This window comes from Lycium ferocissimum, chromosome 3 (assembly GCF_029784015.1).
Source record: "Lycium ferocissimum isolate CSIRO_LF1 chromosome 3, AGI_CSIRO_Lferr_CH_V1, whole genome shotgun sequence".
In the NCBI taxonomy this organism is placed as follows: domain Eukaryota; kingdom Viridiplantae; phylum Streptophyta; class Magnoliopsida; order Solanales; family Solanaceae; genus Lycium; species Lycium ferocissimum.
Window position 1 is genome coordinate 65,099,709 of NC_081344.1, and position 54,552 is coordinate 65,154,260.

Here is a 54,552-nt window from a genome sequence, read left to right on the forward strand (position 1 = left end):
AGATGCCTTTACTGGGAAAAACCCTTTTTTCCATATCCTGAAAACCATTCAAATGTCCCCTAATAGTCTTGCATATATGATGAAAACTTAAGAATTTATTTCTTGGTCTTTCCAACATCCATCTATATTGGTTACCTTATTAGGGGCATCAAAACTTTTGATATATTTTCACTTATCAAGTTTATGGTACTATAATTGATCGTTATCTCGGATATAAGCTTGTCTCATATCTTTGCGATGTAAAATTGCTGCATGTATATATTTTCTATTTTAACTATCAAAAATAATATTAGGCATAAAGATTAGAAGTTTCTAGAGATGAAATAGTTAACAAATGGATCGCAAATATATAAAGGTTATTTCTTCAAACCTAATTTTTTTTATTGATCCAAAGAAAGCATACAAATTCACGTTAATTAAGAAAAGAAAATGGAAGAATAGTTGTTGGATATTGAACATTAAATTCAATAAAAGTTTTTCAACTAACAGGTCAACTTGGCAGAACAGATGCATGAAAGCAGCCTGTGAAAAAAAATATTTTCCTTCTGTTCTTTCTCTTTTTTTTCCTTTAAAAAAATACTTCTAGATGGAAAATGGTCCTTTGATCTTATTATTGTCACTACCTTGTGGTTGGAGAAAGTCTTGCTCTATTGACTTATAATTATAATATGTTATGTTGGTATTAATTAAATTCCATTTCTTCTTTTTACAAAAGTCAAAGTGATAATAAAAAAACAGGAAATTTTGACAAAAATTAGCTCGAATAAGTATTGGTAAAATTTGCAAAAACAGAGATTGGTGGGTTTAATAATAATCACTATCCTTGTGGAACTTATGCCCCCACAATATTATCGTCGGCTCTACGACAAAATTTCTTTAGGATTTACAAAGATCAAACATTTCCCCTTAGTATGTTATTTCAAGCAACATAAAAAATGTTTAAAATCACTCTTCACTTCTCAATCACTAATAACTACCACTAACAATAAGTTCCGGCATTTTAACTTTTCAAAGAATTGTTCTATTGTTGATTTTTAAAACATTGTAAGTAAGTCCTAATATAAGAATGAAAATGATTCCCCTCTTATTTAGGGGTGTACAAAGCAAACCGACAAACCGCACCAAATCGAATAACCAAGAAAAAAACCCGATCAGTGATTTGGTTTGGTGTTGAAAAAAAAAAAGCACAATCGTAATTGGTTTGGTTTAGTTTTAATTAAAAAAAACCGACCACATTACGCAGTATTCAATTTTTAAAATATTTTATACATAAAAATATTTATTTGTAATGTAATTGTAAAACTCCATTATGATGATAACAACCGCTATATTTAATTCCGAAGAAAGGACTATGATCCATATTAGTTTGTACTATACATAGGCATAAATGGACAGGCAAGGGTAGCAAGTTGAGTAAATCATGTAAACCTATCCAGCAACTTGCCAGAAACAATTTAATTGGCAAATATCAAATTGAAAAAATGGTCCTCTTTTGGACTTTTTTGGATTTAGACTTCACATGTCCAAGTTGTAATCAATCCTTGCAATTCATATATTTTATTTTTCAATTCTTAAATGTGATAAACAATTGTGTTTTGGTACGAAATTCAGGCCTTAAGAGCCAATGATATATCATGCATATGATGTCATTACAGTAGACACCTAAGAGGTTTACCTGTGTAAAAGGCAAGGATGGAAAACTTTAATAATACATGTTTAACTTGCTTAATCTTGTATTACCAGTTCTTAGTGAAAAATGACAAAAACTTTACGTGCACTTGATATTTATTTATACCAAATCAATGATAACACGATGTGTGTTAATTTTCTACGTATACTTTCATTATTTAATTATGACTAATTAATTAATGTATTTTCAACCAGTTTAGTAATGTGATCTGAAGTAAATATCGGGTTTGAGTAAGTTCTTTTTTCGAAAAGGATTATTTGTTCTGATTGGATCAATGCAAAAGTCTCACCGGAATTTATGGAGATTGTCCGGTCCATAGATAGGTATAAGTAATCAAAAATAATTAAAATATCTTGCTAACGCTATTATTTGATTAGACTTTAATTTGATCTCTACAAACCGTTGGTGTTTCTTATATCTCTATATCTTTTTCTCCTTTTTAGTTATCTGAATCTTAATTATTCATATTTTAGTTATTAAGTGTGATTATTTGTTAGGTATAAATCCCAATTTTTCATATCTCAATCATAAGTGTGTTGTGTTCTTATTCTACAATTGATTCATGGTTTTGAATAAATCAGAATGACTAATACTTATAACAGAGTTTTAATATCATTAAAATGCTATTCATTCAATGATATCTGCAAGATGACATCTCACCATGACTCCATCCACTTCCATAGAACTAAAGTTCTGGATCTGCCTCCGGCTGATCGAATAATGAGTAAAGATTAAAGACGGTTCACCCGAAAAGGGGTGGCCAGATGTCGAACACGAAACCTTCGAGATTTTGGATCGTGACAAAATAACCCACTCTAGTCCAGTGGTGGAGCTGGAAACTTCATCAAGGATGTTCAAATTTTAAAGGAGTGAATAATTTTTTTTTAGCTGAGTGGATGCACAAAAAAAAAAAGTATCGATGAGTGGGTGCACCCAGAAATTAAATCAAATTAAATACTTTATCATTTAACTAAATCATATGAAAACTTATAATTATGAAACTATCCGTTTTTTAAATTAAAACTAGCATAGAAAAGTCAACGAAAATAATACCAGCGGCAGCCTGCTGGGCATCCAAATGGAGTAGAACACGAGTCATAGTATCTCCCATCATCGCTCTAAAGTTGTCCCGGGTGTGCCCGTGCGCGGAGCCACATCATCCTAGCGCTCCGGTCTCGAACTCCGCCGAACCTCGTGCTCTGCAGACAGAGATCTCTCATGCCGCTGCCCTACAACAGGAGCCCTGCCCCTAGCTGGGGCAACCCCGCGTCCTGTAGCTATCACTCGTCCCCTGGTGCCAACCGTAGCTGCAGGCTCCGACACCTAATCTCGGGCTAGTGTGGCTCGAGTCCTCACCATCTGTGAGAGAAGAGATAAGAATCAGATACCAACTCGATTATTCCATATACTAATTAGAAAGTCGCGACCCAATTCCACAAAGTTACACGGGCACCTACCTATCCCACCTCGGTAGGCGAACCCTTAACCCAATATTCACAAACACAGTATAAAAAGCGGGAGAAGGTAAAGTAACGTAAGTCTAACATATGAATATATAATAAATGCAGAAGTAAATCGAAAACCACTCCAGTATCTAGTCTGGTCGTATAAGAGCATCTAACTAAAATCTACAAGTCTGGAAGTAATAATAATACATCAATAGTCTCAATAATGTCTCAGAATAGCAAGGTAAGACATAATAGAAGAAGGGTCTTTAGGTAGCGAACCGTCCACATGCTCACCCTAACGGACTCGAATCACACCTAGAACTCTCGCCCACGGGTAGACGTCGATCCCACTCGATACTCGCATTCATAAAAGAATGCGCAAGCTTGGTCAAGACAAAAAAACACGTACTGGTAGGTACCATAGGCCGACTAAGATTAGCTAACATATACCAAGACAATAAAGTAAGATAAACATGTAAATCAACAAGGTATAAGTCAACACGAGCCAGTAACCAAGTACAAGTCATCACCTATGTTATAGCATCTAAACCCAACTATGACAAGTCTCAGTACATCCAATCCAAATCCGTATATCACAACAATATCACAAGAAACCAAAGGTACAATGCAATGCAATAATGTATGAAATATGGATGCAATGCATATGCACCGATACACATGTACTCTGATGATAGAACATCGCATCTAGGTAGCACAACCTATGGGGGACCCGCGAAGTCCTTGTACCAATCTTCACTATTCCGGCAAAGACCTCGGCAATCGCTACCAGCACTCATACCTCGATTTCGGGATAAACATCGGACATCGGTCCTCACATCACTCTCATCCAACTAAGCCTAGCTCATAACAGTGTTTCCTTGTATATCATCAATGTATCAACAGTATATCATGAAGGATGAGAATGCGTGCAATGTATGAGTTCATTGTCAATAATAAAATCAATCTCAACAAGCCACACATGGGCACACTAACAATATCAATAAAAAGGCTACACAATAAGCCACAATAGTATCACAATCCTTGTCTCAAAGTAACAACAAATAAGGTGTTACAATATCATCATCAAGATATATCACTAGTCACCGATATCTACTATCTCCATGTGGCAACGAGCCAACAACAAATAGAACAAGATAAGTCACAACACAACGGGGTGGCTAGCCCCAAATCATATGACAAGGCCCAACCTAAGGCAAAATCTAACCCAACTTCATACCCGAAGGTTTACATGCATTCTCCGACAATATCGTCTACATATATGTTTTGCTAATCGAAGTCACACCATACGGTAAACCGTAACCTACCTATAAGGAAAAACAACAAAGTCTCCAACAATCACACCTTAGTCTTTCCTTTCGTTTGCTCCTCGTGATAATGGAAGTCTAATCACATCCGAAATATGCAATTAGAATCAAGAAGAACATCAATCAAACCCTACTTCTATTCAAGACCCAAATCCCCAACCTATGGAATGGGGTTTATGAACTAGAAAGATGGAATTTGGATCCTATAGATCTCAACATGAAATTAAGTTCTAGGTGATCAATTCCCATCAATTACAAGCTAGAAGAGCCAACAAATTACTTAAATTCGATTTCTAGGCAAAACCCCCAAATTTGGGTATAAACCCTAACTTCTAATTCCATAATTTAGCCATTAATTAGGAAGGAATCATGCAATAATAGATTTTAGTCATCAATTTCATGCTTAAAGAAGCTAACTCAATCAATAAATCAAGATTACAAAGCCTAGAAAGAAGAACTTATTGAACCCTCTTTTAATTCTTAAACTCTTAGTGAACTAGCATGATAATGGAATCCTAAGGTGATTAAGAAAAATGGAATAGCAAAGAAGATAGCAGGACTTACCACAAATATTTTCCCCCAAGAATCACCTTGAAATGCTCCCAATAACTCTAAAGTCGAAATAATAAAGAATGAGGGACTTAGGGCTTTTAATACTCATTTAATGAATGTATCTGCTCGATGCCCACTCCTGCGTCAACGAGACAGCTGCGGCGGTCCTGCTTCGATGCTCACTCAGACCGCTGCGGTGATCATCTATTATATGCACTAGCCGCTTCTCCGGCATAGCCACCGCTATAGTGGTGTCGTCATTCGTCGTACTAGTGTCGCTATAGCGGGGCACTAGAACCAGATAACTTCTCAAAAATCACAATCTCAACCCAAAATCCCGACTATCATCCGAGGTCATTTGCTCACATATCACATATGCAGACACACATAAAAACACGCTAGGAACGCACTCATGGCTTCGAAATTCCCAATGGAGGTCTTGGTGACCAAGTCAACCCTCGATACCTCAACATCAACTTCCCAACCCAAGTCCCGAAATGCACCCGAGTGTATTGGAAACCAAACCAAATATACGCACAAGTTCTAAAAGACCATTCGGACCTCTCAAGATTGATGGATTCCCCAAAAAGGTCTGGTTACCCAAAAGTCAACTTTGAGTCAACTCTTTTTCGTTTTAAGCGCAAATTTCCCAAAAAGTCCCCCGAATCATATCTAAACACCTCGGGAAGCATGTCAACAGGGCCTTTCTCGAGTCAAAAGTGAGCTAAACAAGCTCGGGGAAGGGTCAAAAGTACCGAAAAGACTATAACGACCAAATGAGTCGTTACTTCAGATACCAACTAAACCATCGCTCGTCCTCGAGTAACGAAGGGAAAAGAACGGAAAGGTACCTGAATCAGCAAACAACTGAGGATATCGGCTTCGCACGTTGAACTCAGTCTCTTAAGTGGCCTCCTCAATAGGACGATGCTTCCATTGCACCTTCACAGAAGCTATCTCCTTAGACCTCAACTTTCGAACCTGCTTATCCAAAATCGCAATAGGCTCCTCCTCATAAGTCAAATTCTCATCAAGCAATACCGAGTCCCAATGAACAATATAAGTACTATCGGCATGGTACTTCTTCAGCATGTCTACATGGAAAACTGGATGGACGCCTGCCAAGCCTAGTGGCAAGGCCAACTCATAAGCAACATCGCCCACGCGATCAAGGATCTCAAATGGCCCAATATACCTCGAACTCAACTTACCTCTCTTCCCAAACCTCATAACATAACACCCTTTATGGGTGAAATCTTTAATAGAACCTGATCACCAACTGCAAACTCTAAATCTCGGACCTTCCAGTTGTAGCGGTTCTATTTTTTCCGATTCGTATTTGCACTTGCCTCATTTAAAAAAGAAAGTGTTTCGGGAACGTACGTTTGTCAATCGTACCGGAAAAAAGAAAAAAATATACGTCTACGGGGATAGAGCTCTAAATGGACTTATTTTAGAGTCCCCACCTAATTTTTAGGAAATTAGGAAAAACCAGTTCGAAAAGGGTTCATTCAAAATCGTTAAATTTTAAAAGAATCCTAATCTAACCAAAGTATGGGTAGTAGTTCTGTGATCCCCCAAGGTGTTAGCACCCATATTAATGATCCGTAAAATATGGTTGACGTACAGGTTCTAATAGTATGTTTTTGTAGATATGAATTGTTTATGGTAAAAATTGCTTCGGTTTATATTTCCACAACAAAAAATTTAGTCATTCATGCAAAATATACCACATTTCAAGAATCAAAAGTGGTAAAATTTTGCCCAAAATTGGGCGTTTTAGGGTGTCGGACTAGAACACTTGGGCTAATATCCGAAGACTCTTAGCCTAAGTAGGACTCTACGTAAGTCCACCCAAAATAGTTTTGAATATATATATATATATATATTAGTACAGAAAATAGCTTTTAAGAACATAATTTTAGGCATACTATTATAATTCATATATTAATAGTATACTACATATATAGTCCATTTTTATTCTATATTTTGGTCAAGTTTTAGCCAAATTTTATTTTTTAATCTAAGTCTAAATAGTCACAATTAATCCCACAAGTTTAGTCCAAATCAGTCCACACATTCAAGTCCATAAGTTTCGTAAATGTTCAAATCAGTCCCAAATTTCATAAAGTTGGCAGTTTTGGTCCTTTAATCAAATCAATCCCGATTTGCATTAATGCCTTACAACTACGTCTTAATTTTGTTGCAAATTCATTTTGGCGACTTTAAAATATGAAAATCTCGTAAGGGTTCCAATTGGCACAATAATTAGGCAAATAACAATTTAAAGTACATAATTTAAATAGAGATAGAGAGATTGGGCAGGCCAAGCCCAAGAAGAGGGTATTTATGCAATCGGGTTCATCTCAAATCCAACGTATGCTCTATTTTGCTCCAAGGGAGAGGTTAACTCGATCTAGATACGTTAGTGGGCCCCATTGGGACCCACCAACGGATTTGAATGGACAAAGATATCAACGGGTATGCATGATATTAGTATATATTCATGAATTAAACTAAGTATAAAAATGAAAATTATATTAATTATTACACAAGCAAAAAAAAAAATTACAATTTATTTGGACTGGCCATCTTAACAATGCAAAATGACGGTCAATGATCAAAAATGGACCAAATGAAAAATAAGCCCAAAGCAATAGTAATGACAGACCGAGTATAGTAACACAAGTGTCAGGCCCAAATAACAGGCCCAAGTCCTTATCTTCTTGAAAAATTTCTAGGTGTCAAAGAGTAGTATACATGGTATACCACTAGATATATTATTCCATTTTTAAAAAATTTCTAACTGTTAGGGCTATGAGATACATGATATACCCCTAATATACCTCATTATGGAGAGCAAAACCCTTTAAAGGGCATACACTCCATATACGCTAATATACACTAGGTATTCAAACCTTACCAACTAAAGGACATCACATAGTCGTATGGCAAATTCAATTTAAGTCTAACTAGGATCAAAATATCTCATAAATTCTTATCCTAAGTCAAGAGTCTTGTCCACAGTATAAACAATTAGGAGATGAGTTCAAATATGCTAGGATAGGCAATGAATCTAGTCAAGGTATCAAATCTATAAACAAACAAGGCAAGGCTACTGTCAATAAATCCCACAAGCAGCAGTTTCACAAGAACAAAACAAGAGTCTAAGTGACAAAAGGGGGGGAAACAATAGCATTGAGAGGAGATGAGACAAGGGAGTGTCAATTAAGCTAATTAAACAAGCAAGGAAAGTGTATAAATAACACTCTATTTTCCAGTTTTACTAGTTAAGGTCAAAACAGGTTTAGGTTCAGAAATTCTTAGACAAAGGTTCAGACTGCAAATTGCAATTCCTATCTAACAACATCAAGTCTTATAGAGACATTAGAAAATCCTCAAATGGTAATCCAACTCATTTTATTCTCATACTCACACAGATGGGTCAAGGTGCAAAATAGAGATCAAATAGGTATATGTAGTGATCAAAATCAGTTACAGCCAAAAAGAGGTTTCAGAAAGAAGCACTAGCAGTTCAGATGTTCCAAAGTGCAACTAAAAGGGGTATGATACTATTCCTAGGTGCAATACAATATGCATACTTCAATTTTGAATTAAGCAGACAGAGGGAATATACATAAGGGGGAATCCCAAATTTCTTATATAGACAACAAAAGATGAGAAAAGTTTCCAGTTAATCTAAATGCATAATCAAGATAGGGCATAGGCCATATACTGGTCTTCCAGTTTTAGAAATCAGGATCCAATGAGCCAAGAGAGTGAATTAGACTAGTCCAAAAATGTGTTTTCAAAGTAATCTAATGTTCAGTTCATTTCAGTTTCAAATTTTCAAACAAAAGTTCATAGAAATAAGATTAAGTACAAGAGACCAGTTCAACCCAAAACCTGACCAGACTATTAAGTGATGCAAGTTACAAGTTCAAGATAGTCCAAGATTCTCAGTTTTACTCTCAAGGTGACACAGAGGAGTTAAGGGCATAAGTGTAGGTCAAGAATGACCAATGCAGGTTTCAAACACAGAAAGTTCAAGTTAAGGTCAATCTAGGCAGATCCTAACAGTCCAAGAGGATGCAAATGATACATGATAGGGTAAAATTCAAACAAGCGGGGGGGGGGGGGGAGAATACAAAGGCTTAAGTCACAGGATTAACCAAACCAATTGGCTAAAAGAATGATTCACACAAATACAGACCCTGCGCTTGGTCTTTTTTTTTAACACTTTTGTGTTAGCTTCAAACTCTCCTATGCACTTGAACTCTAGGTAATGGAAATTCTCAAAACTATTATCCCCAAAACTCAAATTCAGAGGACACAGGTCTCAAAACAGTACGATTATAAAGCCTTTTAACATAGACAAATGAAAGGAAAACTAGTTCCACAAATAACACTCAACAATTCCAAAAGTAATAATTCAGACCATCATACTTAGTTTTAAAACAAGAGATTAAGCTTCCAAAAACTCCTTTCACTTCTAACTCTTTTAATCAGCTTGATAGAAGAGGCATTGACAACACATACAAGGTCTAACATGATACTCAAACTTCACACAAATCAACAAGTCAAACAACATGTGACATAAACCTTCAAAAACCATCTTTTACACTGAAGTTATCATTTCTAAAGACCATATATTCCATCAGCAGTCACCATAATCTCAAACAGATTCCAAAAATTCACAAGTTAAATCTAAAACAACTCAACCTTTTAAAAAGACACTCTAAAGGACCAAAGGAAAATAGAACAACATTCACAAAGGGGAGACAGTCTCATAAGTCATCAGTCTTTACCTTTTAAAATCTTTTACAACTATACAGCTTTAAAAAGAGACCAGAAGCACAGGCTGAGGCTCATAAAACACCAAACAAGAAACTAGATTTCATTTAAACTCACTTTTAAGACCCCATAGACACACCTTACAAGCCATCTTAGGAAGATTGTTTCGCTAAAACCTGCTTTAATCAAGGTGCTTTAAAGGATTAAAGTCCATGTGATACCAATATCAGCCAACAGTTTCAAGTTTCTAAACCTATCAATCCAAATTGGACACACAACACAACAAGATTTATTCTTCCTTCAAGTTTTAGATTTAGACAGTTTTGAAACCAACAGAAATCACACAGGAAAACCAATTTCATCACAGTAAAGCCATAAAAGAGCACTGTTTCTAGTCCTAAAGCACATGTTGGATTCTGAATTATAGAACTCACCAAAACAACTATATTTCAAATTTAAACCTACTAACATGATTCTAAACTGCCTAATGATCCCTAAATAACTTAAGTAAGACCAGACATTGCCAAACCTCCATAAAACAGCAACAAGTTTAAACAACATCAATATCATATACAAGTTCTAAAAATACTACTAATGCAACAAAGATTCTACAAACTAAAATGAGCATCAAACCCCTTTCCATCTAGTCTTAGAATCAAGCAACATCATCATGAGTTAAGTATCCATCTAGGCCTCAATATAACAAATTCACAAAGTCCAGAGCCTATTTTAACAATTTCAAATTGATTTTTCCAAAATCAAACAATCTCTAGAAGTCTACTTAAAACTAAACCAGACAAGCAGTTTAGAGAGATATGTATCAATAGACTCTTTTAAGAATAAAAATCAAGATTCAGATTCATTTTAGGACTTGTTTTTATCATGTGATCATTTCAAAGCCATTTTAAAGCATCATCTAAGCAAGGTGATTTCCTGATAATTAGTCAAAGAGAAAAGGTCTATTTATACCCCTTGGAACAATTTTAGCGAAAAAGAAGCCTAAACCATAAGCAATCACATATTCATTTTTGTTCAAAAATCCAGTGCATTTAAGAGATTAAAGACTTCAAATGATCCTAACACAATTAGTATGAGGCTAAAATGGACACAGAATCCTCAAGGATTCAACAAAACACATAAAAAGAAAGAAGATAAAGCTTCATAAAACTCTAAAATGTTAAAGGAAACAAACCATGGTCTAAAACTAACCTTTCTTCCTCATTTAAACCTATTTGAACCTTATATTGCTAGTATTATAGAACCAATAACATGATAAGCATCAATGAAACAGTAGACCAGAGAAAAAACATTTATATCCACACAAACACACTTAAGCCAACATTCATACTAAGTTCTAACAGAAACAAGCTTGGAACATCAATCAAGGAACTATGACCAAGTTAAATGCATAAAAGAAAACTAACATGAGTATAAAGTGAACTGAAAACAAAATTTTACCTTTTTGTAGGGCAACCTAAAGATCAAAGAGGAGGAACACTTCAATATCAACACCCAAGATTCCCTTTTAAAAAAAAAACAGCCTTTGCTTTTTTGAATTTTTGTAATATCTTGTAGTATATTTTCGAATAATATATGTATAATGTAGGTATATTGTAATATTTCAGTAGTATATCTATAGTATTCTTGGTTTTTCAATAGGATTCTAATAATGAGAATTTAAGACCTCTTATTCCTTTCCAGAAATTTTCCATAAAAAAAAAGTCCTCCAAAAATGGCAACAAACTCTTCTATTTATAGCACAGATTGGGGGGTAAGGATCAAAAATAGAAGGTTCTAGGTTTTTTCCAAATTCCCTCCCAATAGCAAAACCCTTCCAATTCAAATTCAGTCAAAACCAAATGAATTTCCCATAATTTTATACTAATTCGTACTGCATCCAATCAAAAATAAACACTAAATCACATAATACAACAAACTGTACCCTAAAATTCAAATAAAATCTAATAAATCAGCCAAAAATGGAATAGTACACCTAGTCATCAAATAAAATAAAAATGCAACGTTTTTAACGGTACAATCGTACCCAAACGGATAAGAATCCCCAAACCTAGTACTCAATTTTTTGAAAGGGACCTATGGGAAATTACCCTAGGTCCTTCACATATTGTGAGTAGTGCACAAGTTGGCTAGTGTAACGGTCCATTTGTTCGTTATAGTGTTTTGACTCATTTAATCTTGTTGACCCTTTTCCCAAGTCTTGTTAGTATGGTCTATGACTTAATGAAGTCATTGTGTTGGTTTCCACAAGGTTCGAATGTAAATTGAGTCATTGATGGAGAAGCTAGTTAAGTTAGCGAGTTAGAGTTGACCACGGTCAACGTCGAGTTAGGATCACCCCATGTCAGTGTTTTGAAAGTTCCAACATGTTATTATGATGATTTTGAACTTTTCCACAAGTTTTGGTGAGGTTTCAAAGAGTTTCAAATGGGTTTGGGTTTTGTCATACTCGTATTCGGTATTTTTGCCGGAGGTCTGTGGATACAAACAGCTCCATATTGATCATCCAACCTTTTTTTGGGTGAGGTTTGAATCATTAGAGCCGTATCGAAATTACAAAGCTATAGGAAAAAGAATCGTCGTGTTCCGCCTCCGTATGAGGGAGATACGACCATTTTAGTACGGGACCGTTCCCGGTGACATTGCCGAGCCGACTGGGCCGCTATATGCGTACCGCTGCAGCGAACAACTGACCGCTGCAGCGGCTGACGGGGGCAGAATGCCCTATTTTTATACCCCAACTTCGAACCCTTAACCCCAAGACCCCAAAGTCAGTTTTCAAGAGAGAAAGAGGCAAAATTCATCCCATTCTTTGGTGAAAGTATCTTGGAGGGTAAGTCCCCATCTTTATTTGTTCCTTTTCCTTTCTTCTTTAAGTTCCATGATTATTTTAAGGTCCATCAATGGTAGCTGAAATCCTAGAATCCTAGAATTAGTAAACCCTTAAATAATTGGTGGGTTGTTGATTTTTTTGTTGATTAATCACCTCGGAGTATAGATTATCACTTTCTAAGAAGAGAATTTGATTTCTTATGGTTGGAATTGCATGTTGAGACTTAGGGTTCTAATAAAAATGAAAATTTTGTCCTAAAATCTGTTTTGAAGGGTAAAATTGATTAGAAACCCATGAATTGAAGGTTAATGATTGTAGAGATAGAAGTTATGATAAATTCACCATTAAAGGATGGTTTCATCCATTGAAAAGGGTAGAAGTAAGTGGGTCTTCTTCCCCAAATTGTTGTCCTTGTTCAAAAACTTGGTTTGTTGCTTACTAAGCATCATATTGTTAGACTTTGACCGTTATGAGGCGCTTCAGAAATAGAGAACTCGTGTGGAGTAGTTTGTGGCTCCTGTTTTGCATTCCAGGTAGGTTATGGCTTACTTTAGTTAGACTTTGATTAGTGAAACGTATGTATTATGTAGAATTGATGGGAGAAAGCATGATTAGGTCTTCGGACATAGTGTTTGGTTGGATATTAGCTAGGTTGGTATGACTTCTGATCTTGCGGGCTCGTCGCCCTTACTTTATGTACTTAAATATGAGGTGTAGTTATATTCATACTGTGGCGTTTCGGGATGGATATCTATTGGGTGGATTGTTGTCCTGTTATTGTGATTAGACTTATTACCTAAATTGTCGTGTTGTACTCAGTTCTCTCTTACTGTGACATATATTATCGGAGAAAGGAAGGATAATGAATTTAGGCTTGAATTGTGATATAAACTTATGACAGTACGTAGATAAAAACTTGATGTATGATTTGTTGTTGATGATAATATATAGAAAAGTGGAGCTTCTAGTGATACAAGACTTAGTTGTGAGGTGTACTTGCTACATGTGGAAGTAAAGAGAGACATAGACTATTATGTTGGCTGAGACAGTTTGTATGATTCATTTCATGGTTGAGTTGATCCAAGTCTTGATATGACTTGTGGCTTGTGACTTGTACCTTCACTGTTGCTTTATTGGGTTGCATTGATTTACCACGTTTACACTTTACACTCATTTATGCATTCATACACTCATAAATGATCGAAATGGTCCGGAAAACTTGTGGCATGATGCCTTGTGTTTGACATTGATATTGCTAATTGTTCATAGTCCATATATACTAATGAACTGGATATGTTGAGACATACATTGTGATGTGAAATTAGTGAAGAAGTTAATATATCTTCTTGTTGAACTAGTGATACTATTTGATACATGGTACTTGATGAATTGATCATTGAGAATGATGTAACAGTGTTACTACACATATGAAAAGGCATATTTGATCGGGGGTGAGGATGTGACCTAGTTGTGAGCTCGTGGTCCGAGGTTCGTTCCGAAAACGAGAGGTACATTGACATGGCCCCCATCCAAGGTTCGTTTCGGAACGGAGGTTTGTGCTTGGGTCCGAGGAGTATTCCGGAACGAGTGGTACATGGACACCATGGGTCCCCTGCAGGTCATGACTACTGAGCAATGACATCAGTTAGCATGTGTGTACAATTCGAGTGATTGGCCAGTGCATGGCATTGCATTGCACGTCATCATATTTTGCATTACATATCATTACATTTTAGTCTGCATTATTATATGCTCGTTGTTTCTGATTTTGGTATGGATGGCGAATGCCTATTGTGATATAAATATCACCATTAACTGAGTTAAATTGTGGATTAGGGGCTCTACTTAGGGAAGGAACTTGGACTTGTGATTAGCAGGTGAGATTATTGAAACTTGACAAACTTGTGGTTTAGAAGTTTCATCTTAGGCTGTAACTCCATTATAGGATATTCTGTGACTTGGATTTGAGTGTTAAGTGTCTATCTATTTATCTTGTTGATTTTATAATTATATGCATGAACTAATCTTAGTCGGCCAGTGATGCTTACCGGTACATAGTGTTTGTACTGATACTACCTTGTTTGCACTTTTCCGGTCATGATTGTGTTCCGTAGAGATTCATCCAGTTACATCTCTAGCTTGGTAGTTTGCTCGATCAGATCCGAGGGTGAGCTTCTATCCATGCCATGCCACCTGAAGATCTCTCTTTCCAGATGTCTATTTTTATTCCAGACATTGTTTGTTATTATAGTTGAGATATACTTCATTCTTTAGACATCGTTGGTTAGAGTCCTTGTACAATGACTTTCAGATCTTGGGGGTGTAATAGTTAAGACTTATGCACTTATATTATTTATTAATTATGAATTGTTTTATTTATTTATTTATTCATTCACATGATCATTGATTGGTTGAGTATAAATGATTAAAGAAGTTTAAATTGGCTAGTGATTAATGGGTTAACGGGTAAGGGTTCGCCTACTAGTGAAATAAGGTAGGTGCCCGCATGATCGGTAATTAGGGTCATGACAGCTAGAGGCTCAAGGCCTAGCCCATGGCTACCTACGCACGTGAAAGGACAAGAGCAACATCCCAAGCCCTATTTGAGTCAAATTCAAGATCAAACCAAAAGAGTTGTGCGAAAATAAACTTGGAAACCATAAGAAAACACGATAGAGGACAGAAACCCTAAAAAATCCGGCGTACCACAGCCATGAAATGCCTTTAATTAGACTGAATAGCAAACCCTAAACGCCGTCGCCATTTCCCCTGAAAGAGAAGAAAAGGAGTTAGGGGAATGGAAAATAAAGAGTGGGGGGTGGAAGTTCTTTTTTTTTTAAAAAAACCTTCCCCCCTAGTTTTTTTTAAAGTTTTAAATTAGCCCTCCCCGCAATTTAAACCAAATAATGATCAAGTAAGATAAATAACATATATAACTCAATAAAATAGTTATTTTAGACTAATTTAAAATTTAAAACTCGCAAATTTAAAATATTAGCTTCAAAACGAGCCTAATATTGATATAGTTCCGAAAGATATTTAAGAATGTGAAAAATACGGTCAAAAATAAGCCGTAATTCATACATCGTCTTGATTAACAATTTTCCCGAGTCAGACGGAGCGAGATACGTATTATATTTTTGAATTATATTTATGATAAATAACTCGTAATTTCTTGTAATTGCTAAATTTTAGAAAAATAATAATTAAATGTCAATCCTTGCAATTTTCTCGGGATTTTTAAATTTTTTAAGGGCATCCTTACTCTGTCGTGGACTTGGGAAATTTGAAAATTAAAACACGCGTTTTATGAGGTGAAAATTAGGTGTCAACACCGGTCCGCATGCATCTTCTGTCGACTCTGAGCTGCCAACAGCTTAGCCTAAATAACCCCCACTCTCTCAAGAGACTCTCTCAACAGATCCGTACCCTGAGGTCGAACCTCAAATGCATCAAACTAACCAACCGGAGATCTAAGTCTCCTGCCATACAAAGCCTCAAAAGGCCCCATGTCGATACTCGAGTGATAACTATTGTTATATGTAAACTCTGCCAATGGCAAGTATTGATCCCAATGACCACCAAAGTCTATAACGCAAGATCTCAACATATCCTCGAGCACCTGAATGGTCCACTCGGACTGCCAATCGGTCTGGGGGTGGAAAGCTATACTAAGATCCACTCGGGTACCCAACTCATCATAAAAAGCTATCCAGAAATGGGAAGTAAAGATAGTACCCCGATCAGATATGATAGAAATAGGAATCCAATGTAATCTCATAATATCACGAATGTACAACTTGACTAACTTCTCCGTAGAATAAGAAACCTGAACTGGAATGAGTGGACTTAGTCAATCGATCAACTATCACCCAAATCGAAAAAAACTTATCCAGGGTCTTCGGAAGACCCACAACGAAATCCATGGCTATCCTCTCCCACAACCACTCGGGAATGAGCATCCTCTAAAGTAGACCACCGGGTCACTGGTGCTCATACTTAACTTGCTGACAATTACCACACTTAGCCATAAAATGGGCTATACCCCTCTTCATACGACGCCACCAGTAATGTTGCCTCAAATCCCGATACATCTTATTCGCCTCTAGATGAATGGAATATCGAGAGTTATGGGCCTCATTCAAAATCAAATGAATCAAGTCACCAACATGAGGAACACACACGTGCCCCTTAATCCTCAAAGTACCCTCAGAATCAATCATGGCCTCCTTGGCCTCACCTCTTAGAACCCTATCTCTAATCTTGCTCAACTGAGCATCCTCAAACTGATGAGTCCTGTCTAATCTAGCAAGGATGATCTCGCCTCCATACAAGTTAAAACTCTGCCTGGGGCTGAAATATCAAGACGAACGAAATTGTTGGCTAGAGTCTGAACCTCCATGGCCAACGGACGCTCGGAAACAACCAAACAGGCTAAACTCCCCATACTCATGGCCTTGCGACTCAAGGCATCAGCAACAATATTGGCTTTCCCTGGATGATACAGAATAGAGATGTCATAGTCCTTCAGGAGCTCCATCCATCGGAGCTGCCTGGAATTAAGATCTCTCTAGGTAAACACGTGCTGAAGGCTACGGTGATCGGTGAAAACTTCACAATAGACACCATACAAGTAATGCCTCCAAATCTTCAAAGCGAAGACCACGGCCAACAACTCCAAATCATGGGTAAGGTAGTTCCTCTCGTGGATCTTCAACTGACGGGAAGCATAGGCTATAACTCTACCATCCTGCATCAAAACAAAGACCCAAACCTACACAGGATGCATCACAAAAAGGCGAGAAATCCTTTCCCTCCACAGGTAATGCTAGAATCGGGGCTGAAGTCAAAAGGGTCTTGAGCTTTTGAAAGCTCTCCTCACAATCGTCGGACCACTGGAAAGAAACATCTTTCTGAGTCAATATGATTAAAGACGAAGCAATAGAAGCAAAACCCTTCACAAATCGGCGGTAGTAGCTGGAAAAACCCACAAAACTACGGATCTCGATCACAGTATCCTATGGTGAGACTTCGATTAGCGAAGCATATTTGTAGACGATATTGTCGGAGAATGCATGTAAACCTTCGGGTATGAAGTTGGGTTGGATTTTGCCTTAGGTTGGGCCTTGTTATATGATTTGGGGCTAGCCACCCTATTGTGTTGTGACTTATCTTGTTCTATTTGTTGTTGGCTCGTTACCACATGGAGATAGTAGATATTGGTGACTAGTGATATATCTTGATAATGATATTGTAGCAACTTAATTGTTGATGTTTTGAGACAAGGATTGTGATACTATTGTGGCTTATTGTGTAGACTTTTTATTAATATTGTTGGTGTTTCCATGTGCGATACTATTGAGATTGATTTGATTATTGACATTGAACTCATACATTACACGCATTCTCATCTTTCATAATATACTGTTGATACATTGATGATATGTAAGGAAATACTATTATGAGCTGATGCAATCCAAATTACCATGGTGATGACTCAAGTGTTCAAGCCGAGGAGACCCAAATTGAAGCCCGAAAGGATGTGGATTGAAGCCCAAGATCTGCCCCACAGAAAGAACAAGTCTAGCAGCCCAAATTAGGACTTCTAGAAGCTCTAGTATGAACATGAGGGGCTGGACTAATGTGAACGAAGGAAGCTTCCCTTTTTGTGTTTTCTAGGCTTATTAAAGGCTATTTTGACTTTCAATATGTGTAGTGGCTTTCTAGGCTTCTAGGAGTATGCATTTTGTAGTCTTCTATGCACCTAGAAGACTACACTTCCATTTATTTCTTTTGACTAGTATATTTAAGAACCTTATTTAAAGGTGCTTGTAATTCATTTGAAAGAAACCTATCTTTGAATATTGAATATTATTGAAACCCTTTAGTCTTGAATGACTAGTGTTAATTTGGTAGAGTCCAAATTGAACAACCCCCGTTTGATCTAACAGTTTGCAAGAGATGGCTATTCTCTTGAGGATTGTTCGAATAGGATAGGTGCCTTTTAATCCTTGGTAGAGTCCAAATTGAACAGCCCCCGTTTGATCTAACAGTTTGCAAGAGATGGCTATTCTCTTGAGGATTGTTCGAATAGGATAGGTGTGTCACGACCCAACTAGGGGCCGCGACGAGTACCCGATACTTGTACCGGGCACCCCCTGTCATACGTCTTATTCTTATTACTAAGTGGGCCGTATAAACACTAGCATTTTTTTTTCCTTAACAACATCGCCGATAATAGCATACAAATACACGAGTAGCGATCATCAAAGGCTGACATATCACACGGTGACAAAGACAACTAGGGCGTGAAACATCTACATACATATCTCCGTCTACGAGCCTCTATACACGATACATATAGTTACAAGTAACTGACTTTGCTGTGTCCAAATATATACATAAGAGTAGTACCCCAAAATAGAGCTCCGAACAATCGGAGCGCCTCGATACACAACTGAGTAGCTCTAGGAGTCGAGCCGTCAACTCCGTCTCGCTGCGTGGCATGAGACGCGACCACAAGAAAAGGGGTGGGTCACGATGTACCGAGTATGTAAGCCATGAAAGATAATACGGTGAAGCATGTAATATATGAGCAATAACAACATGTGGAACCAAAGATCATATAACGAGATAAAAGGATAACACGTACTGTAAGTGCCTTTCGGTGCGGATGTCATGCTTGCTTATTATATACTTTTGTTCAAAACATTTCGTGTCATATACATGTGAAAATAACAAGTCATGTCGCCGAAATACGTCGGCTCGCCCACATGTGTCCCGCGTCGGGCATCCCGCGTCCGGGATGGAATTACGCCAGCTGACCAGGTGGCAATGCGTCTATAGCGCAACATGTATCCATTCCCCAAAATTCCCCATTTTCATATACATATCATATACATGTCATATACATATCATATAAGCAGCATGCATAAGAACCCAAAGAAAGTCATGTGTCTGTCGGGGTGACGTAAGGTCGGTAGCCCCCGACTACCTTATGGAATAACCACGGTCGTTTCGTCTCACCTTGAAGGAACAATCATTATAAGGCGAGACCATCAATGAATAGCAACACCATAAGAAAACATAAAATAAGATTATAAAGTTCCTATGAAAGAAGTAATGGAAACCGATATGCACGTTTATCGAGACTCGGGTGACGAACATAAAAACACGGTTATCATGTACCATTGGGTCATTCACGAAGGTTTCAAGGCATTTCAACTTCATTTCCAAAGGTTTCGGACGTTTGAACACTTCTTTTCTTTAAAGCACAAGTTATGGATTCAATTCTATTGAATGAAAAAGGAATAAATTTAGGTGTCGCTTCCGAGGGGTAGGACCTTTCCCGAGGGTCGGATTTCAACCTATACTAACTAGGACATGCCAGATGAAGGAGAGGTAGGCTTCACATACCTTTTACGCGTCGTTCACGTCTCCAAACTCAAGCTCCAAGTTCGCCAAAATCTACAAATTGGTCATGTTTACCAAACATGATTAGTGCCTTTAGAATTGAATTCTTAAAATAATACTTGGCTACCGAAATTTCGGCAACACCTCCCCTATAAATACTCCATTCCACCAAGTTCAACTTGGCCCATCTCAATCAACAACAATCCGGGAATTCAACCCGGCCAAACTAACAACACAATATCAACAACCACTTATATTTAATTCAACTCAATTCAATTCTTTTCAATGCAATTCAATTCAATTCCATACAATTCAATATAATTCAATACAATATAATTCACATAATATTCCAACAATACCATCAACATACTACTTACCCACATCTTCCAATTTATGAAACAACAACAACATTTTTTTCCTTCTTTCAAATTCAATCACAACAACCCAATTTTCATTCCTCCAAACCATTAAATCTTTATTCTAACACCATAGAACCTACCATAACAACAATTTCCATTCTAAATAAAATCAATTCACCACACCCTACCATAACCTACACCATTCGGCCAACCCTCCATTATGCATGCTTTACATGAATTTTCATAGTTTCTACACTTCACAACAACAACCAACACACAACACATACTCACACACACGGCTTGCTCTAGCAAGTCACGGCCACACACATGCACTTTTACAACACATGAATTTCATCCATTTTCATCCTCCACAACATGCATAAACACTCATAACATACAAAAGAGAAATTAAACCTTACCTTTTCCTCAACTCTTCACTTGTCTCAAATTAACAACTTGCATGAATAGGAGTTCTTCTTGCTCCACAAGTCACTTCACCTTACTAAGAACTCTTCAAGGGATTGTTTGGCTATGAAGAACAAGTTGAGAATTCTCTTCTTTTTCTTTCTTTTTTTTTTCTCTCTAAGGCCGAATGGCCATGGCTCTTTTTCTCCTTCTTTCTTTTGTTCCTTGTCCCTTGAAAACTCTAGAGAAAATAAGATGAATAAGTCATCTTTCCCTTATATATACTTAGCCTCCTCTAATGAGAATTAGCCATATTACCCCTAAGCTTGGCTTGGCTTCATTTGGCCAAGTATTGAAAGTGGGGCCCACGGCCAAGTGGCCCCCTTTCTTGAAAATTCTAGCAAATTCCTCTAATTCATGAAAAATATTTCCCTTAGTTCCAAATTCGCCCCTAGCCTTACTCCATATTTCCATGAGTCATTTTGCAAATTTACCTTTTTACCCCTGGCCTTTCTTAATATTCCAACTTTACAATTTTCCCATACGCAACTTGTGTCACTTGCCTCGACTTACCCGAGGGTACAAAATACGGAATGTAACAAGGTGCCTTTTGATCCATTTGGGAGGTAACTAGGACTAGTTCTTCTAGTTATTGTCCAATTGTTATTCAAATTGTGTCTTCTTTCTATCTTTGTTATTTTTCTTGCATCATGAGTTGGACTCAGTTGGATGAGGGTGATGTGAGGACCAATATCCGATGTTTATCCCGGAATCGAAGTATGATTGCTGGTAGTAATTGCCGAGGTCTTTGCCGGAATCGTGAGGATTGGTATATGGATTTCGGGGGTCCCCCATGGGTTGTGCTGCCGAGATGTGATGTTCCATCATCGGAGTACATGTGTATCGGTGCATATGCATTGCATCCATATTTCATACATTATTGCATTGCATTGTACCTTTGGCTTCTTGTGATATTCTTGTGATATTGTTGTGATATACGGATTCGGATTGGATGTACTTAGACTTGGCACAATTGGGTTTAGATGTTATAACATAGGTGATGACTTGTACTTGGTTACTGGCTCGTGTTAACTTATACCTTGTTGATTTACCTGTTTATCTTACTTTATTTTCTTGGTATATGCTAGCTAATCTTAGTCGGCCTATGATACCTACCAGTACGTGTTGTTTGTCTTGACTCGCACTTGGCCAGATTCTTTTATGAATGCAGAGTATCAGGTGGGATTGACGTCTACCCCTCGTGGCTGAGAGTTTGAGGCTGCTGATTCGAGTCTGTTGGGGTGACCATGTGGACGCTTCATTACCCAAATACTCTTCTTCTATTATATCTTACCTTGCTATTCTGAGGCATTATTGAGACTATTGATGTATTATTATTATTACTTTCAGACTTGTAGATTTTAGTTAGATGCTCTTATACGACCAGACCAAATACTGGGGTGGTTTTTTATTTACTTCCGCATTTATTATATATTCCTATGTCAGACTTACGTTACTTTATCTTCTACCTCTATTTATACTGTGTTTGTGAATGTTAGGTTAAGGGTTCGTCTGCCGAGGTGGGAGAGGTAGGTGCCCGTGCGACTTTGTGGAATTGGGTCGTGACACTTATTGATCCAAAGAAAGCATAAAAATTCACGTTAATTAAATTAAGAAAAAGGAAATGGAAGAATAGTTGTTGGATATTGAACATTAAATTCAATAAATAAATAAAATTATCTAGCAGGTCAACTTGATAGAACACATGCATGAAAGCAGCCTGTAAGAAATTATTTTCCTTTTGTTCTTTTCTCTTTTTCTCCTTTAAAATAATACTTCTAGATGAAAAATGATCCTTTTGATCTGTTATTGTTACTACCTTGCGGATGGAGAAAGTCTTTCTCTATTGACTTATATGTTATGTTGGTATTAATTAAATTCCATTTTCTTCTTTTTACAAAAGTCAAAGTGATAAGAAAAATACAGGAAGTTTGATCAAAATTAGCTGGAATAAGTATTGGCAAAATTTGCAAAAAGAGAATATTGTTGGGTTTCATAATACTCTCCTCACGGAATTTATGCCCCCACAATATTGGTGGTAAATTTATTCAAGATTTACACAAATTAAAACTTTTTCAGGATTTACAGAGCCAAATATTTCCCTCAAGAATTTCATTTTAAGTGGTACGTACGAGGAAGAATATTTTTTTGCTTTTGCATTCTACCAATGAGTGATAATTGTTACTAACTACCACTAACAATAAGTTCTGAATTTTAACTTTTCATACTAATTCCTAATATAAGAATATGGAAAACGATTCCCTCTTAATAATGCAACGGAAAATTTTAAAAAATTGCATTATGATGAGAACCAAACCATTATATTTTACTTCGAAGAAAGGACTATGATACATGCTAGTTTGTACTATACATAGGCATAAATGGACAGGCAAGGGTAGCATGTTGAATAAATCATGTAAAACTATTCAGCAACTTGCCAGAAACAATTTAATTGGCAAATATCAAATTTAAAAAAATGGTCCTCCTTTGGACTTTTTTGGATTTAGACTTCACATGTCCAAGTTGTAACCAATCCTTGCAATTCATGTATTTTATTTTTCAATTCTTAAATGTGATTAACAATTGTGTTTTGGTTCGAAATTCAGGCCTTAAGAGCCAATGGTATGTCATGCATATGATGTCATTAGAGTAGACACCTAAGAGGTTTACCTGTGTAAAAGGCAAGGATGGAAAATTTTAATAATACATATTTAACTTGCTTAATCTTGTATTAGTTCTTAGTGAAAAATGACCAAAACTTTACGTGCACTTGATATTTATTTATAACAAATCAATGATAACATGATGTGTGTTAATTTTCTACGTATACTTTCATTATTTAATTATGGCTAATTAATTAATATATTTTTATCCAGTTTAGTAATGTGATCTGAAGTAAATATCGGGTTTGAGTATGTTCTTTTTTTGAAAAAGATTATTTGTTCTAATTGGATCAGTACAAAAGTCTCACCGGAATTTAATGGAGATTGTCCAGTCCATAGGTAGATGTTTAGCGTAGATCAAATGCTAAGCAATCAAAAATAATTAAAACATCTTGCTAATGCTATTATTTGGTTAGACTTTAATTTGATCAGACTTTAAACCGTTGATGTTTCTTATATCTCTGTATCTTTTTCAGTTATCTTAATCTTAATTATTCATATTTTAGTTATTAAGTGTGATTATTTTTTAGGTCTAAATCTCAATTTTTCATATCTCAATCAATAAATGTGTTGCTTTCTTATTCTACAACTGATTCATGGTTTTGAATAAATCAGAATGACTAATACCTATGACAGAGTTTTAATATCATTAAAATGCTATTCATTCAATGATATCTGCAAAGATGACATCTCACCACGACTCCATCCACTTCCATAGAACTAATGCTCTGGATCTGCCTCTGGCTGATCGAATAATGAATAAAGATTAAAGACAGTTCACCCGAAAGTGGCTAGTTGTCGAACACGAAACCTTCGAGATTTTGGATCGTGACAAAATAACCCACTCTAGTCCAGTGGTGGAGCCATAAACTTAATCAAGGGTGTTCAAATTTTAAAGGAGTGAATAATTTGTTTTAGCTGAGTGGATGCACAAAAAAAAAGTATCGATGAGTAGGTCCACCCAAAAATTAAAATCAGATTATATACTTTATTGTTTGATTAAATCATATGAAAACTTATAATTATGAAACCATCCATTTTTTAAATTAAAACTAGCATAGAAAAGTCAACGAAAATAATTTTAGCTACTAGTTGAATTATATAAAGAATAACACACATCAAAACTAATATAAGAAATGAACAAGAAAAAAAAAAGAATAATCATGCAACATAAAAAGAAAATTAGTAACTACTTCTTTAAATTAGTACAGTAAAACAAAAAGTCATAGACCAAAAAAAAATCTATAAGCAATATGAAAAAAGAACAAGAAATAATATGTGAAATGAAAGAAATTGTGCTTCTGTGAAATGAAAGAAATTGTGCTTCTACTTTTTTTCATTTTGTTGATTAATTTTTACTGAAAAAGTAGAACCGAGAAGAATATTATGGACATTTTTTACGTTATTAGTTTTATAAACATGTAGTAAACAAAATAAAAAAAGATAGAAAAACAAAATGTTAATGTGTTCAAAATTAAAGAATAATTGGTAGGGTCTAGCAATAATAAGGAAGAGAATAAATGTGTACTAGCAGTTGATCTGGCTAGCAACCTACGTGTCAGTGTCAACTTTTGTTTGTTTTATTTCTTTAAGTTGATATGATCTGGGATTGAACTGAGACCTCCAGCATTCACATGCACTTACCGTCCAACTATGACACCCAGTTTTGTCAAGGGTGTGCCTTTATCAGTATATAACCATAATAGAGAATATTTTACTTACACATACAGTCTAATTTTTCAATGAGGGGTGTTCGGTTGAACACCCTTACTTGGTTGTAGCTTCGTCCCTGCTCTAGTCGTGTGAGGATGTCATAACCTTGCTTTTTGCTATCTTAAGTACATGAGCTATATTGTCTCTTTATATGATTTTAATCGATAATAAGCTATAACCATTTAATATTTTAAATTCTTGGAGTTGAATTAGGCATCCATATTCCTAAGTTGAAGCCTCGAATTGACCATGAGGGAACTTGAAGTTCGTCAAAGTTGATGAGCAATGAGACCAGCGGAATGGTCCGGTCTAGTTTTGTACAACATTCTAAGGTGGCAATATTCTTTTGAAAAACTTTTTGAGGTCCAAATTTTGGTTAAATTTTTCATCATGCAAAAAGTCTGCACGTGAACCCCTTTTGTTAGTTTACGAGAAATTTCCCTAAAGTTTCTTCTTCAAATTAAAAGACAAGGTTATGAAGCTAAAAGAAGATATAGACAATGTAGTCTCCATCATGTGATATTTTCCAATCTAAAGTTTATTAAATTAATCTTCAAAATTGATAGGCATCAAATACGAGTAGTTTCCTTTCTCGAAGGTCCTAATTGTATCTTAAAGTCTTTGAAGCACACGTGTATACCTTTTCATTTTATTATTTAATAAAACGAAGATAAAAGGCATAGCAGGAAAAATATTTTCTGCTTTTTGATTAGCTCAAGTTTGAAAGTACTGTTTTCCCGAAGGAAAATTGTTTACGTCAAATAGGGGGAAAAATATGTCATTAATTAGTTGATGCAAGTTTCAAACTATCTTATAATTTGCTTCTCCTGATTTGTTTCACTAACTAATACTGCATTACTACTAATCATTATTCCTAGTATTTAATATTCATAACTACCACCAAAATACATTTTTTTTTATTTTTTTGGTCATGACCAAAGTACATATCTCGACATTAAGCTTAAACTATTCATCGAAGCTGAATCAAACATCAAAAAGTAATTTTCTGAGCAAATTTTTAAAGTAAAGCATTTTCTACCAATGTGTTTTATGAAATGAAAGGCACTTCAGATGGCGAAGACACTTTTCCACAAGCTGGAGTGTCACTTCACCGGAAAAAAAAGAATATTAAATTAACACGATATATAAAATAATTACTAACTTGAAAGTAGAAAAACAAACACTAATACTCATATACCCTTATCCAAATTTAATTGAGTTGTGATAATATATGTAAATATTATTCCTGTCGGTTCATTTTATTTGCCGTGCTTACCAAATAATAATTGATATAAAATAGTTATATCATTTTAGAAAATTAAGATATACTCAATTATTGATTTCTACTTTTACCTTACTCAATAAATACAACAACAACATACCCAGTGTAATCCCACAAATAGAGTCTGGACATGATAGAGTGTATGTAGGTCTTACCCCTACCATAAGAGGTAGAGAGGCACTTATCGATAGACCCTCGGCTACCTTACTCAATAAATGTGATCAAAACAAATTAATGTGGTGAAAAGAGAATAGTATTAAATTAAAATTCAAAATAAATAAGAATACTTTAGACAAAATACCCTTTTACTTAATGGTTTTTTAAGGGGTATAAAGTAAAAGAAAAACTTGACAAGTAAGTTGGCGTTTAGACATAAATAATTTGGTTGAAACTTGAAAAAAAAAAATGGAAATTGCGTTGAAAAATAATTTTTGAAAATTGAACTTGTATTTAGAAATGCATTATTTTTTCATAATTTTTTCAAAAACTGATCAACATCTGTGAAAAAACAATGTTTTCAATTTCAGTTTTTTATATAAAAAAATCTATGTCCTAAAAATGGACCGGAGGGAGTACTATAAAAAACTCTTCGTACGTCACTCCATACAAAGCATACTTTACTCAAGTAAGCATATATTTTAGGATAGTAGCTATCATTCTTTATTGGTGCGGCTGAAATCCAATCTGTTGTGTTCTTTCGTCTACAAGAGAAAAAAAGGAAATATTATGAAATTGAGTATTAATTAATGTTCTCCTTAGTTTCAATTCAAGTATTTTACTTTCTTTTTGATATGTCTAAAAAAACATTTTTCTAAAATAAGTTGGCAATTTAAATATCTTATATGATAAGTTTAAAACCACAAAATTCAAAAAATATTTAGTTATGACTCATATCTAATTTCTTTTAGAACCACAAAATTATTTACCCGAAAAACGGTTTAGTTGAATTTGTATACGTGATCAAGGACACATGGACCAAAGTGACTAGAAAAGCAATGTAATTTATACTTAGAATCAATATGAACGAAATATAAGCAAAGTAAAAAGTTAAGAATAGCCTGAGCCCTGATGTATTTTTGAGTTATTACTTAAGAACATATATGTCTATCTCTTGAATTTCTTTTATTTATACTAGAACTAGGTGTACACATTCCATGAATCGTGCCCCTGCTAATAATGTGCATTGATATCAGAATAATGACGTACAATAAAGAGGGCAATAAACCCTATTAATGCTCCTTAGAAGGCGGAAAGTCTGCTTGTAACAGTTGACTGATGCCTCTTCAACCGGTGTCATGTTATTACAGCATGCAACCGGACCCTTTATCTCCTTCGATATCACTAGAACTTTATTGGGGGCGTCGCGTGCTGAGGTGGACCCGAACCGTGCTTATTGACACATGTCACCATGATATTCGCCCAGCTATATTTTATGAATTTAGCCCAATACAAAAATATTTTTTTATTTTAAAATTTTGATGTCTCATTAAATTAAAACACTTAAATTTGGACGGATGGTGTATTATCAATTATGGAGTAATATTTATATTATAATATTAAAGAGATATGGTGGGCGTCAATCTCGTTCAAAAAGCTGACAAATATTGCCAACCCTTTGACTATTGCCCCCTCGATCTTTCGTACGTACTTTTGCTCAACGAAATTTCAAAACCCATTATGATTATGATATTTTATTTTATTTTATTATTTATGATTATTTCTTATCATCACTTGAATTTTAATTCAAAAATTATCATATCCTAACGCTTACGAAATCTGGACCCAAACGTATTTACTTACTTGGTTAGCCTTATTATTTTATTGAAGGATTTTTTTAGGAACAAAGAGGCTCTGTGTACTACTCCACTCTTTAAGCAACCGATTATGTTATTTTCAATTTTTTTTTTAATCCAATGTCTCTTTTTTTATTTTGAAGATTCTAAATATTTGATACAGAAACGGCTTCATGAGTTAAATTTTGTGCATCCAATTTTTTATTTGAACTGTATCTCTGAAATTTATATGAGTTCAAGAATATAACAATTGTTAAATTTGGTAGCTTTTCACAAATATACTCATGTCAGTAATCCAATAAGTTTATTGGGTGGAAAATCGGCCCAGGGTCACATGTGAGATCGGGTGCTCGGGGAGATCCGAGGAATCCTCACAGTTGTAAATCACTCCCACCAACTCCAGTCACATCCGCTGTTCCAGATCAGAGAGCTATTGATTATGCTAATGTTGGGAGTAACCTCACGTCACATCATCCGTATGGTTGGGTGAAAAAGTCTAGTCTTAGTTTTTCATATAGCTAGATAGCTTATCATGTAAGCTAAGGCAGCTTCACTTCCTCTCTTGTAACATATCTCTTATTTTTATCTCAAGAGCAATATACATCCGAGCACATCATTTATCTTGGAATATCTATTTGCCTTACATTATCTTGTTATTAAGCTCAGTTATTTCGATATAGCTATTATAATCACTAACACTGACCCCGAAAGGAGAGTTTCCGGGATTGAAAACGATCTACTTATCTTTAAACACTTAAAATACAAATCTCTAATTTCACCAGAAAACAATAAGTAGGTTAATATTTTTTTTTTTTTTTTTTTTTTTTAAGCTTTGAGTCCAGAAGAATGGAATTTTGTAAAACATGTCTACAGACTACACGCACGTACTTGCAGTCTTGCACTGTTGTGGCCCGTTTGTCCATAGATACCAAAAAAAATTTACTTTTTTTTGGAATTTTGGAGTTGGAGTTGGAGTTGTGTTTGGCCATAGTTTTTGAAATCGTAGTTTTTAGTGAAATGTAGTTGTAAAAAAGTGATTTTTTTTTTTTTTTAAAAAATAAGCTTTTTGAGTTTTTGGTTGTATTCCGAATTTTCATGGTCAAACGCTGATTCCGGAAAAAAGTGAAGAAAAAAAATTCGGAATAAAGTGAATAATTTTTATGGCCAAATGGGGCCTTAATTTGTTCAATTTATATGAATGAAAATTCACGCATATTTACTTAATGATTGATTCTAGACTGAAGCATGTGTATATTTATACGAAGTATATTAATGGAAATAATGTATTCCAACTCATTAATTTCTTTAATATTTTTCAGTAACGATTGAATGAGATAATGATGAGTTCGTCAAACGAAAAGTAGAATAGTGCAACTTGTTTTTTGTTTTTAAGGAGATACCTCGTCGCCCTATTCTTACTATAATTTGTTATTTTCTCTATCTCAATTTATGTGATACTTTTTACGTCTCGAGATTTAAACTACATGAAGAAAATTAATATTTTTAGATTTTTTCATCAAATTGATATAAAAAAAAATTACAACTTATAGTACTTTTTATCTAGTTTCAAATATATAAATTTTAAGCTTAAAATATTGAATTAATCTAATCAAATTTAGCTTCAAAATTTAGTCAAATTAATTCTCAAAAATAGAAAAATGTCACATATATTGAGACAAATAGAGTATTATGATAAAGTTGAGTAATAAGACCTGAAATTAACTTCATAGGTGTTTCTCGAATCCTGTGATCCAACAAAGCTTTAAGGAAAGAAGTTGATTTTTGTGAATGTCAACCCCTCTTAAATTTTCTTGTTACATTACTACAAAGTAGGTCACACACATGAATGGTTGATCAAACATAAGAGTGGGTGAGAGAAATGACTAGAAGATTGTAAGGCTAGCTGTAATAATAATATTTAAAAAGTTAAGAATTTAAAATTATACATATACTTTGCACTGTAATGAAATTTTATACTATTAATGTAATTTGATTTGTTATATCAAGTTGCTTACAACTTATATTAGGTTACTAATTACTACTGATTAAAATAAAATTACCTGCAATTTGCTTCTAAGTGGTGTTAATAGTTTTACACTCAAGGTGTGTTTGGTGTAGAGGAGAACATTCCAAGAAAAGAAAAAAAATTATTTTTCTATGTTTTGTTGATCAAAAATACTTTATGTAGGAAAACAAATTCCTTAAAAAAATTTAAAAATGATTTCTCTTATAGGAGTAAGGAAAACAAATTTCATAAATTAAATAACATTAGTGTTGATCGTTTTCCCTCCACCCTCAACACTCCATCCACGTCGCCTCCGCCATAACCCCACCCCCCATAGTATTTGCATAAATTATATAAAGTATAAATATTTTTGAGATAATATTCTCTACTTACCGAACATAAAAAAATATTTATTTTTTAAAAAAAAAATTGTTTCCCTTCGTACTAAACTCATCAAAAAAAAAGCTAAGTTAAAAAAATATTTATTTTTCAAAAAAAAACTGTTTCCCCCTTATGTCGTACTAAACTCATTTTCCCAAACTCATTGATAAGAGAGAGATTCAGATATTGATTTTATATTAAAATGTAAATCTGCGTGAAAGATGCTTTGAGTGGAAAAATAATTTGAGGATATTTTCTATTGTGAAATTGAAAATGGAAAATGCATGTATACATGGATAATTCATGCTTTGTCAAATTTGTTCATTGCTGTATGTTAGTCTTTTTTTACCCTCTAAATGGAATCAGAATTTGGAAAGCTTGGATTTTATTCTCGAAAAAGAAAAAATGCTTCAATTTGATGATATGTTTTGCAAGTTCTGCAAGGCATCAGGTGCAACGAACCTACGACTAGTTAATGGAAGCAAAAGAATTTGGAGATAAAATTTTGATTAAAAGAATCTCTTGGACAAAGAGAAGGACGGGAGCTGTGGGGATGAAATTGAAGGACTCGAGGGTTCTTTAAAAATGGAGAAGACGATAATGGTTATAATCAAGGGATGAGGTATGTTTTATTCCATGGTGGCAGTCCACGTTGGTGTGTAAGAAGGAGCTGGGGTGAGGGATCAGAGATGGTGGACATGGAGGAAGAAGAAGAGAGTAAGAAGGAGAAAAGAAAATGGGTTGGGTGAAAAAATTATATCCGGATCGGATCGGGTTAAGTTGGTGGATAAAAAATTATTTGGGGGTGAAAATAGGTGATCTAGGATGATAAGCACGTGTGGCGACCATTTAACATAAGGGTATATCGTTTATAGTAAGATATATATTGTATAATTAACTTATAGTATAACGGTAAGGGTATAATTAGCCTTATAATATAACGGTAAGGGTATAATTGCCCCTATAGTATAACGAAGGGTATGGATGAACTATTTCCCAAAGTTCAGGGGTAATTTTAGCCCTTTTTCGAAAGTTATTTATTGGACAGCATAAGTAGCCAGATGTGTGAAAATCAGAAAATGTTGGTTGGGTGTGAATCGCAGGTAAATTAGTTGGTTTCCATGTATGATTACAATCCAAGAAAACTGGAAATTATTGCTTCCTTTTGACTTAAAACTCTTTGCTAAGTTGCTACGCATTCATTTTCATTTTCTTTCTTTCAAATGCTCCCTCCACCTCAATGTATGTGGCACCTGTTCCTTTTTAATCTATATCAAAATAAGAGTCTGTTTGGATGGGCTTAAAATAAGCAGCTTTAAAAAAAATAAGTTGAAATACCCTTTTTTATTTTTTTTTTATAAAAATTTTTTTTCGAACATAAAAAATTGCTTTTTTTTAAAATTTAAACCAAACAATTAACTTATTTTTTGGGCTTATTTTAAGCATAAAATGGCTTATAAAGTAAACCTGCATACCCAAACACTCAAAAAAGCGAAAGCGACTTATAAAATGTTCGTTTTCAAAACTTATAGCTAAGCCAAACGAGCTCTAAGTATTAATTTTTTATAATTAGAAATAACTTAATTTAATAAAATTTATCTTTTACCTTTAATAAAATAATTTTACACAAATGTCTAAAATTTGATTTAGATAGCAAATTTTTTAAAAAAAATTCTGTATTTCTTAACTTTTGTACCTAATCAAATAATGTTAAATTTTGTACCTAATCAAATAATGCCATATAAATAGAGTGGAAAGGAGTAACTATTTGGGTTGTATTCCTATCCATTAGTCGGTGGATTTAATGAAAAGTGATATTGCTTTAATTGATGATGAATAGTACGTACTTGTTATTTTGGTACCTTGTACGGGTGTTAGCATAAGGTGAACCGACCAAAACAAAAGTGATGAATCGATGGCATCTATAAAAAGTGAGACTTGTCCATGTGTTTTGCCGTGAACATCTATTAAGACTTTGACTATTTTTCTTGTGTTCATATTTATGAGGAGGACCAACAATTTCTTTATTTTTTCAAAAGAAAAATCATTTGGTATAAGCAACTTACGGACTTGATTAATTTTAATTTACGTCACGTAACTTCTTTTTGTTTACGTTTTTTCATTTAATATTCAATATTTATTTTGGTGCCAAATTAATATAATTTCGTGCCACGAAAAAATACGTATTCCAAGGGAAATAGTTTCTATTAGGATTTTTTTCAATACGAGAATTTTAAAAACAAAAAAGTCTCCATTTCAAAATTTCAAATTAAATACTCTAATTATGCTTGAGCGAATCTCATCAATCCAAGTATACCATTGTCTGTGGTGATTTTTGTGGATCAATGGTTTCTATGGCTCAACCAATTCTGATTTTCACTAAATTTTGTTTCCTTTTATCATGTATAACTTTATAACTTAGCAAAAAAAAAATTCTATCTCATCACAATTTTTTGTGGCCGTCAAGTAAAATCACTAAGAGAATTTTAGATTTTTAGATTTTTTTTTTTAAAAAAAATCTCCATTTCAAAAGTTCGAATTGAATACTCTGATTAAGCATGAGCGAATCTCATCCATCCAGCTACACCATCGTCTGTGGTGACTTATGTGGATCAGTGGGTTCTGTGGCTCAACCAATTCTAATTTCCATTGAATTTTGTTTCCTTTTATCATGTGTAACTTTACAACTTAACAAAAAGTTCTATCCATCCATGGCAATTTTTGGTGGCTGTCAAGTAAATTCACTAAGAGAATTCTAGAAAACATTACCAAAAAACAAAAAAAAAAAGATATCCATTTCAAAAGTTCAAATTGAATACTTTGATTAAGCATGAGCGAAACTCATTCATCCAACTAAACCATCGCCTGTGGTGGCTTCTGTGGATTGGTGGTTTATGTGACTCAACCAATTCTAATCTCCATTGAAGTTTGTATCCTTTTATCATGTGTAACTTTACAACTTTGCAAAACAAATTCTATCTATCTCATCAAAATTATTTTTTGCCGACAAATAAATTCACTAAGAGAATATTTTTATAAATTACAAAAAAAAAAATCTCCTTTTCAAAAGTTCGAATTGGATACTCTTAGCTAGCGTTTGGCCATAAATTCCCCAAAAAAAAAATTTGAAAAACTTGATTTGAGTGAAGTTTTCAAGTTTTAAAAATGTGTTTGGCCATAGTTTTTCAAAACATATTTCACTTTTTTTAAAAAAAAAACATGAAACATTACTTATGCTCATAAGTGCTAAAACTATCAAGAATACCCAACCATACATACATATTAATCCCAAATTATGCAGAACATTGTATTTTAACAATAATTGCTAATAACACACTTACTACCTATTACAATTCAAATTACAATACAGGATCCATCCGTGCAAGAAAAAAAAACGGTAATAACTAGCTATTCTTTTATATAATTTTCTCACATTGTACGAACAATCTTCACTTTATAGAAGAGATTGCTTTAATTGTTGAAACATAGTAGATACGACTTTAATGGAGGAACATGGTAGGTAGAAAATAGATTTTTTTTTTTTTTTGTAAAATACAAAAGTTTGGGATAGTTTTTAAAAGTTTAGAAAAGGCCGAAACATATATCTTGGCCCTGAAACAGGCTTGAACCAGAATTTGGGAATTGAAGATTTGTTTTCAAAATTTATCAAAATTTTATGGCCAAACAAAGATTTGAAAACAAAGCTTCAAAATATGTTCCCAATATCTACGGCCAAGCGGGAGCTTATTAATTATGAGCGAATCTCATCCATCCAACTACTCCATCGTCTGTGGTGGGTTCTGTGGCTCAACTAATTCTGATCTCAATTGAATTTTGTTTCCTTTTATCATGTGTAACTTTACAACTTATCAAAAAAAATTCTATCCATCTCATCACAGTTTTTCGTGGCCGTCAAATAAATTCACTAAGAGAATTTTTTTTTTGAAAAATTACAAAAAAAAAAAAATAAAAAATCTCCAAAAAATAAAAAATAAAAAGTCGCCTTCATTTCAATTTTGTTTCCTTTTATCATGTGTAACTTTACAACTTTGCAAAAAGTTGTCATGTTAGTTTTTTAAATTAGTGACGAATTTTAATTTTAGTCCTTATCATATCCTAAAACCCTTCGGAACTTACTATATTTAAGAGAAAATTTGTCCTCTAATTCTCTAATTATTGACGAAAATGTAGCATGAAAAAAAAAAACATCGGGAGGCAAGAGGAGCTTAACGAATGCACCGATCATTTGAAAGTTATGAGAGCACAAAGAAAATGAGTGTTATGAAGTCAAACCTTGAGCAAGCTCTCTAAATTATGTGTGAATTTTTTTTGTCTATATCGATCTCTGAATACATATGTATGAGTCAAGCTTATTATTAAAAGGAGACAAGATAGACTTAACTTGCTTTAAATTTGACAAAAGTGAGCATTTTTAATCTCCATAAAATATTTAACCAATTCTTATTGCTAAGTTTAATGAGAACTATAAATAAAAAGATTAAACCAGAATCCATCGGGAAAATCTTGTATCTCAAAATTGCAACTCCAAAATCAAATCATACACTAAAAAGTACAAAAATAGCAAAAATTGCATTAAACACCAGAAGTTGCATGAACTACAAAAACTGCCCCTTGAACTGTGAGTTTCAAATATAAATTCTCACTAATTTTTTATATCGTAAAATATTAAATCTAACTATTAGAATTTATTAAATATTAATAAAAATTAAAGTACTTACTTTTACGAACTTAAAGAATTAAAATTATATTCAAAATATTACTTTACACCAACCCCAAATGAAAGAGATTATTTTTATTTTTTTCTCATGAAAATTGATTTAACTAATCCCCAATTTGATCAGGATGGGAGTACAAAGGTTTTAAAATGCGCACCGATAAAGGTTGTGATAGAATGATAAATACTTTTTTTTTTTTAAATTCTTAATCATATATTTCGGATTCAGATCATGTTAAGGTCTTCTATTTGAGAAAATTTCCATAAATATAGTTTAGTGCAATTACGAAATACAGCTATAATTTGCGTATTTACGAAATATAGCTACAGTTGATGTATCAGGTTGGTATCAGATGTATTAGCGAAAGAGTTGCAGCGGGCGGGTATCATAACAACTGTTTCAACGGGGTATCAGCTGAAATCGCGACGAAAAAGTTGTATCAAAACATGCTGTATCTAGTTATATTCATGAGTACAGTAATTACATTTTGTAAATACAACATAAATATTTGTAGTTTTCCCAACTCTTTACGAACATCGCCCATGTATAGTACAAATGCACCAATATCCAAGCCACAAATTCAAAGCAACCCCTTATAGGTGTACTGTGTGTGTGTGTGTGTGTGTGTGTGTGTGTGTGTGAATTAAAGACCAGCAGTCCAAAGAGAGAGACAGTTTAAAGATATGAAATGTAGGACCATCCCGCCATTAATATCCCCTTCTACCTACCTTCCTCTTCTCCCTCTTTCTAAGTCACCATCCTATAATATTGATTATAAACATAGTGCAAAATAAAGATAAGTCAAAATTTAGCTCTCTGTTTTTTTTTTTTTGCTCTTTTCCCTCTACTTCAAAGAAACCTCTGCAAATAAGCAGCCATCATCTTTCTTATCCTTCCAACTCTGCTGACTTTTCTTGAAAAAAAAAAAGGTGGGGTGCTTCTTTTATTGAAAAAAACTGTCTTTTTCTTACTTTAAATTTTGATTAGTAATCTTGGTTCTTGAAAAAAACAAGAGTCATTTGGTGGGAGCTGTTTTTTTTTTTTTTTTTTGGTTGGTCTTTGAGAAGAAATAAAAAGACCATTTCACTGTTATTTTCATATATTTCAGCTTTGTGCAAATTTAGCTCTTATCTTAACAACCCTGCTGTTTTTTCTTGAAAAAAAAAAAAAAAAAAAAAAAAAAGAAGAAGAGGTGGGGTGCTTTATTTCTTGAAAAGTTTCATTTCTTACTTTATTTTTTATATTTGTTTATGTTTATATAATTTAGTAATCTTGGTTCTTGAAAAACAAGTCATTTGGTGTTTTTGTTTTTTTTGGTCTTTGAGAAGAAATAGAAAGACCATTTCACTATTATCTTCATATTTCAGGTTTGAACAAATTTAGCTCTTTCCTTGAAAAGATGGGGGTTTTTCATTTCTTGATTTTGATTCATTTTTGATAATATAATCTTGATTTTGTTTGTAAAGAGTCATTTGATAATAAAAATCTTGGTTCTTGAAAAGTATATATTTAGCTTTGAGCAACTTGCATCTGCTATATATATTTTTTTTAAGTGGTTTGTGTTGTGTGATCTACAGAAGCAAAGAGAGATTTGGTGAAGAAGCTAAAGGGTGATTTTGTTTTTCTAATGGGGATATGTTTGAGTGCTAGAATTAAAGCTGAAAGCCCATTTCATACAGGTATTGTTGATATTTTAAAGGTTTCTTGTTTAGCTTAACTGTTTTTGTATACTTGCATAATTTGCAAATTTAAATCTTTTGTAGGTGGGGTTCTGCAAAATACTTTTGTTTGTTTTTTTTTTTTTTGTTTCAATTTTCATTCATATAAGGATGATCATGTCTTTGTTTATGTAGCTAAAATACAATTAATTCATCATAACAGTCATAGAAGTTTGGCTTTTAGCAAAGTGGCTAGTTGGAGTTTTTTGCTATTATTTAGCTTGTATCTTTAGCACCCAGTATTTGGTAACAAGAGTTGCTATCTTTGGTTTAAGTAGCTTTTTTGGGGTCTAATGAAGATAATTATTTAACCTGTTGTACTGATAAAATTATAGGTTCAAACTTACTATTTGTTGCAATTTTAGAGAATTTTTACATGTAAATTTAGTAATGAGAGTTATCCTGATCAACATAGCTGTTGCTATCTCTGGTTTAAGAAGCTTTTTGTGGTCTAATGAGATTACTTGTTGCTAATTTCTAATGGATAGTGGCATCCAAAGCAAGTTATCTAATATATTAAAACAATTGTTACAGGGCTAAATTCAAGATCTGTTAGCATAGATGGATGTGATAGCAATCCAAGCTCGAGGGTACCACCGCCTACCCGAAGTGAAGGAGAGATATTGCAGTCTCCCAATTTGAAGAGCTTTAGTTTTTCTGATCTTAAAACTGCCACTAGGAACTTTCGTCCCGATAGTGTGCTAGGAGAAGGTGGTTTTGGCTCGGTTTTCAAAGGGTGGATCGATGAGAACACGTTCGCAGCTACCAAGCCTGGTACAGGTGTGATCATTGCTGTGAAAAGGCTAAATCAAGAAGGTTTTCAAGGTCACAGGGAATGGCTGGTGAGTTTCTTATGTTCTATTTGAGATGTACGACTCGGTATAAACTTAGGGATAGTTACATTTTTGGACCGCTCTAAAACATAATAGCCAATAAATGTATATGTTTTGCATATTAAGTATAAATATGCATATAATATACATAAATATGCGTATGATATACATATAATATACTTAATCAGTGTATATGGTTTGTATATTTTGGCTAGCCCCCGTAACGTTTTCGTTGAACAAAGCCCTTAAACTTAAGTGTGCCGGTTATCCCATGAACCGTAGTTACTTATTGCAGCGCTTGTTCAAGTGCTAATATTTTCTAATTTTGAGTGTCTCGAGGTTGTAAAGGTTGTTCGCGTTCTCATTTGTATTGTGCTTCTATGGTTTTAGGCAGAAGTAAACTATTTGGGACAATTTTCTCATCCTCATCTTGTAAAGTTGATTGGCTATTGCTTGGAGGATGAACACCGGCTTTTGGTTTATGAATTCATGCCTCGGGGAAGCTTGGAAAACCACTTGTTTAGGAGTGAGTTCTTTGTCCCCATCCATTCGTAATTTCAACTCTAAATTATGAATAATTGACGCCTTTGGAGTAAAAAGTGTACGTTTGTTCTGTAACAGGAGGTTCTTATTTCCAACCTCTATCTTGGAGACTGCGATTGAAGGTTGCTCTAGGAGCTGCAAAGGGCCTTGCTTTTCTCCACAGTGCGGAGACAAAAGTGATATATAGAGACTTCAAAACCTCGAATATTTTGCTTGATTCAGTACGTCCACTGTAAAATTAGATCTTTTTGTGCAATTGCTTTCTTATTACGAGCCGGCGAACCTGTTCTTATTTGTTGCTGTTTTTCTTATAACATTGTAGAACTACACTGCCAAACTCTCGGACTTTGGATTAGCCAAGGATGGGCCAACGGGTGACAAAAGCCATGTCTCTACAAGGGTTATGGGGACCTACGGATATGCAGCTCCAGAATACATGGCCACTGGTACGGTTTCTTTTCGTGCTCTTTTCATTTATGGTCCGTTGGCCCAAATCAATTATGAGTGCCAGCCAAAATATGCAATTCATATACACTGATTATGTGTATTGTATGTATGCAACGTATATATTATATGCATATTTATACTTAATATACAAGACATATACATTTGCCATTTATTATGTTTTTGGATGGTCCAAAAGATAATTATCCCTTCTTTCCCCTCCGACTCGTCTGCTAGTTTCCTCTCTTGTTCCCATGCGACTTCCATAGAGTATTGAAGTTTAGGATGTCAGATACTGACCAGGGCATCTTTGCATCTATGATGGGACATCTCTCTTATCCAAGATCCATTTAACACAGTTTTCTCTTTTACATCTCCTCTTATCCAAGATCCATTTATCACAGTTTTCTCTTTTGCTTTTTAATTCACATTCTTATTCACAAGAACCTCATTCACATATGATGCATTTGCACTACGCTCCATTTCCTAGTCCACAATTCGTCAGTGCTCTTTCCAGGTGCTGAACGAACAATGATTTCTTGATATTAGAATGAGATCAGCAATCGTTGATTGACTTTCCATGTTGCATTCAACCGAAATCATAAATCACTCAGGACCCTGAATTATCTATTTACTAATCTCCCTTTGATTCATCTGCTTTAATACAGGTCATTTAACTAGCAAGAGTGATGTGTATAGTTTTGGAGTTGTCCTCCTCGAGATGCTGTCAGGTCGTAGGGCGATCGACAAGAATAGACCATCCGGAGAACACAACCTGGTCGAGTGGGCAAAACCTTACTTGGGCAACAAACGTAAAGTCTTCCGCGTTTTGGATACCCGTCTTGAAGGCCAGTACTCAATGGACGTGGCAAGTAAAGTAGCTAACCTTGCCTCGCGATGCCTATCAAAAGATCCTCGGTTTAGATCAAGCATGAGTGACATTGTTAAAGAACTCGAGCATCTTTATCAGCAATCTAAAGATGCAGGAAATACTCGTAGCCACGGTAACAACCGGCCTAATAGACCACGTAGACGGAGTGCTGGTGATGTTGCTGGTGGTAGAAATGGTTCGGTTGCTTATCCGAGACCATCTGCTTCTCCCCTTTATGCTAAATAATTCAATACATGATTGAAAGATGCCTTCGTTTTTTCTTTTGCCTTTATGTTTTCGTGCTTGAAAAGTAATTTAGGCTGCTGAAGAACCTGCGCATTTGCAGAATCAGCTGATTGTATAGTTGTTTTGGCTAATGTATTGAATCATTACTTTCTATAGATCCTGAATGTGTTTGTAACTGGAGGATTGTTCAAAGATAACAAGATGTTTTTTTGACACAGTAAGGGAATGCTAATCAGTGGCGAAGCCACATAGACCGTCAGTTGGAAAATTATATTGTGTATAAAGAAAATCATACTGCATATATAGGTCAAAAATTACTTTACAGAAAATCATACTGTGTATATCGTTCAAAGTTTACGTCCTGTAAATATATGCTAAATCTTGAACACTCTTTGACAGAATTCCCAGCTTCACCCAATATGCTAAGTTCTATTTGCGTTATTGATATTGGCAACTTTTTTCCCCCATGAAAAAGTTCTTATCTTTTAAAGTCAAGTACTTGTTGTATGTCTATTTCAGCTTTTCTCTCTGCTACATCCTCTTTTTAGAATGTGGGATACATGGGGCGTGTTATCCTTCAGTCTAAAGTCTTTATAATATAAAGTGGGGCATGTTTTATAAAGTTAAAAGGGAAATAGTGGTGGAAAAACTGATGTTATGTAAAAAGTAATCACAGGAGGATGCAAAAAGTTGTAACTCAATTTCTTATCTCCAACATTAATCTGGGAGTCCCCATAAAGATCATTAGTGCTTTCGTTATCTAAAACAAACTTGGATTATTAGCCTAGTTAGAGTATGGAGATGGACATTGAAGTGACAACAATTTGGGTCCTTTGCTGGGGATGCATCACTTGAGAGGTAAGTTCGATCTTAATCTACATGTTGTTTGAACCACAGAAAAGCCGTGTGCCATATGAATCTCACATTCAATGGTGATGTTAAAAAAATGAGCTCGACTTTTTTAAGAGAAAATGATCTCTTATAATCAGTTATCATTTTGAATAGGAAAAAATGATTTTACAAATATTTTTCATGATTTATTTACGAATCTCCTGCTTTTATGATCTTCTATAAAAATGATTATATAGCTTAAATAACATTTTCTATTTGTAGTTGGTTACAAAATTGATCTACTTTTGTAAGAACTATAACTTCATTTTTTTACTATAACCACTAGAATATTACGAGCTTAAAAATTGTACTTCAGTAGGGATCTAAATACAAGAATTTATTTTCTTAAAAATAGATCACGCTTTATGACGAATGGTGGAGAAAGGATGCCCTATCATAGTACAACAACATACCCAAATTAATCCCACAAACATGTGGGAATGCTCATGCAGTTAAGTGTCTGTGACCTTACCCCATCTTGGAAGGTAGGGAGATTGTTTCCGAAAGACCCTCAGCTCAAAGATGCCCTATCATAGTATTTACATGTTTATTTTGTACTTTCTCTTAGGGTGGGGGAGGACTATCAGCAGTAGGAACGGGAAAGATAAAAGAGGGATGGACATTTAATAAAAATAATTAAGTTATATGCAGTTATTTCACATAAATTTTCTACACTAACGCTATAATAAGCAAATTAGTTGTCATTTTACCAGGTTAGCAACTAATATTTATTAGAAAAAACTATTTATTATTATTTATAAGTGACCTGATTGAGTAAAGCAAGTACTAATAAAATTTGAAAACTTTTTCTTTTCACTTCAATATAGTCTAACTCATTAAATTCAATAATATATTAATTCACTTAATATCTTTTACCCGCCAACACATAAAACCTTAAACTTCTAATGAAATTGCAACCATTAGGCCATGAGAATTTTTCACTTTTTTCCGGAAAATTATTTCACTTTATTTGGAAATCAGCATTTGGCCATGAAAATTCCAAATACAACTTCAAGTTGTATTTGGAATTAGAAAACCAACTAAAACCTTGTTTTCACATTTTTTCACCTTATTCACTTTCAATACATTCAAACAACCAAATATTCTTTACAAAAACTATGACCAAACACAACTCCAACTCAAAAATTCCAAATAAAGTGAAAAATATTTGATTTTCATGGCCAAACGCCTACTTAGAACTACGTGGTTAGTTGCTCGGTCAGAGAAGGTATATTATCTGTAACTACATTTGGGATTTGGCAAAAAAGGCCGCCGGTGGATGAGACTGCTTCAGAAAGAAGAAATCAGGTAACGCGGTCCACTCTTATGGGCCTGAATTTGGTCCACCCATATCCTTATTCAAAGAAGGGACAATGCTTTTCCTTGAATATTCTTGGTTATCAGATTTTGAAAGCCTCCAACATATCATATTATTATGCTAAGTTAATTACTGATGTAATCTAATTGGACCAACGAAAAAAATAGGTGAAACAAAGTCAAGACAGTCAAATATAGCCTTTAGGAAATTGCCTTGTCAGACATCATTAAACTCGGGTCTAAAATTTACTCGTGCATTTCTCAACCTTATAGATAAAACATTAGACTTTCATCTAAAGCTTGTAATGATTGCAAACTTAAGAACATGATCTAGCGTTTCTCATAAGATTTTCAGTTTGCTTAAAAAAAATCGTTAGGCCGTGATCTAAAAGGTCCATAAGTTGCAAGAAAATTAAAAAGAGGGTCATTTACTAAATAGTTATTGTTATTAACTGTAATCTGAAACAGTAATTAATAAACAAATTCCTGTTTATTAATTGAAATTAGAAAGAAAATACTCGAACAGAAATGTAGAAGATGTAGAAAATATTCCGAGCCCACAAGTTGCTTGTGTGTCCTTATGATTTTTTAATATGGATTCTATTTCACTATTGATTGCCTCTTTCCAATAATGTGCTTCTGAGGAAGACATAACTTCTTTAAAAGTCTGAGGTTCATTTTCCAACAAAAATGTTAGAAAATCTGGTCCAAAGGATGTAGACGTCCTTTGACATTTGCTACATCTTGGATTTTCCTCATTATGAATATTGTCATTTGCTTCTTCCCGAGGTTGTTTAGATCTTATGCTAGACGTCTCACATTCATTTTTATACGGATATATATTTTCAAAAAATTCAGCATTATCTGATTCAATTATCGTATTTACATGAATCTCAGGATTTTCTGATTTATGAACCAGAAATCGATATGCTTTACTTTTCGTTGCATATCCAATAAAAACACAATCAACAATTTTCGTTCCTATTTTTATCCTCTTAGGTTTAGGAACTTGTACTTTCGCCAAACACCCCATACTTTGAAATATTTCATGTTAGGATTTCTTCCTTTGCACTTTTCATATGGGATGGATTGTGTTTTTCTATGGGGAACTCGATTAAGTATTCTATTAGCAGTAAGAATAGCTTCCTCCCACAAGTTTTGGGGTAAACCAGAACTTATCAATAAGACATTCATCATTTCCTTTAAGGTTTTATTTTTCCTTTCTGCAATCCCATTAGATTGAAGCGAGTAAGGAGCAGTTGTTTGATGAATAATGTCATATTCCAAACAAATTTCTTCGAACGGGAATTCATATTCGCCACCCCTATCACTTCTGATCATTTTAATCTTTTTATTTAGTTGTGTCTCAACTTCATTTTTGTATTGCTTGAATGCATTAATTGCTTCATCTTTACTATTAAGTAAATAAATATAGCAATACCTTGTGCTGTCGTCAATAAAAGTTATGAAATACTTTTTCCCACCGCGAGATGGTATTGACTTCATGTCGCAAATATCGGTGTGAATTAAGTCTAAAAGATTTGAATTCCTTTCAATTGATTTATAAGGATGTTTAACATACTTTGATTCCACACATATTTGACACTTGGTTTTATTACATTCAAACTTAGGCAATATTTCTAAATTAATCGTTTTCCGCAATGTTTTATAGTTGACTTGACCCAAACGTGAATGCCATAAAGAGTTTGACTCAAGCAAGTAAGAAGAAGCAACAAATTTATTCATTTCAATCGCTATTACATTAAGCTTGAAAAGGCCCTCATTTAGGTAACCTTTTCCTACGTACATATCATTTTTGCTAATTACAATTTTTTCAGAAATAAAAACGCACCTAACCCATTTTTAACGAGAAGTGCTACAGAAACTAAATTCTTGCGAATATCAAGAACATGTAGAACATTGTTGAGCGTCACCACTTTTCCTGAAGTCATCTTCAAGCAGATCTTTCCAACTCCTTCTACTTTAGCAATTGAGGAGTTTCCCATAAATATTGTCTCGTCTGGACCTGCAGGAGCATAAGATGCAAACAATCCTTTGTTGGCACATACATGACGAGTAGCTCCAGAATCAATCCACCATTCTTTGGAGTTTCTTACCAAATTACGTTCAGAGAGCATGACACATAAGTTCTCCACTTCCTCGTTCGTTTCAATTATATTTTCCCTTGATGCCTTTTGTTTTCTTTCTTCAGAGCTCCGCATTCCGCAGCCTTGTGTCCAACTTTTCCGCAATTGTGGCAACTGCCTTTAAATTTCTTCTTAGGCGAAAAATTCTTTGGTCCAGACGACCTCTTTCTCTTTTTGTCATTCTTTGGTGCCTCTTCAACAATATTTGCCCCAAAGAATTGTTGAACTTGCTCGTGACTTTTTTTCTGCAGCCTTGTTGTCTTCTTCTATCCTTAGGCGCACAATCAGATCATAAAGGGTCATCTATTTTCGTTTGTGTTTCAAGTAATTTTTAAAGTCTCTCCACAACGGAGGAAACTTTTCGATAACTGCTGCTACTTGAAGCGAATCATTTATGACCATACCTTCCGCAAGAAGATCATGGATTATGATTTGTAATTCTTGAACTTGTGACTAACGGGCTTGCTGTCCACCATTTTGAAGTCCAAGAATTTTACGTACCACGGATTTCTTTAATCCAGCGTCCTCTATTTTTGTGTTTATTCTCGAGAGCATTCCACAAATCTTTAGAAGTTTTACGCACACTGAAGACATTATACAAGCCATCCTTTAAGTCGTTGAGAATATAGTTTTTGCACATAAAATCGGAGTGTTTCCACGCCTCAAGTGTAACGGTTCGCATTTTTGCTGGCGGGGTTAGCGCTCGGAAAAGCTACTTCGAAATCGTTGGTGCTCTTTCAGACTTTGTTTTAAAAGAGTCGCCACCTAATTTTTAGGAAATTAGGAAAATCAATTTTGAAGGGTTTATTCATACACCGTAAAAAAACCTTCTTAATCCAAAGTTCTAGGTAAGGGTTCTGGTGATCCCCTAGAGAAGGTGTTAGGCACCCTAGTATTAAGGATCCGTAATATACGGTTGACCTTCGAATTCCAATGTATGAGTATTTGCATGAACTGTTTACTTAATGTTTATTTCCCGCAAAAGACTGTCAGGTTGCACATCATTATTTGAAAAAAGAATTGAATATATCCCCTTTATAAATAGGGTATTTAGGTTTGGATTTATGATATCTGGGTATAATTAGTTCCTTTTATATATAAGGATAGTAGTTTTTCTATAGAAAAAGATAGAAAGTTTATTTATTGATCTAAGTTCTATTCATGCTTTACTCACACATGGGTCGGGTTAATCCGTTTAATACATTTTTTAGAATACCCTTACCTAAATTTTTATAATTAGGCGTAAATTGGACTGTTTTGACTTTTTAAGAAAGAACTCTTTATAGTTTGCGCAGTTGGTTTTTTAAAGGGAAAATAAATTATGCTTATGGTCTAAAATTTTGTATAAGTTCCCTTTACAAAATATACTTGCTGTATTTTTTTATAAAAGTCCCAAATTTAGTTTCAAAAGATAAGACTTTGACTTTAAAATCCATTTCGTTTTTGGGTCTTAGGATACTTTACTGAATTTCTTTAAAACATGGGCATTGGTCTAGAAAAACTATTTAATCATAGATTCATTGCTTAGGAAAAATTAAATAGGTCCTGACCCAAAGAAATGTTCTTATTATTTAAAGAAACAACCCGCGTGGGCCTTGGCCCAAATGTACCTCATTTTGCCACTTACACTATGGGCCTTAGTCTCCTTTTATTAGCCTCATATTTTATGTAAAAAAAACCATACAGAATTTCCTAGCCCAAATGGTGACTTTATATAAATTCTTATTTTTCAAAGACCAAACTGAAATGAGTTTTGGTCCAAAATATTCTTTGAAAACATTCGATTTTAAGGAAAAGACTCGGGTGGGTTTTGGCCCAAAAATATTCTTTGAAAACATCGCGTTTATGATTAGAAAAGAGACATGTTTTAACAGTTTTTTCTTAAAAAATAAAAAGAAATTTTTCGTCCAATGTGTTCACCTACTTAATTTTGTACCACACATTATACTATCTCTATTTAAAAGAAGACCTCTTTGGCTCGCCACTTATTAAGATCAAAAGTACTTTGTTTTCCATTTTAATCCCCAAAATCAGTACGCATTTTCAAATTTAAAAAAAAAAAAAAAGAAGAGTTTTAGGTGCTAAAGTCAATCTAAACGGCATATGCACCATTTCGCCTAAGATGCCTAATTCGCAATATAATGGTTCCAATAATGTTTGTGGGTTTTACAAGTAACGAATACAATACAAAGAAACGAAATAGGAAAATGTAATGAAGAAAGTGAAATGGGGTGTACCAAACCCCAACCATTTTCACCCATGGTTGGGCTTTCATTTTATTTTGACCCATGACTTGGCCTTCAATATATTAGCTTTCCTTTCTTCTTTTTTGGACTCAATGACACTTGAAAGAATTTTTCCTATTGGGTTTTTAGCCCAATAGGGTGACTTCGAGAGGGAAAAAACAAAAGATCCCGGTTAGTTTATATTTTACTGTTCCTATCATACACATGATATATGCACACAATATACACAACGCAGAGGGTCCCATTCTAAAAAACAAATATATAAGCAAATATCATATTTATTCATAAACTCATGTAGGGCATGTGTGTTCTATGTTTATATTTCATCACTCCCCTTTATTCCCGATGCCGTACAAGTCCTATCATACACATGATATACCTAAACACACAATATACACAACCACACACACACACACATGGCTTAGATTAAATAGATAAGTCCCATTCTATATATGGATTAAATATACACATATATAAACAACATATCATATTTATTCATAAAAGCCAAAACATCACTTATATCCTAAACATGGAAGAGAGAATATTCTCATGTAATATCTATGTTAAACCTAATTACACAACTCAAATAACACAAGTCACAATGTTGAATCAAGTATACAATGGCAGAGGGCACCTGGAAGGAAAAAGCAACTTCTAGATAATCCTAATCACCCTTTATTCCCGATGCCGAATTATCAAGTTCCACATTTTATGGATAGTTCAAGTAAAGATTCTTGTCATTTTTTAGAATTATGTTCCAAAGTCTAGAACCTCTTAGAGAATGCAGAGAATAAATGTATGAACCAAACTCGGATCTTAACATGGCAAAAACCAAGTAGATGAAAAATCAAAGTCCTTTAAATGAAATGGATGTAGTGCTATATCACTCCTCAAACCATTTTAGACTCTCCGAAACTAGGATTATTTTATAGAAAGACCAATGCCAAGAGACTTTCAAGTCAAATTGATCCCATGTAGAATATACAAGTCCAACAACTTCATACATAACTTAAGCAAGTAGGAAGTTCGAGTTTGGACATTTCTAAGTTCGAGAGTTTGGAATTTTACTTAACTTGATTCCATTCCATTTGCAGAAAAGTCCAAATTGGTTTTAAAGGTATGCACCTAATTTAGTCATGGCCTACTCTTAATCTTCATTCTTCCAAAAACTAGACAAGTACCACATATCCTTGACTAAATTTTAGTGCTACACAAAAGGAGGGCACATTCATCCAACATAACCAGATTAGGTTCAGTTTTATCTTTTACTTGGACTTTAGACTAATGGACTCACAACACATTTTCAAAAAAGAAAGAAGATGGAAAGGAATCATGACTTGTTGTCCAAAATATCACAAAGAAAAGGGTCAAATATACCCTTCAGCCTACACTGCTACCTTGAATGAATGCAAATCATTGATCTCTTTATTTTTAAGACATTATCATGACTTGAGATACAAGGGGAGAACAAACCATCTTTCAAACACAAAGTCAGGCCTACATCAATGTAACCCACATAAAGGTTTAAATCCTGATCCTAACTTAACCAAATGTTAAAGGATCTGTTATACATCACCATATCATTTCCATAAAATTCCTTTACCTTATTTTCCAAAAAAACAATCAATATTCTCTTTTTTTGAAAACAGCTTTTCCCTTTTCCAGTTTTATCACAATTTTCAAATCATCATACATCATCTAAACTGATCCAACCATTTTCGTAAGACATATCAAAACAAATACAACAAGACCAGGCTATCAGTCCTAATGAACAACTAACAAGTGCATAAATTTTTTCATTTTTTAGGATTCAATGAACTTAACAAAATGACAAGGAAACACCAAAGGTGCAAAGGTATGAGGTTATACCCCCATTGGCTTGTGAAGGATGCCATGGCAATCTTTTATTTGGGAGAAAAGATACTATGGATCAAGCAATGCCTGGCCTTTTTCTCAATCCTCTCCTAAGATGTCTTTAAAGGACCTTCCCCATCTAGCCAAGTGGTTTTCAACCTCAGCCTCTACACTTATTGTTACACCTTGGAAAATTCCCGTTAACGTACAGTGAATAGGCTAACAAAGGGTAAGAAGTATACGATGTTGTGATAAGTAAGAAATAGTATTTGATGGTCCTAATTAAGATTTCCAAAGACACTTAAGGTAAGGGAAGAAAGTTGTTAAGGGAAACGAGCTATATGTTGTGTGTCGGGCAAGAATTTCGAGTATCGAAATAATGAGAGTTTAGAGATGTCTTGAAGAAGAGTTATAATGACCCTTCGATTGTTAATGAAGTAATAAACAAGTGTTAAGAAGGTTCCATAAGGATCAGAGGTCAAACGAAGTGATGAAATTAAGATTCAGTGGACTGATGGGTTATACGGTCGATTATACGGTCCGTATAATGTTATACGGCGGGGCAGAACCATCACGGAAGGTTCCTCACCGCGGGATTATACGGTCAGTTATATGGACTGTATAAAATTATACGGCCCGTATAATGGTCACAGAGAGCAGAAACGGAAGGTTCCATTTCACGGTCACTTATACGGACCGTATAAGTGTCCGTATAATTGCCCGACGGGATCAGATTTTAAGTTATTAAAAGGAGACCCACGTTCATTTTATTTCATTTCATTTTTCATTCCACACAAGTCAAGAACTCTCTAGAATATTCTCTACATTTCATCCACAAGAATCCAAAGGAAATTGATGATCAACTTCATCAAACCAACAAGGATCAAGAGTGTGAAACACATTAAAGTCATCTAAGTCAAGAAATCCCAAGAGAAGTGAACTAGGGTTTTGGAGTAAGAAGAGTATTTCCACTCAAGGCTTGTTTCTACATTATCTAAGGTGAGTTTCATGATCTTTTCCTATTAATTGAAGTATTGAAAAGTTGAAATACTTGGATTCTACTAGAACATAGAAAATGAGTCATAAATGTGGGAATAGTGCTATCGTTGAGTAGTAGTTTGGAATGAATCATGAATATGGATATGTTATGATTGTAAGTAGATTGTGAATGACATTTAGAACATGGAATGAGCATTATACGTGAAAGAATGTAATAGTGAATTATGACCATGATTATGGGAAAATTGAAGTGAAATTGTGAAATGTGAATAATGTAGATAAATGGTGCTTGTTATTTATGATATTATGAATGATGTTACGGACGTTGGAAGTTGATATGGAATATGGAGGAAGTCATATAAACAAAGGAAATGCTGCCCAATTTTCTATAGCCTTAGTAAGCCTCGCTCTTATAATTTTGTAGCTAATGTCGATATGAATTCTCTTCAAGGTAAAACGTGTTCATTAAAGGAGAACAAGCAGTAGCGATAGAATAGTTAAACGACAAAAGTATGTAAGGCTAGTCCTTTCTTTCTAAGGCATGAATCTTATGGCATGAATTTCTTTCTTCTTCACGAATTTCCTATCTTGAAGGAATCTAAGAGTCCTTTTCATGAATATCCATATAATAAGAGATACACTATGAGTAAGGTAATGATAATGATAAGCTTAAGTCTAAATATGCTATAGTTCATGATATGATGTTTCTATAGAGCTAATGATGCTACTATAACTATCGATGTTGATCATTATATACACACACCTTATGCTTAGTTCCTTCAAGGTGAGATATAACACTTATGATTACTCCATAATGGAATCGTGGGTTCACGACTTATGTCACCCCGATAAAGTTTAACTACTTTCGAGTTTCCATGTATGTTTATGATGAGTGTATGATATATATATATATATATATATATATATATATATATATATATATATATAATGATGCTAAGTTATGATAAAGGCCGGATGGCATGGTGCACCACTATGGGCGGCATAATAATGATAAGTATGGGCTCCGGACGCAAATACAATGATTGATTACCACACCGTACCTATATGGTCGCGCATTATACATATATGCATACATGATATGATGATGATTATGAAGTGCCGGACATGCATTATTTCCTTTATGATTCAAGTCATATTCTAACACATTTGATGCCTCCCTTATTTCATCGATGTCTTATTATTGTTTATGCCTTACATATCACCACAATGTTCGTCATATGATGTCCTTTTTCCTGGACGGACGGCGTGTTCATGCCCATGATGTAGATTGAGAGAGATGTATGCATCCATGATTAAATGACAGATTCACACGGTGAGCCCTCCTTATTCCGACGTGAGGTGCTATTTTGAGATATATTTTTGTGTACATATATTTTGGGCACGACGGGGTCCTGTCCCGTCCCGTCCATACGTCTAGTACTCTAGTAGAGGCTCGTAGATACGCAGTGTGGTAGTATGGTCTCACAAGTTTCTCATATGTATATGCATGTGTTTATATTTTAATTTGATAGCCTAAAGGGATTATGTTTATAAAGTAAATATGTTTCAAACGAAGAGCATTTTCTATTGCTTTGAGTCTAAGAAATGTGAAAATTCTTTTGAGTACATAGTATGAGTGGTGCTCGGTGGTTAGCCCCGGTGCCCGTCATGGCCCGTAGCCGGTCGTGACAAAAGTGGGTATCGTAGCGGTTCGGGCCCTAGGAAGTGTCTACGAGCCGGTCTAGCAGTCTGTTTTATGTTGCATGCGCTAATAAACAAGAGGCTACAGGCATTTATATACCATCTTTCTTCTTATGAGATCTAAAGGGCCGCATAAGATTTATCCTCCCTAAAGTGTTATGTTTAAATGCCGCCAAAAGAAAAAGCTAAAGTCGCCGTAAGGCAAGACTACGATGAAAAGACGGGCAGAAAGAGAATAGAAATGAGAGGTGGACGAGTGAATCACACCACGAGGCTCTATCTAACGCCTCCACTACTCCGCCTATTACGTGAACAAGAAGGGTTTCAGATCCACCCTATGCCTCCCGCTCCTCCACCGGCAACATCACTTTGGGTCAACAAGTGACCGAGGCCATTCATTTATTGACAGTTGGTTGCCGCCAGCACAACGGCAAAACGGGCCCAAGTGATCGGTCGGCCTAGTACTAGAGCCCGTGATTTCGCGAGTTTAAATCCTCCGAAATTCTTTGGGTCAAAGTCGGACGAAGACCCGCAAGGTTTTATTGATGAGATGTTGAGAACATTGCGAATTATTCATGCCTCCGAGACTGAATCCGTGGAGTTGGCATCTTATAGACTCCGGGATGTGGCGGTATTATGGTATAATAATTGGATAGCATCGAGAAAAGAGAACGCGCCTCCTCTCGTTTGGCAAGAATTCGTAGATGCCTTTATTCACCATTATTTGCCACCCGAGGTCCGCCGAGCTAGAGCGGATAGATTTCTAAATTTGAAGCGAGGGAATATCAGTGCCCGGGAGTATAGCCTTCAATTTAACTCTTTGGCTAGATATGCCCCGACTATGGTGGCCGATAGGGAGATCGGGTGTATAGGTTTGCGAGTGGCTTAGCCACATTTATTTAAGGACCGCTTTCGACGGCTTCGTTGCAAGATGGGATGGATATTTCCGTATTCAAGCCCATGTCCAAAATCTAGAAAGACAACAACATCCCAGGGGTGACCGTGATGTTGATGAGGGAAAGCAAAACGCCGGATCTATGGGCACAAAGGCGCTATATGGGGATCAAGGCATACGCATTCCTGGATATCTCCGGGCGCCGATGACTAGTGCACCTCCACGATTTACGGGAAGGAGATTTGATCACTCCTTCTTTCGGAGATGGTCGCAGTTCGAGGGCCTCGTTCGTCGCTCGGGGGGAAGATCATAGTCGAGGAGACCTCCGGTCGCGATGCGACCAAAATCTTGACAGGGGCACATGCCGCTAGTGCCGCCGTGTTGTTATATTCGCGGGCGTCAGTAGGACACTTGAGAGATGATTGTCCTTCCGACAGCATGGTAGGCCGGGGTCCAGCCCACAAGATCGCCGGCTGGTTCATCGTCAACGCGCTCCGCAGGCGTTCCCCGCATTCCAAAGAAAGCCGAGGTAGGGCCGAGGGAGCATCTACTCGTGTGTCACTCGCCCTGCATGTATGCTTTAGCCAGACGACAAGATCTCGAGTCCTCCCCAAATGTGGTTACATGTACATTGTCCGTATTTTCTCATGATGTGTATGCATTGATAGATCCGGGTTCCACACTATCTTATATTACTCCATATGTTGCTAATCGTATTGGGGTGAAACCCGAGCTAATTAAACCTTTTGAGGTATCTACTCCGGTTGGTGATCCCGTGATAGCTAGACAAGTATACAAAGATTGTATGATTGTGATATGCGATCGTCAAACTAAAGCTGATTTGGTTGAGCTAGAAATGTTAGATTTCGATGTGATTATGGGTATGGATTGGTTGGCCTCATGTTATGCTAATGTTGATTGCCGGATGAAAGTAGTTCGATTTCAATTTCCGGGAGAGCCCATGCTTGAATGGAAAGGTAATACAGCATCTACAAGAGGTAGTTTTATCTCCTACCTTAAGGCAAGAAAAATGATAGCTAAGGGCTATATTTATCATTTAGTCCGAGTTCATGACACCGAAGCAAAGTCGCCAACTTTCCAATCCATTCTAGAGAGTGAATGAATTTCCGGATGTATTTCCATGAACTTCCAGCTCCTCCTCCGGAAAGAGAAATTGAATGCCATTGATGTGTTGCTTCTGATACCAAGCCCATTTCTATTCCTCCTTATCGAATGACTCCGCAGTAGAAGTCAAAAGAGCTAAAGGCACAATTGAAAGATTTGCTGAAGAAAGGGTTTATTAGACCCAGTTCATCACCGTGGGGAGCGTCGGTCCTATTTGTAAGAAAGAAATATGGATCCCTACAAATGTGCATTGATTATAGACAATTGAATAAGGTGACAATAAAGAACAAATATCCTCTTCCGCGAATTGATGATTTATTTGATCGCATACAAGCGCGTGCCAAGTGGTTTTCCAAAATAGACTTGAGGTCGGGTTATCATCAAGTAAAAGTTAGGGAAGAAGATATTCCCAAGACAGCTTTCAGAACGAGATATGGCCATTATGAATTTCGTGTGATGTCATTTGGATTAACTAATGCTCCCACAGTTGTTCATGAATCTGATGAATAATGTATTCAGGCCTCTCTTGGATCTATTCGTAATAGTATTCATTGATGATATTCTGGTGTACTCTCGCACTGAATTAGAGCATGCCGATCATTTACGTGTTGTTTTTGGAATTCTTTGAACTCGAGAATTGTATGCGAAATTTTCAAAGTGCGAGTTTTGGTTAAATTCTATGACATTTCTGGGTCATGTTATTTCAGATGATGGCATTCGAGTTAATACTCAGAAAATAGAAGCTATGAAGACTTGGCCAAGGCCTACGACGCCTACAGAAGTTCGTAGTTTTCTAGGGATTAAGCGAGTTATTATAGTATGAGGTTCGTAGAGGGTTTTTCATCTATTTCAGCCCCATTGACGAAGCTAACCCAAAAATCAACCAAATTTCGTGGAATGATGTCAGGAGCGTGGCTTCCAAGAGTTGAAGGACAGATTAACCTCAGCTAGCTTAACACTTCCTAGAAGACCGATGGTTATGTAGTGTATCGGATGCTTCCGGTGTTGGGTTAGGATGTGTGTTGATGCAAAGATGTAGTAGAGTTATTGCTTATGCTTCGAGACAGCTGCGGAAACATGAAAAGAATTATCCAACTCATGATCTTGAATTGGCTGCAGTTATTCATGCATTAAAAATGTGGAGACATTACTTGTATGGTGTGCATGTTGATATCTATACAGATCACAAGAGTCTCCAATACATTTTCAAATAGAAGGAGTTGAATCTGCGACAGAGGTGGTGGATAGAATT

The 54,552-nt window shown here is 35.1% G+C and overlaps 1 protein-coding gene across 1 annotated transcript; it reads left to right on the forward strand.

The window, feature by feature from the left end:
* The first annotated feature begins 37,085 nt into the window (after positions 1-37,085).
* On the forward strand, positions 37,086-40,280 carry LOC132050414 (probable serine/threonine-protein kinase PBL9). The gene is made up of 6 exons (XM_059441648.1): positions 37,086-37,149; positions 37,723-38,030; positions 38,412-38,547; positions 38,643-38,785; positions 38,887-39,010; positions 39,677-40,280. Exons 1-6 carry the CDS (start codon positions 37,098-37,100, stop codon positions 40,123-40,125), a joined length of 1,212 nt encoding a protein of 403 aa, XP_059297631.1. The 5' UTR covers positions 37,086-37,097; the 3' UTR covers positions 40,126-40,280.
* Positions 40,281-54,552: the final 14,272 nt, after the last annotated feature.

Coding starts and splice junctions, on each gene's coding strand:
- LOC132050414 (XM_059441648.1), top strand. CDS start 37,098: ATGGGGATATGTTTGAGTGCTAGAATTAAAGCTGAAAGCCCATTTCAT. Junction 37,150..37,722: donor TGAAAGCCCATTTCATACAG/GTATTGTTGATA, acceptor CAATTGTTACAG/GGCTAAATTCAAGATCTGTT. Junction 38,031..38,411: donor AAGGTCACAGGGAATGGCTG/GTGAGTTTCTTA, acceptor CTATGGTTTTAG/GCAGAAGTAAACTATTTGGG.